Source organism: Triticum aestivum, chromosome 1B, assembly GCF_018294505.1.
Source record: "Triticum aestivum cultivar Chinese Spring chromosome 1B, IWGSC CS RefSeq v2.1, whole genome shotgun sequence".
Taxonomy (NCBI): domain Eukaryota; kingdom Viridiplantae; phylum Streptophyta; class Magnoliopsida; order Poales; family Poaceae; genus Triticum; species Triticum aestivum.
The window spans coordinates 243003705-243074804 of NC_057795.1; the positions used below are offsets into that span (position 1 = coordinate 243003705).

At 47.8% G+C, this 71100-nt stretch overlaps 4 protein-coding genes across 4 annotated transcripts; 2 read left to right on the forward strand and 2 right to left on the reverse strand.

The window, feature by feature from the left end:
• Nucleotides 1-1843: 1843 nt before the first annotated feature.
• Nucleotides 1844-3679, forward strand: LOC123117775 (uncharacterized). Its single transcript, XM_044538459.1, has 2 exons — nucleotides 1844-2273; nucleotides 2381-3679. The coding sequence occupies exons 1-2, from the start codon at nucleotides 1998-2000 to the stop codon at nucleotides 3506-3508; spliced, it is 1404 nt and encodes a 467-aa protein (XP_044394394.1). The 5' UTR covers nucleotides 1844-1997; the 3' UTR covers nucleotides 3509-3679.
• A 2662-nt stretch (nucleotides 3680-6341) lies between these two features.
• LOC123117764 (stromal 70 kDa heat shock-related protein, chloroplastic) lies at nucleotides 6342-11841 on the reverse strand. The gene is made up of 8 exons (XM_044538452.1): nucleotides 11206-11841; nucleotides 10452-10704; nucleotides 9082-9161; nucleotides 8546-8688; nucleotides 8363-8461; nucleotides 8007-8196; nucleotides 7195-7593; nucleotides 6342-7107 (listed from the first exon to the last, which is right to left on the reverse strand). The coding sequence occupies exons 1-8, from the start codon at nucleotides 11692-11694 to the stop codon at nucleotides 6700-6702; spliced, it is 2061 nt and encodes a 686-aa protein (XP_044394387.1). The 5' UTR covers nucleotides 11695-11841; the 3' UTR covers nucleotides 6342-6699.
• Nucleotides 11842-12401: 560 nt separating this feature from the next.
• On the forward strand, nucleotides 12402-16949 carry LOC123117787 (glutathione S-transferase T3). The gene is made up of 4 exons (XM_044538467.1): nucleotides 12402-12697; nucleotides 14979-15259; nucleotides 15424-16191; nucleotides 16639-16949. Exons 2-3 carry the CDS (start codon nucleotides 14984-14986, stop codon nucleotides 16186-16188), a joined length of 1041 nt encoding a protein of 346 aa, XP_044394402.1. The 5' UTR covers nucleotides 12402-12697; nucleotides 14979-14983; the 3' UTR covers nucleotides 16189-16191; nucleotides 16639-16949.
• A 486-nt stretch (nucleotides 16950-17435) lies between these two features.
• On the reverse strand, nucleotides 17436-59243 carry LOC123117797 (uncharacterized). The gene is made up of 6 exons (XM_044538475.1): nucleotides 59108-59243; nucleotides 47524-47686; nucleotides 41869-41962; nucleotides 40559-40758; nucleotides 17895-18013; nucleotides 17436-17819 (listed from the first exon to the last, which is right to left on the reverse strand). The coding sequence occupies exons 1-5, from the start codon at nucleotides 59168-59170 to the stop codon at nucleotides 17916-17918; spliced, it is 618 nt and encodes a 205-aa protein (XP_044394410.1). The 5' UTR covers nucleotides 59171-59243; the 3' UTR covers nucleotides 17436-17819; nucleotides 17895-17915.
• Between the last annotated feature and the right edge of the window lie 11857 nt (nucleotides 59244-71100).

Genomic DNA, 71100 nt, shown 5'->3' on the forward strand with positions numbered 1-71100 from the left:
TGCCACCAGTCATTCATGGCCCATTCATCAACTTGACGTCAAGAGTGCATTTCTTCATGGTGAGCTCAATGAAACAGTGTATTGCTCGCAACCGGCCGGTTTTGTGGACTCCTCCAAGCCGGATCATGTGTGCCTTCTCAACAAGTCACTATATGGTCTCAAACAAGCCCCTCGGACGTGGTTCTTGCGCTTTCAAGCATTTCTTTTATCTCTTGGGTTTCGGGCATCCAAGAGTGACACGTCCCTGTTCATCCTACATCATGGTAACTCCCTTGCCTATCTTCTCGTTTATGTGGATGATATCATTCTCACCGCAAGCTCACCCCACACACTCACCCACATCATCTCCTCTCTTAAGCGCGAGTTTGCCATGACTGACCTTGGTGCCTTACACCATTTCTTGGGCATCAATGTCACCTCCAACCAGTCCGGCCTCTTCCTATGCCAGCAGCAGTACACTCTCGAGCTTCTTGAGCGCGCATCTATGCTTACATGCAAACCCGTATCCACACCGGTCGACATCAGCTCCAAACTGTCTTCTAATGATGGTGCCTTGCTCTCTAACCCCACTCACTACCGTAGTATCACCGAAGCTCTACAATACCTCACCCTAACCCGCCCGGATATTACATATGCGGTCCAACAAGCCTGTCTATTCATGCATGCTCCACGCGATATCCATTGGCAGCTTGTGAAGCACATCCTCCGATACCTCCAGGGTACATCACACTACGGCCTCCAGCTTTTTCGGTCACCCTCCACTGACCTCATTGCTTACATCGATGCCGATTGGGCCGGGTGTCCGGACACACGTAGGTCGACCTCTGGTTTTTGTGTGTTCCTTGGAGCCAACCTCATCTCCTGGTCCTCCAAGCGCCAACCCACCATCTCACGATCCAGTGCCGAGGCTGAATATCGAGGTGTTGCAAACTGTGTGGCTGAAGCTTGTTGGTTGCGGCAACTTCTTCATGAGCTCAGGGTACCACCCAAACGTGCACCGTGGTGTATTGCGACAACATCAGTGCCTCCTACCTTGCAAGCAATCCGGTCCAGCATCAACGAACCAAGCATATTGAGATTGACTTGCATTTTGTTCGGGATCGTGTGGCACTTGGCGAAGTTCGAGTCTTACATGTGCCATCCAGTTCGCAGTATGCCGACATCTTCACCAAGGGACTGCCCTCGCCAGTCTTCACTGAGTTTCGATCCAGCCTGAACATCCTTCCCAATGGAGTTCCGGCGGAGGGGGGGGTGTTGAGTTGTATATTCTGTACATTATGTAATGTTGCATTGTCTCGGTGTACCGATCCTAGATTGTAGGATCTGAGCTTACTCCGGCATGGCCTGCGTGCCTAACTCTCGGGAGTCTCTCTCCCACTCTATGTAAACTCAGGTTGTAACAGAAACACTACAGTTTCCAACTCTCTGGAGATTGCGCGCGATCTCTTTATCATTTCTTTTTGGGGAAGCTAGCTACAGTAGCGAAGATCACAATCAGTACGTACGCATTAATTTTAGAAATGGTTGCCGCATAACTAATTTGGGGAATCTAATGATGTCGGTGTACACGTATGCCAATTCGCGGATCCATTCACGCCTTGGAGGGCATCCATCCAACCCATGGACCTGTCAAATCAGATGTCCCTCGAGTGCCCTACAATCTGCCCCAGGTAGGTACAGAGAGACGACGCAAATCAAAATCATTCACCGCGCCGTTCATCGCCAGAACAAGACATATATTCGATCCCGTATAATATAAATATAAACAATGGGATTCGCCGTATATTTGTTACGAGTATAATAGCATGAAGAACATGGTGGGGTGGGGTGAAGCGAAGGTAGCGCAGAACGTGCAGCCACATATCCACGATCCATCCATATATTGGACGGGACAGAAATTGAGCGCACTCACCTCACCACCACCTTCTTCTCGGCCGAAACATACGGTTTAACGTCGAGCGCTAGCTAGCTAGCTATCGAGGCGAGGAGCATTGACCATGAGGAAGGTGTGCCCCAACCTAGACCGGGAGGACGGCCTCGACACCGTGCTCGAGGTGCCGGTCCCCGAGCTCCACCAGGAGGTGCCGGCCCGCCGGCGCCGACGCCGCACGGTCAAGGCGTGGATGCGGTCGCACATGCACATCGATCACCACCATATGCATCATCGTGACGGCGTGCAGGTCATGCTCGGCGTGATGGGCGCGCCGCTGGTGCCTCAGCCCGTGCAGCCCAGGAGGCCCATGGGCGGACGTGACAGCAAGGAGGAACCCCTGGTAAGTCCCGTGCTTGGATTTCATTTTACCACCGACTGGATCAGCATTCAGCCAGTGGGGATATATTTGTGATTTTTACGGCTAATGAACGGTCCTTGTGTTTTCAGGAGCTATCCAAGGCGAGGTATATAGTGGAGCAGTACGTGGCGGCGGCCGGCGGCGAGGCGGCGCTGAGCGCGGCGACTAGCATGTTCGCCATGGGGAAGGTGCGGATGAGCAGCACTACATCCAAGAGCAGCAAGGCAACAAAGAAGGGAATGGGCGAGGTGCACGGAGGATTTGTGGTGTGGCAGAAGAAGCCGGAGCTCTGGTGCGTGGAGATGGTCATGGCCGGTGGCACCAAGATGAGCGCCGGCAGCGACGGCAAGGTTGCCTGGCGCCAGACGCCGTGGCAGCAGCAGGCCCACGCCTCCCGGGGGCCCCCGCGACTGATCCGCAGATGCGTTCAGGGTTTGGACCCCAAATCCACGGCGGATCTCTTCTCCAGCGCCGCGTCTGCCGGCGAGGAAGCAGTCGACGGCGAGGACTGCTTCGTGCTCCGCGTCGACGCGGAACCCTCCGCTCTGCACGCCCGCAGCAGCGCCGACGTGGAGGTGATCCGGCACGCGCTATGGGGATACTTCAGCCAGAGGACGGGGCTGCTCGTCCGTCTCGAGGACAGCCACCTGTTGCGCATCCCCAGGCCGGCCGACGCAGGTGGCGAGGGCAAGGCCGCTTCCGCGAGCATGTACTGGGAGACCGCCATGGCGTCCACCATCGGCGACTACCGCCCCCTCGACGGCATCAACATCGCGCACGCCGGCCGCACCATCGTCTCGGTGTCCCCGTTCACGAGGGCCGCCGGAGCAGTAGACGACGTCGACGCCGACGCGCGCAGGAAGAGACCGTGCACGTGCATGGAGGAGACGTGGAGCATCGAGGAGGTGGAGTTCAACATTGCGGGGCTGTCCACGGAGTGCTTCCTGCCTCCCAGGGACCTTCTGCTCAGCGATTCCAAAGAGCAGCCGCGGCACAACAAGGAGCAAGGCGATAAGGCGGCAAAGGGTGCTCGGGACAGCGTCAAGGCCGCCTATGACAGCGACGGTGGCTGCGGGATCCGCGCGGCTGTGCCGAAGAAGGCACTTGTTCCGGTTGTGACTGGACTGGGTTGGTTTGGTCCGGCCAAGGTTGCCGCGGTTGACAGCTTAGACGCTGCCGACGAGTCCAAAGACGCGACGTACGCATCGACAAGATGAGATGGAGCCGTAAGTAGGGCGGCATAATAGGCACTAGCTTGACGGAGGCGCGCTTTGCCGCGCCCGTCAGCAAATTTGAGATGTACTACTTCGTTTCTTTCTCTCCGATGGACATCCAAAAGCTTCGTGTATGCATCAATTACAAGTGAAACACAGGAAAACGTCTTCATCTGTGAGCAACTTTTTTTTTCTTGCGAATAAGCAATGTCATTGATAGACAGAAGAGGACAAACATAAAGAGAAGAAGCACCACACTAAGTGTGGGTTGGAGCAGAAGAAAGGGTGCTTATCCCTCCAACACACGGCAAACTAAACAAACATAAAGAGAAGGAGGCACCCCACTAAGTGTGGGTTGGAGTAGAAGAAAGGGTGCTTATCCCTCCAACACATGGCAAACTAAACACGCCTAGCCCAATCTCATAGAACGCAAAGCACAAAATGTCGTGTCACATCCAAAGTAGGATACTCCGAAAGCACGACCAAAACATGGGGCCAAATTAGATCAACGTCAAGGAACGGCTAGTGGACAGCAGGAACCGAAGGAGAGGAGAAACCGAGCAATGAAGGTGACGCCACAAAGACCAACCCGAGTGGATTGCACAAAGACCGAAGCGCTGAAATCACCAATGCCGACCGCGAAAGGGGATTGGGGTTCCACCGAGACGCTTCCAAGGAAGTGTGTGACACTCATTGATAGAGTCAAAGCCGGCAGATCCGAGTCAAAGCCGGCAAATCTCGGGTAGGGGGTCCCGGGCTAATAGTCTTGAAACAATGGTAGCAAAGGATTCAATTGTATCCAAGGAGTTTTTCTACGCTTGCCTCGCCACTATAAGTACATCGTCATTTTGCTGATCCGTAAAAAAATTCCCGCACGATTATCCTTAGCCACAAAGTGGTTATCAAACACAAAGTATTTCTGTGCTCGGTATGAGATAGCATGACCTAGCTTTGACAACACATCAATTCTCAAAAATGTCTAGAAGCATACGCGCGCCTTGCTGCGCTGCTTAAACTGCTACGGTGTAGATTATCACAAAGTTACCCAGTTAACATTTAATTAACATTTTTGAATAATCTCAATGCAGTTTAGTGTAGTTTCGGAGAAAATTCAATTCTGGATAAAAATTCACTTATATATGAAGTTTAGCCGTATTCTTTCATCTCCTGACCAACTTATGACCAAGAGCCTTGAACAAACTGAGTGCACATACTTGCATATTTTAACTGATTCCTGAAAAAGCAAGAGGACATTACTCAATCTAGGTGTATTATTACTGCAACATCATGCTTGGGCACATGAATGCATGCTTTGCTAAGTATTCTGATTTGTGTGGTATGGTGTTCAGGTTTTTGGGGCCAAATTGCTACATATAGCATGCATCGCTAAATCTTGTAGGTTAATAGTTGGGACAAATTTTTCCTGCTGCTAGCTTGTATGATTGACTATTTTGAACCCTGATAAATCCATAGGAACTCAAAAAGGGTTGTCTATAGGAAATAATAGACACGACCATCTAACAATTACAGTTTGGCTTGAAATAAAATGATTATCAGTACATAATCTGATTCCTAACCTTGTAATAACTTAAAACAATGCTGATTTGGAATGAAGAAGCTTGTGCATTTCCCATTGCAGATCAATGTACGAAATTTGCATGTGATTCTACAAAGGACAAACTTGATCTACATGACATTAACTTTAGAAGCACATAATCTAATTCCATTCCCACACACATTTTCCTGGAGTACTCATATTGGTGATACGGCAGGTATGAATTTTGTACTATTGCAAAATCAAATCTGAATGAGGTGGGCGCAATGTTACCTGCTCGAGCTTCCTTGTCGCCGGAGCAACTAACGGCAGGAACTTCTGTTGGGGGAGGAGAAAGGAGATAGGGGAGGAATGAGGTGAGGGCGTACCTTGCTGCCAGGAGGTGAGCTGTTTGGGAGCTTCAGCGACGAACGCGACGTCGAGTACATGCGGTGGCGGTGGTTGTGTCGTAGGAGCCTGACTGCAGAGCGTGTTCCCATCTAGCGGCCAGTAAATACAAGGGCCCAGCGGAACCGAAGGAAATCGCCACCGCCAACGCCGCCGAGCAAAACCGAACGAAGTCCTGACCCCAATGGCAGGTTGGCTGGCAACACAAGTGCTCCAGGCAACCGAGCCAAGAGCAGCAAAAGGCAAACAAAAAATTAAAGGAGAAACGAAGAAGACCGAACCCGGTGAGATGGATAGGAAGAAGACGACACCGGATTCGCTGCCTGTCCTGCCTCTATTCCAGTCGTCAGAATTGAGGTACCCATGGGGAGGAGGGGCCGAAAAGAGCCGGAGCAGCCAGTTGATGACCTATGGTGGTGAGGAGGAGGCAGCGACCAACATCCACGGCGGGTCACGGATCTAGACGCTGGACGCCATGTCGAGCCCGCCTCTCCTGCGTGTTCTGGCCATGGGTAGCCGCCTTGAGGCCGAGGACCACACCACGAGGCCGCACCGGCGTGGACCGCCGTCGCCAAGAAGCAGTCACACCGCACGGAGGTGAGGTGCCCGGCGCACCGGCTATTGGTCGCCGCCGCTGCTGCGCCGTGGTCTGCGAGGAGCGGCGCTTGGGAGTGTGTGCCAGTTTGGTGAGTGTTTGTGGGAGGTCACGATGGTGGCCTGAGGAAGCTTTAGTCGCGTCCACCGGCGGGATCCATCTCGTTTTGCCTGGAGGGATCCATCTCGCTTTGTAACACCGACCAACGTGGTCAACGCGCCGTCTAAAGGCCTCAATGCACCACAGTCCGGTAATTCGTGGGAGCTTAGTAACTCTATCGATGTGTGTGTAGTCCGTAGTGAAATCTCTAAATGGGCTTATATTTATAAACGAAGGGAGTAGAATGCTCCCCAAAATAACAATCCAGTTTTTGGCACATGCTCCAAACAGGAAATGACCCAGTTCTCTAGAGAGTTAGTAAATCCAATACATAACCGTACAAAGCCAAGGGGTCGAGTAACCAACAAGCAAAAGCCAATCTATCCATCCAAACTGATAACTGAACTCTCCAAACCTCCAACATCAAAAACTCGGCCAACACCCTGACAGGAAACAAGGTCTCAATCCAAAGAAAGCGGTCACCCCGTATACTACTAGGCAATCATGTGGAACAAATTCATACTCACTTGTTCATCATGTCCTAACCTACTGTTCTATTCAATTGCTGTCGGTAAAATCAGCGTCTATGACGTCACCACCATCGCCTGTCTTCTCAGATGGGCCTGGGCCTGGGCCTGTAGAGTCAGCAGCGCCGTCAGCTCCAGGGGTAGGGCCTGACCCCTGCTGCTGGTAGAGGGACTGACCAAGCTGCATCACTTCTTGGTTCAACGCAGCTAGTGCATCCTTTATCGTCTGTGTCGATCCACCAGCAACGGCGACCTGGAGTTCCTTGAGCTTCCCCTCCACCTTCTCCTTGACATCGCCTGGGACCTTGTCCCCGAGCTCCTTCAGTTGTTTCTCAGTCTGGTAGATCACAGATTCTGCCTGGTTCTTGGTGTCAATTGCGTCCCTCTTCTCCTTGTCCTCCGCCGCGAATTTTTCAGCTTCTTCCACCATCTTCTCTACCTGAATAGTTTTTCATTCATGTTACTCCAAAGGATCAGCAAAGTTTTACAGTATACAAATTGAAAAGTTTTTTGTTATATTGAGCACCTCATCCTTTGGCAGTGTGCTGGCTCCAGTGATCGTAATGTCCTGCTTCTTCCCAGTACCCTTATCCACCGCAGCAACAGACAGAATGCCATTGGCATCAATATCAAACTTGACTTCAATTTGGGGAACACCACGTGGAGCAGGAGGAATTCCATCAAGCCTGAAGCTACCAAGGGATTTATTGTCCCTAACAAACTCTCTTTCTCCTTGGAGAACATTAATCTCCACACTAGTCTGTCCATCAGCAGCCGTTGAAAAGACCTCTGACTTGGAGGTAGGGAGGGTTGTGTTCCTTGGGATAATCTTGGTCATCACCCCACCCAGTGTCTCCAAACCAAGAGACAGTGGCGTAACATCAAGAAGCACAATATCGCTCACATCGCCCGACAATACTCCTGCCTGTTGACATTTTGCATGTGAGATACACCAGACAGTTCAATCTAGCATGTTACTATTCTAGAAACATACGAGAGATAATCATCCAGTGCTGATGCTATAGCCAAAAGCCACAACATAGAAACAACACTATCTAGTAGGCCAAACAAACAGTTTACCATATTCTTTGGGTAATTTCACTTTGAGAGCTGTGCCTGGGGCCATATGTTCGGCCCAAATTTGCAAGACAGATTATTATCTGCTTACATTTTAATAAAGAGGTATAGGATAGGAACATCAGGATCTGCTTACATTTTAATAAAGAGGTATAGGATAGGAACATCAGGATCTGCTTACATTTTAATAAAGAGGTATAGGATAGGAACATCAGGTTCCTAACTTAGGTGACTATGAAGAAATGATTTTCATGAACTCACCTGCACCGCTGCTCCAAGAGCAACAACCTCATCGGGATTGACTGTCACATTGGGATCCTTTCCCGTCATTTTCTTCACAAGATCCTGAACAGCTGGAATTCTTGTGGAACCACCCACAAGAATCACCTCATCTATTTCTTTAAGTGACAACTTCGCATCTCTAAGAGAATTGTCGACAGGTGTCCTCAGCCTGAAAGACAGTTAAAAAATAAAAATACTAGCAACAATTGGCTAAACTAAATACAGCCATAACACTCGCCAGATATTCAAAAAAACAGTTGTTAAAAGCATGTGAAGACATTCATGCAGACATGTATGCTTTCATCCAAATATTAACATGAGGCATGATACTGTACCTGTCAAGAAGATCCGAGCATAGCTCCTCAAATTTACCCCTGGTAAGTGTTGTCTCAATATGCTTGGGCCCATCAGCAGTAGCTGTGATGAAAGGTAAACTGAAAAAACCAATAACAGGTTTAGAAACTGAGATGCAAAAAGCACAATGTTTGACACCAAAATGGGAGGCTGAGCCAACCAACCTGATATTTGTTTGGGTCAACGATGACAATTCCATCTTGGCCTTCTCAGCTGCTTCTGTAAGACGCTGGAGAGCTTGCTTGTCTTTTAGCAGGTCAATACCCTCATCATTCTTGAAGCTTCCAGCCAGCCAATCAACAATTCTCTGGCAACAGAATTATTTGTCAGAACATATAAATCATGCAGAACCATAAAAAAAGTGCTGAAGACTCTTTGGGAACAAGGGCAAAGGTTATCAGTAAGCGTGAGATAAGGATGTTATTTCATCTCTTTGGCTGTCAAAATGCACATACATACTGCCTAATGCAGATTCTAGTAACTGAAAGACACACGACCTCACTGGTAACGACCTCACTGCCTAATGCAGATACATAGAAGTGTACATCCCTTCTGCATTCCTATTATACAGGCAAGACTACAAACACAGATTACATATGCAAAATTGAGGTATGTTTTAACCAAACAAACAGCAAACAAGATGAAGCAGACTAAATAAGTTTGGAATCACACACAAGAGAGATGGGCGTATGAAGAATACCTTGTCAAAGTCATCACCACCAAGGTGAGTATCACCAGATGTAGACAGCACCTCAAAAACACCATCACCAACTTCGAGAACTGAAAGCATAGTAGTAGGTATAATAAGAAGCGGGCGGGGTTATGGACCATATGGTCATACAGATAACAAAAAGAGTAGAAATTGATTAAGAACAATCTTGCATTGCTTATCAAAGACTAGAGAGGACAGATGTCTTAAAAGAACGGATCAAAATAGAATAATTAGATAAAATAGGTTTCCATTGCTTAACACTCCATCCAATCCAGCATGCAGAAGTAACAGAACATGCTTCCACTAGTATAGTATAGCACTTGCTGGTGCCTGCTTAGTACTTTATGAGGGCCTATACATAGACTAGTTAGGTACACGTGCATTGCACGCATGAGATTTGGCAACCAAATTATGAATAAATACCACACTATAGCATGTAACCTTTGAGTCATATATGCATGATGTAGATGTTCGTTTAATTCTTATAGTTCATCTCATTCAAAATCAATTAGTTTTATAAAAAAATTAATCTATTTTAAGATTCATGGAATTGTGTGTTGTAAAGCATAAAGTAAAAACAAATAATGGCAATTCATTTAGAAAAAAAAAGTTTGGGCAATTATGATACAGAAGATTCTAGAACAAAGGAGAAGTGCTTGTGTTTTAAGGTTTGTGCATTATGCTTAAGTTCAACCATGGAGTCTTCTAGATTGTACATGTGGCAGAATCTGGTGGAATGTAGATGATATCCAACGGCCATTAGTGCTCGGATTTGCCATCTCTGCACCGTCGGATTGGCTTCATCCAACGACCATCTTTCAAAGTTATTCGCACACTATATAGGGGTATAGATATAGATATAGATATAGATATAGATATAGATTTTCTACTACATGAGCATATACATATATTTTCCATAAGACAGACGAATGTTTAAGAACTTATTGTCGAACAACATTTATTTTGCCATAAGATTACATTTTTCCAGTGCAATGTACTCCCTCTGTTCGGGATTACTCGTCCAAGAAATGAATGTATCTAGATGTATTTTAGTTGTAGATACATCCATTTTTATCCATTTTTGTGACAAGTAATTCCAAACGAAGGGAGTAACAAATTATGTAACCTGCGTATCTGGACACATTTCAGTGAACTGAAGTAACACAGAATACATCGAATAGTTGACCACCGAAAACTTATCTATAGTCATATTTTTCATGGTGCTGCATGATCAGTATAAGTAAATATGTAGCTACTTTGATTATTAACTACTGAAACTATGCAGATTGCAGCAGTTACTGGGCGTCAATTTTCCTTGCAATGGGCATACATAAGACCTCAAAATTCATGATACATACCTGAAACATCAAAGGTGCCTCCTCCCAGGTCAAAAACCAGAATTGTTTCATTGTTCTTTTTTTCAAAACCATATGCCAACGATGCCGCGGTAGGCTCGTTTATGATACGGAGAACATCCAGGCCTGCAATGCGGCCAGCATCTTTTGTAGCTGTCCTCTGGGAGTCATTGAAATAAGCAGGAACAGTGATCACTGCCTTGGTGACTTTGTCATTTAAAAACTTTGACGCATCATCAACCAGCTTTCTCAGGACCTGGATAATAAAGGATGTTCAGAAACACTCGCAAATCTGATAGAAAGGTAACACCTGGAAAGTGAACTGACGACTGATACACAGCTAAAAGAATTAGCATATGCACTGCTATTCATCTCTAATAGAACTTCTTGAACAATTTGCAAAATAATAAAGCATCTGCATCACTGGACGGTATCAATTCGGTTGTACTCACGTTTTCCATAGCAATTGTTTACAGTAATGTAGAATGCAACTAGATGCAAGTAGAGTAACAAATACTCCTTCGGTTACAAAATGTAAGGTCTAAATTTGAACTTTGATTGTAAGTTTATCATACAATATGTTGTTGATAGTCACAAAATCACAATCAAAAGAATCCTCTCCCAAACAAACCCAATGGTTTCAATTTTATTTAACATAACCCACGTATTATTGGATGAACTGCAGGTCAAAGAACGAATTCACATTGTCATACAATGTTCTAGCCAAGTCCATGAATATGAAGTATTATTTATTTACCTGTGCAGAGATCTCCTCCGCGGCGAACTGCTTGCCAATTGCTGGGCAATCGAGCTTGACGTTGCCGTTATCGTCCCGGACAAGGAGGTAGGAAACCTGCTTGGACTCCTCGGCGACCTCGTTCATCTTTCGGCCGATGAACCTCTTGACGGAGAAGAAGGTGTTCTCCGGGTTGACCACCGCCTGCCTCTTGGCGATCTGTCCCACCAGCCGGTCCCCGGCCTTGGTGTACGCCACGACCGACGGCGTGGTCCGCGCGCCCTCGGCGTTGGTGACGATGGTGGGCTTGCCGCCCTCCATCGCCGCGACCGCTGAGTTGGTGGTCCCGAGGTCGATCCCCACCACCTTCTCGCAGGCGACGCGCAGTGGCCGCCACCGCCGCCCACCACGGCCGTACACCACCGCGGTCGTTCGGAGGTTGACGGAGGGGCGCCGGGTGCCGTGGTGGACGAAGAAGGGGGTCGAGGTGGGGAAGGCCGTGGTCGCCATGGCTGAGAGCACGAGCAGTAACCCGGGGGGCAGGGGTTGGTGGGGGGCGAAACCCTAGAAGGGGCAGGAAGTCCAGTTGAAGGAAGGAGCTTGGTGGATTCGCGTGGGTTTTGCGGGATTGAGAGAAATGGCGAGAGGCCTGGGGAAGGATAAGGAACGGGAGGAAGGTTTTATAGGGTTTTCGTGTGGGGAAGACGCGCTGGGAGCCACAGGCTGGCTTTCTGCCCTGCTTTTGGTATTTTCGCGTTCTAGATGTTCCTATTTTGGCGTTCTAGATGTTTTTGACGCTTCCAGAATTTCAAGGAACCTTCCTAATCTTATTTTGATGTTTTTATTGCTTGGCGCTGTTATAAACCTTCTCGATAAAATCTGCTTATCACGTTGAGTGGAGACATCAGTTCGATAATATGTCCCATGTTATGCCTTCGACGTCCAGTGGTTCTAATCCTATTTGACGGAATGTTTGGAAGCTTGCATTGCCCGCGAAAGTAAAAGAAAAATATTTGAAAAGCATTGCATGGAGCTATCCCAATGAGTCTATTCTCGCGAACCAACACATCGTCAATGATGGCATGCCTCAACCCCTTAGAGCATGGCCAATGGACCACGCTGGACGGGCGCCCCAGGTGCCACATCCTCCTGCTGAGTGCCACCTACACCAAAACCGTGGCCTGCAGAGCGAAACTGGCTCCGGCAGAAGAACCGAGTTCTTCCCTGACGAAAGCAACGAGGCGGCCGCTCGGGCGACGCGGTGGGAGGTCTGTCGCTCCAATCGATTCGGGACCACGCGCGCCCAACAAAATCCCGCGAGCGAGAGAGGGGAAAGGCGCGAAAGGAGAAGGAAAGGGCGGGAAGGGGAGAAGGAAGGGCGCGAGCCAAGGAGCAGAGGCGCGGCGCGAACCAGGGAGCGGAAGCGCGGCCGGCGTGCGAACGAGCGGAGAAGACGGCGCATCCTCGCCCTCAACCTGCCGTCGACATCGTCGATTCCAACTCTCGCAGCAAGGTATGAGGCTGGTTCGTCCCTGTCATGGCCAGATTGATTTTTGTTCAGTAAACTAGGGTAGGGTTCGATGGATTATGGAGATTCATGGTGATTCATCAGTGAATAAATTCGTTCCAAGAACAAGATCGACTCCCCTGTGTATGATTTAGGTTCTACCTATTTGAGTCAGGCGACCATGCTTGTGGAAATCCCCAAATCCCCATCTTTTCTCTTCTTAGCCCTGAGAGGAACATGTCAGATCAGTCTTGTACTTTGCTCTTTGCAATTGTGAAGAGAAAATTATGCTGCTTGCAGATGTGGAGGAAATTATATAGATTACTTGGCACTTGTACTTTGCTCTTTGCATCAGTGAATATAGATTCCCCTGTACATTATGCTCCTTGCAGATTGCAGGTCTGTAAATTATATAGATTGTGAAGAGAAAATTATGCTGCTTGCAGAAAATTATGCTGCTTTGCAATTCTGAGATAGATCTGTACATGCTAGCTTCGTATTTGTTTGCTAATGGCTAGGTGCAGATGCTTCATTCTTTTACTAGATGTACTAGGAGTTGGTATATTATTAGACTAGCATAATCACAGGGATGCTGGTACTAGTAGTGGCTATATTAGATGCAGATGTTGAATCCTTTTGCTAGATGTACTAGCCTTATTCAGGAAACATGGCTGCCATCAAGGTGTTTTGGTACTGAGAAAATTTGAACAGAGTTCTGACTGTTATAACATCTATGTTCGTTGGTCAATTTGGTCTCTTGAGTTAGCTTCATATACTGATAAAGAAAGAGTGGTGTTAGTCTGCTGAAGGCAGCCATATCCGTGAATTTTTTAATCTCTTTTGAGAAATGTCTGGTAGGATAAAGAATTGAGAACACTTGAACACTTTGCTATCTTTTTATTGTTCTTTGGTAGTTCTGTGTATGCTATTTGCACATGAATATTATTCTTGCCATCCATATTATAGCTCCATGTGTAGTTCTGTGCATAATTCTTATTACTTGATTTTTAAATTGTAGCTCAACTTGCAGTATGTCACAATTGAGTTCCGATGAGTTCGAAGATGATACCGTTGACCCAACAGAAATTTTCTCTCTAGAAGATTACTTGGCCCAACAGAATACTCTCAACAACTTTGCTACACAAATAGCCACAAACATTCATCATACACTAGAAGCTCCAAGTACTAGGTGTCAGTCAGCCCCTAGGACATATATTGACAGGAAGAGAGAATTTTACAATGAACTTCTCATAGCAGATTACTTCTGTGATAATCCTACCTATCCTGATTACTACTTCCGTAGAAGGTTCCGCATGGGAAAACCCCTCTTTCTACGCATTGTCCAATCTCTTGGTGAGTGGTCTCCCTACTTCACTCAAAGGGTAGATGCCCTGGGCCGTCCAGGTCTATCACCTTTACAGAAGTGCACGACAGCCATGCATATGTTGGCGTATGGTGTTCCTGCCGACAAAACAGATGACCATGTAAGACTTGGTGCATCTACGGCACTCGAGTCTCTTGAGAAATTTGCTAAGGGGGTCATTGCCAAGTTTGGTGGAGAATATTTGCGAAGGCCAACTGTTGAAGACATTCAACGTCTACTGGAAATTGGCGAAGCACGTGGTTTTCCTGGTATGCTAGGAAGCATAGACTGCATGCATTGGGAGTGAAAAAACTGTCCGGTTGGATGGAAGGGGCAGTTTACACGTGGTGACTACGGTGTCCCTACCATCATCCTTGAGGCTGTAGCATCCCATGATCTATGGATATGGCATGCCTTCTTTGGTGTTCCAGGATCCAACAATGACATCAATGTGCTCAATCAGTCGCCATTGTTCACTGAAACGTTGCAAGGGAATGCTCCTATGGTAGGCTACTATGTCAATGAGAGACAATACAAGAAGGGATATTATCTTGCAGATGGAATATATCCAGAGTGGGCTGTTTTTGTGAAAACCATCCGGTTGCCTCAAACTGAAAAGGATAAGTTATTTGCCAAGAAACAAGAAGGTGCGAGAAAGGATGTTGAACGTGCATTTGGACTTCTACAACAACGCTTCAAAATTGTGGCAGAACCATCACGTCTTTGGGATCAAATAGAGTGTTTGTGTGTGTGTGAGAGAGAGAGAGAGCAGTGTGTTTTAAGACTATCTTTGAATTGTATGTGCTGTCAAGAATTTTAAGACCATCTTTAAGTGTACTCTAGATGCATACCACTTGTGTTCTGTACTTGCTTGTTCTGGGCATGTTAATTATCATGATAACAAACAATTTTTTTTTCTTTCAGGTCCAATGGAATATCGTCCTCCTAATGGTTTCATGAGCTTCCTTCAAGACCAAAGTCACCCCAACTTCACCTTGCCAGCCCCGCAGCAACTTGGTTTCCAATATCCAATGTTCTGCACGCAGCCACCGCCGCCACCAGCCAAGCACCACTCTCTTCCATCACCATCTGATCCCAGGACCACAACTCCATCGAACAAGCGAAAACGAGTTACAATTGATGTGGAAGCAGATGATGAAGATAGGCACAGGTTGTATTATACAAAAGATGAGGATATCAGATTGGTAAGTCCCCAAAATCCTCTTACTCTTGTTAGGTAGACATCAAAGATATCTCATGTCTTTCTATCTAAGAATTTATTTAGGCCGGGTTCTCCTATTTTTATACTCCTGGACATGCATCTTGTCTTTTGTTTAGTCAAATCTAACCTTATGCTTCCTTTGTGCAGGTGAGTGCTTGGTTGCGCAACTCTGTGAATCCTATCGATGGGAATGCAAAGAAGGGAGAATACTACTGGAAGGAGGTTGCTGATGCATACAACAGCACAACTGAGAGTGACCGAAAGAGGGATGTGAAGCACCTGAAGAACCATTGGTACAAAACAACAAAGAAGGTAACCTCTTTCAATGGCTGCTATAACCAGATCAGAGACACCTATGCGAGTGGCCGGTGTGATCAACAACTGATGCAACAAGCTCTAGACCTGTACCATAGCCGCAATGGACACCAGTTCATGTATGTGCATTGGTGGGAAGCTGTGAAGGAAAGCCAAAAGTGGAAGATTCATGTATACACAGAAGGAGATGGAACAAAAAGGTCACCACCAGTCCCAACTGAGAATGCTCAGCGTCCCCCGGGTGTCAAGAGGGCGAAGAAAGCTATAGGAAAAGACAAGGAAGCCCCTACTGAGATGAATAACATGCAAGAACAGATTGGGGCTTTTCTAAAAGCACAAGCTGACACTAAGGCACAAACTGATGAGACGATGGAATTGCAGAGTCGTCTATCTGCTCAGAAGGTAGAAGCTAACCGACTTGCATATGAGGCAGCAAAGGAGAGGATAGTGGCAAAGTTAGCTGAGGAAAGAACCAAGCTGTTTGACAAGTTCACAGAGATGCTGAATACCGACACTACAAGGATGGAGCCATGGGCAAAGGAGATGCATGTGAGGGCTGTCACAAGACTGGGGGATCAACTTTTCAAGGATGAATAGAAGGTATGTAAATTTGCACTATTGTTTTTGAAATGCTATTTTTCAGTATCCTTGTACTACTGCTAGTTGCTCATTTTAAAACTGGATACTTAGCAGTTAGCACCTGTAGTTAGCACCCGCAGTAGTACAAAAGGATCAAAGAAAACTGGATACTTAGCAGTTAGCACCCGTAGTTTTTAAAACTGTAGTTGCTCTACAGCAGGATCCTTGTACTACTGCTAGTTGCTCATTTATAAAATCTAACCAGTGCTAATATTTGAATTAAGACAAAAGCCGAATGCTTCGACATATTTAGGATGTAGCCATGTGCAAGTTTTGTTTCTTCAGGCTATATTGTTTATCAAGCAGTAAACAACTTTATTGTCTATGGTGATAATTCTGTTTCTTTATGTGATCATTTTTTCACTGTTGAATCCAGCCTGATTGTCTTAACATGTATTTCTCATGTAGGTTTTCTATATATATGTTTAGCAAAAACGGGTTTCATGTGCCAGGAAGTGTAGAAGATGGGAGACTTTTTTTGGAATGAGAAGAATCAAAGGATACAGCAACAAATTCAGTCTGAACTTCAAATAATTTGATATGTGTGTTTAACAAATCTTTCCTTTATGATTATTTGGAAATCTTAAGATTATTCTGTTACTATGGGATTTTGTAGTGTCATGGACAAGACACACTTGTTGACACTGTTTGCAAATCAAGATTTTTGATTTTTGTTTGGAAATCAAGTTGTTTGATTCAGTGTGTATGCTTGTTTTTCAGTGTGTATGCTTGTTGATATCATTGATTCAAATGGATGCTGGTATTGTTTAAATGTAGTGGAGGTTTCATGTGCTGGAAAAGAGGTGAGAGGGAAAAAGTAACATGATGATATCACATAGAGTGGCTTCCGTTGGGTGATAGTGGCATACACCAATAGCTTCATACAAATTTATCTATGTGGATGGCTGTTGGTGCTGCCTCCATTGTACATGCCCTTAGTATTTCAAGCGATATCCACTGTCCTAAATTATTTTCAGTTTGGAAGCCATGCTATTACACATTCCCGTCAGCTAATGTCTGAATATGTGTACATCAACTCATGCATTCTTATCCTTAAACTTTTTATGCAATCCTATATCTAAAACCGTTTCATTTCTCTCAGATATGGCATCTAGATATTCTTAAAATTTGAGAAGGCGGGCTGCACCTGTTCATGTTCTAGTGAGCTGTAAGATTATTATTCCTTTCTTCACTGGTACATTCCCTTAAGATGAACCAACTATTCCATTACTAACAATTTCTCGCAATATCTGACGTTCTCACATCTCCTCGATCAGATTTGAAAAACAACAATTGCCCACAAAAGACACTGCTGTTTTTCCAATCTGCATTCCTAGGCACTTTGCCTTTTCCTACTATCCCTCAGCTTGAAATCTAAAGTACAGAGGTTAACTGAACTGTATATACAATCCAGGACCAATACATGTTTGGTAGTGCAGTAAATTCGTGCTAGATCTGGTGTAACCTTCTCGACAGAAGAAACATGTACAAGGTACTTCCATTGAGCTTGCTGAAGATTCTTGACAGCCAAACCAAAATGGCATACTGAAGACACAAGAAACATGTGGCAACTTTGATGGGTCATGAGCCTAGACAGAAAACAAAAGTCAAAGGTGTGCCTGTGAGTAAGAAAAACATCAAGCCAAAATAAAATATGCAATTACCTGCAACAATGAAGACCCTTCTTAAGAATTGCTCGAACTAAATAGAATCTTCAGGTTGTTTATATCCTTGAGAATTTCCATGTATTCCGAAATCCTATACTGTACATCAGACTCCAGAACTGCAGCACTCAGAAGGAACGCAAATTTGGTTATGATGTAACAGAATCTAGGCGGCTTACATATAGCAAATGCACGAATAAATTAACCAACTGCCCAACATAAAAAGAGGCAGCATGCTGAAGGTCTAAAATACACATGCTTAAAGGTCTGATGGTAGGAGCTAGGACCCTACCGGGTCTGGGGCGTAGGTTGTAGGGGAAGGAGGGGGCTGGACGTGGCGAAGCTCGCGGTCGTCGGCGGCAAGGTGCCGTCGTGCGCGAGAGGGAGAAGCGGCGGCGGCGCAAGAGGCGGCTAGGGTTAGGTCTCCCGGCTCCCTAAGGGAAGCCGAGCAAATAACGATTGCTTCTTGCTTGATTAGATTGAAACGTCTCATCTCCTTATATAGAGGGGGTTTCTTGACTCCTAAGCAAACGACCCTAATAACGATAAGATAATTGGGCTGGCGACGACGTCCTCCTCAATGTAGTCTGCAGCCTCCGGGTAGAAGAGTCGCGGGCAGACGTGGCCGTGCGTGTAGGGCTCGTCGCAGTTGAAGCACAACCCTTGGCGGCGACGCTCGAGTAGCTCGGCCGAGGTGAGCCGATGGAACGGGCGCGCCGCGGTCGCGGCGAGGGGTGCCGCAGAAGCCTGAGCAGGCGAGCCTGCGCGGGAACCTTTGGCCAGGGTAGCGGCCCAGCGGCCCGGGACGGTGATGCCTGCTGGATGGCCACCGCGCGGCGCTCGAACGCGCGAGCTTACATGGCCGTCTGGAGATCCTGGGTGTAACACCCCGGATGTAACTTTCCATAATAGTAACTCCAACTCTTGTCATTTCCGGCTATGTGATATGTTATTTCCTCCGTGGTTGGGTTTTGTCTTTCGTTTTGCATTTTGTTCATGTCATGCATCTCATCTCATAGCATCATACGCATTGCATCGACATTGTTTTCTTAAAACTTGCATCCGCTCGTAGTCGCCGCTCCTCGCTTCTCTCCGTTGCATTCGTTGACCGTTCCGAGACTAACCGTGTTTTCATTTCCCTCTTGTCAAACCACCTAACCTCTCTGCACAACCACCGACCCCGTCTTGCGCGCGTCCGAAAACTACTCCGAACCCGAACCGGGCTGTCGTGACCGATGAGTCCGGATCATCCCCAAACATCTATAAAACATCTCTGTTTTCTTATTTGAACTTCCCAAGCCTGTTTTATTCTCGTCCGTCCGATTACGATCGAAGGGTCTGATTAGCCCCTAAACCTAACCCCTTCCTATAAATAGCCCCCTAACCCTAAATTTTAGGCCTCCTGTCCCATCCACCCATCGTCGCCGCCGCCACTCCACCAAATCGACCTCGGGATCCCCTTCTCGATTTCAGCCACCAGCCAACCATCGCTCTCCACTGCTCCTCCTCGATCCAGAGCTCGCGCCCCCGATCCAAATTCTTCTCGGCCTCCACCCGCTGCTGCCGCTCCACGACGGCCACCCCGACAGCCCCGCCGCCGGCCGACCAAACCAGCAGATGAGCGCCATGCCCTTCCCTTCTTCCCCGTTCCCTCTGGTTCCCTCTCTCACCTGCTCCCTGTCTTCTCCAGGAAGCCCGCAGGAGCAACCATGGTCGTCCACGTCGCCGCTGCTTTTCCCTCGCCTCCCCTGAGCTCCACCTGCCGGCGAGACTCGCGGCTCCGTCACCGGCGAGTCCCTGCCGCGTCGGCCATCTTCTCCCTCGACTCGTTCTGCTCGTATGCAGAGGTCGTGAGGCATCTCTGCTGCATCGAGCCGCTGCTCGTTTCCACCTCCAGCGCGCCTTCGTTGACCTGCCTGGCCGCGCCACCGGACCCCACAGGTCGCCGTGCCCTGCCATCTCCGTCTCTCTCTTCTTCCTTTCCCTAGTTTCCCCTCTGAATGTGTTGTCTTTTTCTTCAGACAACACCACGCCATGGCCTGCAGGTTCTTCTCCGAGCTCCTGCCGCCCTCGTTCCACACGCATCCGGCCAGATTGAACGCTCCAAGCCCGGATCCCGCCGTCCTGGACCCCCTTGCTTCGCCTTGGCCTGTCGCCGCTGTCCATCGCGCCGCCCTTCTGCAAGTCCCGCTGCCGCCGAGCCCCTGCATCGAGCTCTTCTTCCTCTGCAACGAGCAGAGCACAGCCGCTCGCCCCGTTGACCGCGCCTCGCTCAAGCACGCGCCTGGGCTACCTCCCCTCCAGCGCCCCAAGGCCCAGCCTGCTCCAGCTCCTCACCGGCCCAACTCCAGATCCGGCCTCTGGCCCGATGTGAGCAGCTCCCCCCCCCCCCCCGTTGCGCCCTGGGCCAGATCTTAGTTTCGGCCCGTAGATGTTTTTTACCTGGACGCTTTTGCTATTTATTTCCAGAGACTGCAGTTTTACAGAAAAAACCCTAGTGTTCATGCATCTAATAACTAATTAACCATGCATCATATGTAAAAACTTTATATATGTAAAATGCTTAGTTTTTCATCTAGTTTCATAATCTGCTACTTTCATCCATGTTAAAATGTTTAAATGTGCTGTTTGAATTAATTTGCTTAAATGCCATGCTAAAATGCTTTATTTCATAACTAATTAACCGTAGCTCCGAATTTTATAAACTTTATATGTAAATGGGGTGGAAAAATGCATAGATTAACATGGTGCACTTTATTTTCCTGTTTAACAACAATAAAATATATTTTAGGGCAAAACAGTACCAAATTCAAAATATGGATATGAGGATTTTTCGGAATTGTAGTTTATTGTTTCCGGCCTCATTTAAACTTGCCTATATAGTTAGTTTACTTATGTTTCACCTCTTGCCATGTTTAACAACATTTAATATTGTTGTGTACCTAAACAAGAGCTAACTAAATAACTCGAATGTGGTGTCTCGTCAATATGCAACCCGTTGCATATTGAGCTCCACTTAATTTGTAGTATTGTTTGTGCACTTTGCCATGCCATGCCTCATTAAACCGGACATGCATCATACTTGATTGTGCATCATGCCATGGTTATGTGATGGTTGTTTACCATGTTGTTTGCTTCTTTCCGGCTTGCTTCTCTCGAGCTTCGGTTTCGTTCCGGAGTTGTGAGGATTCGTTCGACTACATCCGTTTGTCTTCTTCTTGGACTCATTCTTCTTCCTTGCGGGATCTCAGGCAAGATGACCATTACCCTCGATATCACTTCTATCTTTGCTTGCTAGTTGCTTCGTTCTATCGCTATGCTGCGTTACCTTTCACTTGTTTACCATGCCTCCCATATTGCCATGTCAGTCTCTAACTTTTTCACCCTTCCTAGCAAACCGTTGTTTGGCTATGTTACCGCTTTTGCTTGTTAGAGTTGTGTCGAATATTGTGTACAAGGTAGGTTACAGTTGGACTTGTAGTGGTATATGTTTACATAGGATGTGGAGTCGTGTCCTAGTAAGACACCTGTATCCTAGGCCTCTCATATATAGCGGGGGTAGACACACGATGTAACCTATGCCAACATAATAGCACCGGAACGCAGGGGAAGCCGGCGGCATGTGCCGGTGTCCAGGGCGACCGGGTGCGGTATTGTGACGGTGTCACGGGGAGGAGCGCCCATAGTCAAGCCCCGGGGATGTAGCCATATCGGTGAACCTCGTTAACAAATCTCGGTGTCGTGCTCGTGTGATGATTGCTTGGTCCTCGGATGATCGACGGTGGCCTCGGATTTATTCTAACAAGTGGTATCATGAGCAAGGTTCGAAGAGGCTGTGAAAGTTGATTCAGAGGAAAGCGATGAAGGCCGGCGGCTACAGGAGCGATCGGAGCTCAGTTGGATTTACGCTACAGTCGATCAGTCGCGAGCGTCAAAACTCAGAAAGAGATCGAAGTCGACGGGAGGCATGAAAATCGATGGGAACTTCGAAGCGTGTCGGCGGTTTAGGCAAACGGCTGATGAGGTAGCTCTTGGCAAGATGCGTTCGGCGGCGGTAGTTGGTAGATCGGTTTAATCGTACCGAGTTGCGGTGCAATGGCTGCGTGCGTGGACGGAGCAAGCAGCAGGGCAGTATGGGCCTAGTCGCGGCTGAGGTGCAGCGTGCCGCTGGTGGGCAGCTCAGGCAGGCAGCGTACGCGGACTGCGGTAGCTTACGTGCTGAAGCCTAGGTTGTTGTAGCGGAGAGGCGTCAGGTGCAGCTGTTTGGAGTCCGTACATGTGATCAACTCGTGCAGCAGCAGGAAACGGATGCATTGGAAGCCAAGAGAAGCTATGGAGAGATTTGTTTAAAAAAAAGAAGGGTCAACGCCATGCAAGAAGAAGCTACTAGCAAAAGAAGATAGAAAAATTGTGCACAACGAATCCAGTGGGGTCAACTTTGCATGGAAGAATTTTTCAGGTCAAGTTTGCTGAGATAGCTTGGACCGTGTGTGTGGCGTGGACAGTGACGTGCGTACAAGGCTTGTGGAGTCTGGAGCATGTCGTACAGTCGAACGAGTTCGGCTGGGTCGGACTAGATAGTCTGACGGGTCGACGTGAGTCGGTTGGTACAGAAGACGGTGGTGGGATCGGCGACAGCGACATAGGAGCATGATGCTGATGGTGACCGACTTCTGGGCGTGGAAACACGTGGCGCATGCCCCGAGGGCTTGTGTGGCTTCGACAAGACTATGGCGCAGGGTTGATTCAAGGTGATGTACACACGAAGCTTGAAGTCGACGGCGCACGAGGGTGGACTGATCATCTACCATGGAGTCATGTTGAAGGTGGAGCTGGATTGAGGGGCTACGACGTAAGTCGACAAAGAGTCGAAGCCTATTCAGCAGGAAAAGCGAGCGACAAGCAATTCGGACTGGAGCTCAGTGGTCTGATGGAAGCGTGAAACTCGTCATCGGTCGGTGATGATCGATGGTACTCTGCAGTGGGGGTTGAGTGGTGTGGGTCCGCGGCCCTTGAGACTCGACCGGGACAGCGGAGGCTCGACGCGATAATAGCGGCGAGGCGTGCGGCACGCACGGGGCATGGAGACAGGCCAGGGCTCTAGCGGTCATACATGTGGTGAGACAACTGCGAATTTGACTCGAGATGACTACAAGCAATAGCGAAATTCCTTCAAGTTTCAGACAGGCGGTCAAGAAAGGAGCGGTGATGTTGAGTTCAGGTAACTTTTGTGTGTGACACCCAATATGTGAGTTGTTCACTTTCACGCAGGTCAGTGATCAGTGTGTGATGACGTTGGACGGATACTCTGGAAGTTGGGAGCACGAACTAGAGTAACAAGGAACTTAATTTTGCTCAAGTGTTGACCGTGGTCAAGAAAAGAAGGGACTATAAGTTGCAGGTGGAGTCACGTGGAGTCTTTGGAGTAGCAGCGGTACCCATGAAATAAGCTCAAGTCCAATGTACATGGAAGTTTGACGCATTGACGAATTCAAGGTGGTGGAGAATATTCGCCAAGGTGGAGTTTGTTAGAGTTGTGTCGAATATTGTGTACAAGGTAGGTTACAGTTGGACTTGTAGTTGTATTGTGTTTACATAGGATGTGGAGTCGTGTCCTAGTAAGACACTTGTATCCTAGGCCTCTCATATATAGCGGGGGTAGACACACGATGTAACCTATGCCAACATAATAGCACCGGAACGCAGAGGAAGCCGGCGGCATGTGCCGGTGTCCAAGGCGACCGGGTGCGGTATTGTGACGGTGTCACGGGGAGGAGCGCCCATAGTCAAGCCCCGGAGATGTAGCCATATCGATGAACCTCGTTAACAAATCTCGGTGTCGTGCTCGTGTGATGATTGCTTGGTCCTCGGATGATCGACGGTGGCCTTGGATTTATTCTAACATTGCTCAGCCCCTCTTATAGCGTTGCTAGTTGCAGGTGAAGTTGAAGATTGCTCCATGTTGGAACAGGATTATTTTGGGATATCACAATATCTCTTATTTAATTAATGCATCTATATACTTGGTAAAGGGTGGAAGGCTCAGCCTTATGCCTGGTGTTTTGTTCCACTCTTGCCGCCTTAGTTTCCGTCACACCGGTGTTATGTTCCTTGATTTTGCGTTCCTCACGCGGTCGGGTTTATGGGAACCCCTTGACAGTTCGCCTTGAATAAAACTCCTCCGGCAAGGCCCAACATTGGTTTTCCATTTGCCTAACAACCTATAACCCTCCCTTGGGGTCTGCAGCCCCGAGGGTCATCTTTATTTTAACACCCCCCCGCCCCCCCCCCCCCCGGGGCCAATGCTGGTCCGAACCGAGTAGACTGCGGGGCCACCTCGGGGAAACTTGAGGGTTGGTTTTACTCATAGGATGTCTCATCCGATGTGCCCTGTGATGGGGTCATGTACCTAGGGTAGGGTCACTGACCTGATCTAAGTACCCTGCCCAAAGACACCCTTAGAAGAGGTCACCTTCCAGTCGACCAACGAGGGACTCACTCGACTGACTTGAAGGACTCGATCACGAAGACTCACTCGACCACCAGAAGGTCAAGAGGCACTCTGCACTGCAACGGCCTGTAATTAAGTAGACTTTATGATAGTAAAGACACTTTATGTGGGGCGTTACCAGTAACGCCCCAGACTTAACTCACCTTAAACCCTCTCCTACGTGGGCTGACTGGGGTCCTGGCGCACTCTATATAAGCCACCCCCCTCCACAGGTAGAGGGGTTCGGCACCTTGTAACTCATATACACATAATCCACTCGACCGCCTCCGGGCTCCGAGACGTAGGGCTTTTACTTCTTCCGAGAAGGGCCTGAACTCGTACATCCCTTGTGTTTACAACCTCTCCATAGCTAGGACCTTGCCTCTCCATACCTACCCCCCACTCTACTGTCAGGCTTAGAACCACGACAGTTGGCGCCCACCGTGGGGCAGGTGTTTTAGCGATTTTGTGGGGAAGTTGCGATTCTTCCGAGTACTTTCATCATGGTGGCTGCTGGAGTTTTGGTCGAGGGTCGAGAGATCCGTCTCGGCGCTCTCACCTTCATCGCCGACGACTCCGCCTGGCTCCAGGAGGCTCCACTCGACGTTGATGCGCTCCCCGTCCGCGGTGCGACGCATTTTCGCGCATGTGTCCGCGGCGTTCTGCTGCGGCAACCGTCGACCCCGTATCGGTCGACATCCCCATCGACCACCCTCCCGGTCTCCCGCCAGCGCAAGCGCTCGGGCCGGTCGAGGCTTCAGCGGTGGGTGAGGCACGCGGTGGCTCGCCAGATGGCCACCACCCAAGTTGCGGCAATCGAGCCCGACGAATCTCTCTACGGCCTGTTCGATCTGTCGACTGGCTCCGTAGAGACCGCATCCGAGTGCGATAGCAGTGATCCAGCGGCGGAAATCCTGATGGTCGACGGGCCCCGCAGTCCCCTGGCTTCGCCCGTGATGGTGGAGCAGGCGACGGAGGCGACCCCGCACGAGATCACGAAGAGTACCAGCCCGAGCCACTCGACTCTCTGCAAAGAGAAGAACTTCGCCGCAGGAACGTGGATGCCTGCGTACTCCCATCGCAGGAGAAACCCCCGAGGCTCGCGCCTTGGAGGAGGCACGTTTGGCCAATTTGGCCGAACGCACTCGACTGGAGAATCTTCAGCGAGCACTCGACGAGCGCGCGCGGCAACGAGTTCCCGACACCAGTCGACGTCAACTCTTCCCGCCGACTCAGGTATATCGAACCCCAATCCAGAATTTAGCAGCTGCGACCCGTATAGCAGAGTCCATCCAGCCTTCTCAGTCGGAAGCTGGCAGAGGCTTGATGCAGATCAGGGATCTGCTCCGGGCAGCAGGAGATCAGAATTCAGCCGTGTCGCAGTCGCGCAACAGAATTCACAGTCGATCCGTCGCTGCGAATACGGTTCAGTCGGCTCACAGTCCCAGATCGCCTCCGCGGCGTGAAGGGCGCGAGAATCGGCGAGACCAATATGGTGACCGACTCGACCGAGATGATAGGCGTCGAGTGCCCAATTCCCCTCCGAGGGGTGGGTCTTACGCTCCTCGGCAGCAAGATGACAGGCGTCAGTTCAGTACGGGGCGAAGAGTTCCAGTCGACCCCAGAGAACCAGGCTTCGACGCGCGATCCATTATCGTGCAAGGTTTGGTCGACCGGAACAGAGCCCATCGAGGCGGACTCGACAGAGATGCGCCCACAAGCAGTCGAGTGCATGTTTCTGGTCCTGAATGTTTCAGCAGAGCTATCAGAGCCGCAGTTATCCCTCCCAATTTCAGGTTGGCAACAGGAGTCAGCAAGTTCACTGGTGAGTCTAAGCCTGAAACTTGGCTTGAGGACTACCGAGTGGCAGTTCAGATTGGTGGTGGGAACGACGAGGTGGCCATGAAGCATTTGCCCCTCATGCTGGAAGGTTCTGCCAGGGCATGGTTGACTCAATTACCTCCTAGCAGCATTTACACTTGGGAAGATCTGTCCCGAGTGTTCATCAGAACGTTTGAAGGAACTTGCAAGCGACCAGCTGGACTGACAGAGTTGCAAGTCTGCGTGCAGAAGACCAATGAGACTCTCAGAGAGTATATTCAGAGATGGATCACTTTGCACCATACTGTGGAGAATGTGTCTGATCATCAGGCAGTCTGCGCCTTTAAAGATGGCGTCAAGAACAGAGAATTGAGTTTGAAGTTTGGTCGAACCGGTGACATGACCTTGAGTCGGATGATGGAGATTGCTACCAAGTACGCCAACGGCGAAGAAGAAGACCGACTCCGAAGCGGCAAGCACAAGCCGAGTCAGTCGGAAAAGGGAAACACCAGTCGGAAACAGAAGCGGAAGGCTGAACCGGCAGCTCCTGGAGAGGCTCTGGCCGTGACTCAAGGAAAGTTTAAAGGGAAACCAAAAGGATCCTGGAACCCTAAGAAGGTGAAGGATAAAGAAGGGAACGACGTGATGGATATGCCGTGTCACATCCACACGAAGAAAGACGAAGAGGGGAATATCATCTACCCGAAGCATACCACTCGCCAATGTCGACTCCTGATCCAGCAGTTTCAGGGAAAACAGTCTAAGGACAAGGAGAAGGAGTCGGACAAGGCCGAAGACAAGGAGGACAGTGAGGAAGGATATCCGCATATCAACTCCACTCTGATGATCTTTGCAGATGTGGAAAGCAAGAGTCGATTGAAAGTCATTAACCGAGAAGTGAACATGGTTGCCCCAGCAAAAGCAAATTATCTGAAATGGTCCCAAATACCCATCACATTCGACCAATCTGATCACCCGACTCATATTGCCACCCCTGGGAGGCAAGCTTTGGTGGTCGATCCAGTTGTCGAAGGCACTCGACTGACAAAAGTGCTGATGGACGGTGGAAGCGGGCTGAATTTGTTGTATGCAGACACACTGAAAGGAATGGGCATTCCGATGTCCCGACTGAGCACCAGTAACATGAGCTTTCATGGAGTTATACCAGGGAAGAAAGCCGAGTCACTCGGCCAAATAGCTCTGGACGTGGTGTTTGGTGATTCGAAACATTTTCGCAAAGAAAAGTTGACGTTTGAGGTCGTGGATTTTCAGAGTGCATATCATGCCATTTTGGGGAGACCAGCTTACGCACGGTTCATGGCTCGACCATGTTACGTGTACCTCAAATTGAAGATGCCCGGCCCCAAAGGAGTGATCACTGTCACCGGTGATCGGAAAAAGGCAGAAGAGTGCTTTCAGAAGGGCTCAAAGATTGCCGATTCCCAGGTGACAGCGGTCGAATTCGAAGAATACAAGCAAAATGCAGATCCGAGTGATTTGCTGCGATCCAAGAAACCCGCCACAGAGTCTGCATTTCAGTCGTCCGGTGAGACGAAGCCTGTTCACATTCACCCGACCGACCCCGATGCAGCTCCGACCCACATCTCCACAACACTCGACCCGAAATAGGAAGAAGCGCTCATCCAGTTCCTCCGTGAGAACTGGGACATTTTTGCATGGAAGCCCGCTGACATGCCAGGTGTTCCCAGGGGACTGGCTGAGCATCGCCTAAGAGTCGACTCATCTGCAAAACCAGTCAAAGAGCATCTTCGGCGGTCCGCCGTCCAGAAGAGAAAAGCCATTGGTGAGGAAGTGGCTCGACTGTTGGCGGCAGGATTTATCCGAGAGATATACCACTCCGAGTGGCTCGCTAATGTCGTCATGGTTCCTAAGAAGGACAAATCGCTCCGAATGTGCATTGATTTCAAGCACATCAACCGGGCCTGCCCGAAAGATCATTTTCCTCTCCCTCGCATAGATCAAATTGTTGACTCGACCGCGGGATGCGAGAGACTGTCTTTTCTAGACGCCTACTCCGGGTACCACCAGATCCGTCTGTACGGACCCGACGAGATAAAAACAGCTTTCATCACTCCATTCGGGTGCTTCTGCTATATCACCATGCCATTCGGCCTCAAGAATGCCGGAGCCACATTTATGCGAATGATTCAGAAGTGTCTACTCACTCAAATCAGTCGGAATGTGGAAGCATATATGGATGATATCGTTGTCAAGTCACGAAAAGGTTCCGACCTGCTCGCTGATCTCGCCGAAACATTTGCCAACCTCAGAAGGTATGATATCAAGCTCAATCCATCAAAGTGCACATTTGGAGTTCCTGGTGGCAAGTTACTCGGTTTTCTCGTTTCCGAACGAGGAATCGACGCTAATCCAGAGAAGATCGGCACTATTCTCCGAATGAAACGCCCTGTGCGAGTGCACGATGTCCAGAAGCTTACTGGATGCTTGGCCGCATTAAGTCGATTCATCTCACGACTCGGTGAAAAGGCATTGCCTCTTTACCGACTGATGAAGAAGGCAGACAAGTTCGAGTGGACTCCAGAAGCTGATGCAGCGTTTGCCGAGCTAAAAGCTCTGCTCTCCACCCAGCCGGTGCTTGCTGCTCCAATCAGCAAAGAGCCTCTGTTGCTCTATATCGCAGCCACAGGACAAGTCGTCAGTACTGTGCTTACGGTCGAGCGGGAAGAAGAAGGAAAAGCTCTCAAAGTTCAGCGCCCAGTGTATTATTTGTCTGAAGTCTTGACTCCATCCAAGCAGAGATATCCTCATTATCAGAAGCTTGTGTATGGAATATACATGACCACAAAGAAGGTTGCTCATTATTTCTCTGATCATTCCATCACAGTCGTCAGCGACGCTCCACTATCAGAGATTTTGCACAACAGAGATGCAACTGGTCGAGTGGCCAAATGGGCGATTGAACTTCTTCCCCTTGATATCAAGTTTGAGGCAAAGAAAGCCATTAAGTCCCAGGCAATAGCAGATTTCCTCGCCGAGTGGATTGAACAGCAGCAGCCGACTGAAGTTCACTCGGAGCATTGGACCATGTTCTTTGATGGCTCTAAGATGTTGAATGGTTCCGGTGCTGGGGTTGTCCTGGTTTCCCCCAGAGGAGATAAGCTCAGATATGTGCTCCAGATTCACTTTGATTCCTCCAACAATGAGGCAGAATATGAGGCCCTCTTATATGGGTTGCGCATGGCCATTTCACTCGGCGTCCGTCGCCTGATGGTCTATGGCGACTCGGATTTAGTGGTCAACCAAGTGATGAAGGAGTGGGACGTGAGAAGCCCAGCCATGACTGGATACTGCAGTGCAGTGAGGAAGCTGGAAAAGAAGTTCGAGGGGTTGGAGCTCCATCATATACCCCGACTGAAAAATCAAGCAGCTGATGATCTAGCAAAGATAGGTTCCAAGAGAGAAGCCATTCCGAGTGGTGTGTTCTTGGAGCATATACACACTCCGTCAGTCAAAGAAGATCCTTTCACCGAAGAAGCTCCACAGCCCAAGAGTGCCACAGATCCGACTGAGGTTGAAGTCCCAGCAGTGGTCGACTTGGTCATGGAGGTCTTGGTGGTCATTCCCGACTGGACAGTTCCATATATCGCGTATATCCTGAGAAAAGAGCTTCCGGAGGATGAGGAAGAGGCTCGACAGATCGTCCGTCGATCTAAGGCCTTTACCGTAATCAAAGGACAATTATACAGAGAAAGCGCGACTGGAGTTGGTCAGAAGTGCATAACACCAGAAGAAGGTCGACTCATCCTCAATGATATCCACTCGGGGACCTGTGGTCATCATGCGTCCTCTCGGACCATCGTGGCCAAAGCATACCGAGCCGGATTTTACTGGCCAAAGGCGAATGAGATGGCAAAGGAGATAGTGGATAAGTGCGAGGGATGTCAGTTCTACTCGAATATGTCGCACAAGCCTGCATCGGCTCTGAAGACCATTCCACTCGGCTGGCCTTTCGCAGTATGGGGGTTGGACATGGTCGGTCCTTTGAGAACAGGGCGAAGTGGCTTCACGCATGTACTGGTGGCAGTCGACAAGTTCACCAAGTGGATTGAGGCTAAACCAATCAAGAACCTTGACGCCGGTACTGCTGTTAGCTTCATCAGGGAACTAATATTCAGATATGGAGTCCCGCACAGCATCATTACGGATAATGGGTCGAACTTTGACTCGGAGGAATTCAGAGATTTCTGTAACTCTCAAGGCACACGGGTCGACTACGCTTCAGTCGCCCATCCGCAGTCGAATGGACAAGCAGAGCGAGCCAATGGCCTGATTCTCAAGGGATTGAAACCCCGACTGATGCGTGATCTCAAGCATGCAGCTGGAGCTTGGGTCGACGAACTTCCCTCAGTGCTTTGGGGACTGCGGACCACACCTAATCGGTCGACCGGAAGAACTCCATTCTTCTTGGTCTACGGAGCTGAAGCAGTCTTGCCGAGTGATCTTCTCCACAATGCTCCTCGAGTTGAAATCTACAACGAAGCAGAAGCTGAACAAGCGCGGCAGGACGCAGTCGACCTTTTAGAGGAAGAAAGGGAGATGGCTCTGATCCGGTCGACCATCTACCAACAAGATTTGCGTCGTTTCCACGCCAGAAATGTGAGAGGTCGAGCCTTCCAGGAAGGAGATTTGGTTCTCCGAGTGGATCAGCACAAACCACACAAGCTTGCTCCTTCTTGGGAAGGTCCCTTCATCGTCACCAAGGTTCTCCACAACGGGGCGTACCGTCTTTACAACGTCGAGCATAATATCGACGAGCCCCGAGCTTGGAACGCGGAACTACTCCGCCCATTTTACACTTAAGGTTTATCACTCGGATGAGTTGCAATAAAGTACTTCTGTAGTTCATGGACCTCAAAATAATAGTGTCATAGTTCCTCCATAATTTTGTCACTTTTCATTTTGTCTAATAAAATTTCCCCTCAGTGGGTGACTTAGCCGCGAATCCGTTCCGCCTAAGTTTGTAAAAAATCCTACCGAGTGGTGAGCCAGACTCCCACTCGGAGGCTTAGCTGCGAATCCGTTTCGCCTAAGTTATAAAAATCCTACCGAGTGGTGAGCCAGACTCCCACTCGGAGGCTTAGCTGCGAATCCGTTTCGCCTAAGTTATAAAAATCCTACCGAGTGAAGAGCAAACCTCTCACTCGGGGGCTTAGCTGCAGTCCAAGTACTCGCCTAAGTTACAAAAATCCTACCGAGTGAAGAGCAAACCTCTCACTCGAAGGCTTAGCTGCAGTCCAAGTACTCGCCTAAGTAATCAAAAATCCTACCGAGTGGTAAGCCAGACTCCCACTCGGAGGCTTAGCTGCGAATCCGTTTCGCCTAAGTAATCAAAAATCCTACCGAGTGGTGAGCCAGACTCCCACTCGGAGGCTTAGCTGCGAATCCGTTTCACCTATCACTCGGGGGCTTAGCTGCAGTCCAAGTACTCGCCTAAGTTACAAAAATCCTACCGAGTGAAGAGCAAACCTCTCACTCGGAGGCTTAGCTGCAGTCCAAGTACTCGCCTAAGTTATCGAAAATCCTACCGAGTGAAGAGCAAACCTCTCACTCGGAGGCTTAGCTGCAGTCCAAAGTACTCGCCTAAGTTATCGAAAATCCTACCGAGTGAAGAGCAAACCTCTCACTCGTAGGCTTAGCTGCAGTCCAAGTACTCGCCTAAGTTATCGAAAATCCTACCGAGTGAAGAGCAAACCTCTCACTCGAGGCTTAGCTGCAGTCCAAGTACTCGCCTAAGTTATCAAAATCCTTCCGAGTGAAGAGCAAACCTCTCACTCGGGGGCTTAGCTGCAGTCCAAGTACTCGCCTAAGTAATCAAAAATCCTACCGAGTGAAGAGCAAACCTCTCACTCGGAGGCTTAGCTGCAGTCCAAGTACTCGCCTAAGTAATCAAAAATCCTACCGAGTGAAGAGCAAACCTCTCACTCGAGGGCTTAGCTGCAGTCCAAGTACTCGCCTAAGTTATAAAAATCCTACGGAGTGGTAAGCCAGACTTCCACCCGGAGGCTTAGCCGCAGCCCAGTGCTCGCTTAAGTGGACTAAGGAATAAGTCGATTGCAATAAAGGTGCCCTGCTTTGAACCTGCAAAAGACATTTCGAGCCAAAAGCAATCATATTCAAGCACCAAATTCAAGTTCGAATCGATATCTAAAGGAACCGAAAGTGCTCAGGCGCTAAGCCCGTTAAGGTTTATCGGTTACAATTCCACTCGGCATACCGAGGCAAATTTAAAGCGTCGAGCTTAGAAGAAGTTTTTTACCCCTCCTGCGGAGGGCTGGAAGGTGCAACAAACTCATCAAGATCAATTCCGTCTGCGATCCGAGTGGCAGCCGCAAGGAAAGTTTCCATAAAGGACCTGAAGTCGTGTTTCTTGGTGTTGGCCACCCGGAGGGCCGCCAGCTTCTCTTCTCGCGCATCTTTGCAGTGGACTCGGGCCAGACACAGAGCAACATCTGCACCGCACCGAGCCGAGGACTTCTTCCACTCCTGCACTCGACCAGGATCGTGTTCAAGCGAGCCATCAGCGACTCAAGGTCATTCTGAAGTGTCTCCCCGGGCCAGAGCGTCGAGTCGATGCGAGATGTGGCGACCTTCAGCCTTGCAAGATAGTCCACGGCAGCTGCAACACGGGACTCCAGTCGGAAAACATTCATCGCAACTTCGTCGTTCACCGGAGAATTGACGGGGTCGAGGTTTGGTTCCAGCCGGCTAGTTTCTTCTTCAAAGTTTTGACAAAATTCTGCAAGGACGATCACCGAGTCAAGGTGATGGTCGAATGGAAAAACCACGATTGGAAATAATTGCCTAGCATAGAGGTTTACCTTCAAGCATAAGAAACAGCTTCTTGGCAAGACCACTCAGGAAGGCCTCCAGATCATTTTTCTTCCCAGTCAACTTACTGACTTGGTCGGTCAGGGCAGCTTTATCAGTTTTCAGTTGACTGACCTCCTTGTTGGCGATCCCAAGAGCAGCTTTCAGATTGGTATTGTCTTGTTCAAGCTTGGTGACTGAAGCTAACTTCTCGTCAGCAAGCTTGATCTTCTCAGCTAGTTCAAGGTCTTTCTTCTGTTGGGCCTCCCGTACCTTACCTGCAAGTTACAGCAAGATCAGATTTTGAAACAAACAAAGGGAAAAGCAGTCGTCAAGGTCTCACCAAACATACATTCGGTCTCCTTCTTTGCCTTCGTCAGTTTCTCCTGAACCAGCTTCAAGTTCAGCTCGAGCTGAACGTGCTTGTTTTCCAGCTCAGAGTAGCGAGCCACAAGATCACAGGAGTTCTGCGAAGAACCGATCGACTAAATGTCAAATATAATTCACTTCCGAGTGAAAAAGGAAAAATCACACGTTTCTAAGACTACAGCCGAATACAAGCATTCGACCGTAGTCTCAGGGACTACACCCAGTGGGTGCACTCAGCGTGCCCCCACTAATCCTATCAAAGATAGAGCCGACCAGTCGACCTCAAAAAAAAAAGAGATGTATTCTTTAAGACTGTAATCGACTGCAAGCAGTCGACCACAGTCTCGGGGACTACACCCAGTGGGTGCACTCAGCGTGCCCCCACCGGTTTGCGAAATCCATTCGACCTAGTCGAATGACGCAAAGACTGAAATTATAAAACCTAAAGCCGACTGCCAGCAGTCGACCTTAGCCTTGGAGACTACACCCAGTGGGTGCACTCAGCGTGCCCTCACTAATCCTATTAAAGACAGAGTCGACCAGTCGACCAGTTTGCAAAATCCATTCGACATAGTCGAATGACGGAAAGCCTGAAATTATAAAGCCTAAGGCCGACTGCCAGCAGTCGACCTTAGCCTTGGGGACTACACCCAGCGGGTGCACTCAGCGTGCTCCCGCTAACACGGAGTCTGAATCGATACACCCAGTGGGTGACTACTATAATTCTGGAAAGAAAAGTTTTTGATAGCATATCCTAACAGAACAGGCGGTGGTCGACTGACCTGAACATTGCTTTGAAGGGCGGAACTGGTGTCGTAAGCTGCCTGGCTCGCATCCCGGATGGTCCTTAACTGCTCCATCATGATCCCTGCCTGGCGTATCGCCTCCTTCGCGGCGCCAGCTTGGTCCTCTGGGACGTGGTGCGTCGTGAAGAGGGAGGGCTGCTGAGCACTCGTCAGTGGATCTGCGAAGGACACAGTATGTCGAGTGGTGTTCTCTTCCTCCGCAATCAGAGTCTCAGGCGCCGTCACATCCTGGGGCACCCTGCTGGCGGACGCTTTCCTACTCCTTCTGCGCTTCAGCGATTCCTCATCCTCATCATCATCAGGGAGAGTGATAACAACATTGGGTGGAGCTACAGAGAAGAATCAGGATTAGAGATCATGAGTCAGTCGACTAAAAACGGCGTTAAGAATATAGTACCTGGTTTTGAGGTTGCTGCGTCCTCCATCTCATGGTCATCAGCCCGGGCTGAGGTCTCAGAAGTAGCAGCACTGCAACTCCAAAGAATCAGTCGACTAACTTCAGCGTCAACCAGAGACAAAGTTCACACAAAATAAGAAGACTTAAGCAGCATGATTACCCTGATATGGTGGGGATGGACACCTTCATCTTCGGCAGGAGCTTGGTCGGCTTTGACGGAGCCGCCCTGGGCTGCTTCGGCGCCTTTTCAGTCGGCACCGGAGAGGTGGTCCGAGGGCGCTTGGTCGACTGTGCAACGGTCGCAACTCCCTTGCCACGTTCAGTCGAAGGGTCGTGGACAAGCTTCGACCGCCTTTCTGAGCGCGGTGGTACGACCTCCTCCTCCTCTTCTTCCTCGTCTTCAGCGTCATCTTCATCACCGTCATCGTCGTCATCGTCATCATCATCCTCAGCAACGTCCGAGTCCCACTCCTCCTCCTCCTGGCTCTCGCCCCCACTCGCCTCACCCTCCTCAGTCAGAGCCTGTGCTCCATTGGGCATCGAGTACAGCTCGGTGAGGGCCTGGTAGACATCAAGACAAGGATCAATCGACCAATTGGCAGAATAAACAGAAATGAATATGACAAGAACACAGTGGAGAGCAGAGCATGCATACCTTGTTTGGATCACTGTTGTGGTCGAGTGGAGGAATCCTTCTGGCTCCGCGTGGGCTATCCTTGTTTCCGGTAACGGCGGCCATCCATCTCTCCAGAGTGACATCGTCGACTGCTTCTGGATGGACTCGAGTCTCGTCTTCAGTCCCACAGTACAACCACATGCAGTGGCTTCGGAACTGAAGGGGCTGGATACGACGCCTAAGGAAAACCTCCAGGAGATCCATGCCCGTCACTCCCTCCCGAACCAACTGTACCACGCGTTCCATCAACATCTTCACGTCAGCTTTCTCCTCCGGAATCAACTTCAGAGAGGAGGGCTTGTTCACTCGGTCCATGGTAAACTGAGGGAGTCCACTCGACTGCCCCGGCGTCGACTGATCCTGGCAGTAGAACCAGGTCGACTGCCAGCCTCTGACTGACTCGGGAAAAGTCATGGCTGGGAAGGTGCTCTTATTCCTCACCTGGATCCCCAGGCCCCCACACATTTGGACAACTCGGGTTCTTTCGTCGCCTGGGCTCGCCTTCTTCACGGTCTGAGAGCAACACGTGAATATATGCTTGAACAAGCCCCAGTGCGGTCGACAGCCCAGAAAACCCTCACACATGGACACGAACGCGGCAAGATAGGCGATAGAATTTGGGGTAAAGTGGTGGAGCTGCGCTCCAAAGAAGTTCAAGAAACCACGGAAGAAAATACTCGGCGGCAAAGAAAATCCACGGTCGACATGGGTAGCCAGGAGCACGCACTCACCCTCTTCTGGCTGGGGCTGCCACTCCTTCCCCGGAAGCCTCGCAGCTCCATGAGGGATCAGACCCTCGTTGGCCATGTCGAGGAGATCTTTCTCCGTGATGGTCGACTGGATCCAATCTCCTTGGACCCAGCCCTTCGGCAGGCGGGATCTAGACGAAGACCCGCCACGGCTGGTGGATCTCCCCTTCGCCTTCTCCGTCGCCGACGCCTTCTTCGCGCGTTCCAGCGCCGCCGTCTTCTCCTTGGCCATGGTTGCCGGCGAGACGCGCGAGGAGAAGTTGTGCGGAGGCGAGAGCGAGCGCGCTGGACGGAGACGAAGGGAGCAGAGAAAGAGAATGCTGAGGCACTGTACAAAAAACCCTCGCCGGGCGTATTTATAAGGTCCCTCCCGAGTGGATGACAGGTGGGCCCGGTCGATCTAATCATATCCAGGAACAGTTATGCAGGCGGGATACGTGGCGAAGAAAGCGGCGCGGGGATCGAGGCGTCTATGTCCCGTCCCATCCGAACGCCGCGGTCCGCTCCGCTTCGCGCGCTTCCCCAAATTTCGCATCCAGCGGAATCCGCGAACGGCAGATCGGTCTGTCAGACGCGGGATTTCCTGCGATCCGTCGCTCGGAAATCGTCGAAGCCCGAAAGATCACTCGACGAAAGAAGAGAATGGATCGAGTCGACTGAAGACAAGTTGCTCACTACCAACAAAGAGATTCGTTGGTCCAGAACAACGCACGACCAGTGTGCAAAAGTTAATCGGAAACAACATCAACTCCTTCCTCACTCGAAGCCTCAATCCATTCGGGGGCTAATGATGGGGTCATGTACCTAGGGTAGGGTCACTGACCTGATCTAAGTACCCTGCCCAAAGACACCCTTAGAAGAGGTCACCTTCCAGTCGACCAACGAGGGACTCACTCGACTGACTTGAAGGACTCGACCACGAAGACTCACTCGACCACCAGAAGGTCAAGAGGCACTCTGCACTGCAACGGCCTGTAATTAAGTAGACTTTATGATAGTAAAGACACTTTATGTGGGGCGTTAGCAGTAACGCCCCAGACTTAACTCACCTTAAACCCTCTCCTACGTGGGCTGACTGGGGTCCTGGCGCACTCTATATAAGCCACCCCCCTCCACAGGTAGAGGGGTTCGGCACCCTGTAACTCATATACATATAATCCACTCGACCGCCTCTGGGCTCCGAGACGTAGGGCTTTTACTTCCTCCGAGAAGGGCCTGAACTCGTACATCCCCTGTGTTTACAACCTCTCCATAGCTAGGACCTTGCCTCTTCATACCTACCCCCCACTCTACTGTCAGGCTTAGAACCACGACACCCTGAGAACGAGATATGTGCAGCTCCTATCGGGATTTGTCGGCACAGTCGGGCGGTCTTGCTAGTCTTGTTTTACCATTGTCGAAAAGTCTTGTAACCGGGATTCCGAGACTGATCGGGTCTTCCCGGGAGAAAGAATATCCTTCGCGGATCGTGAGAACTTGTGATGGGCTAAGTTGGGACACCCCTGCAGGGTATAAACTTTAGAGAGCTGTGCCCGCGGTTATGTGGTAGATGGGAATTTGTTAATATCCGATTGTAGAGAACTTGACACTTGACCTAATTAAAATGCATCAACCGCGTGTGTAGCCGTGATGGTCTCTTTTCGGCGGAGTCCGGGAAGTGAACACGGTCTTTGTGTTATGATTGTGCGTAAGTAGTTTCAGGATCACTTCTTGATCACTTCTAGCTTCTCGACCGTTCCGTTGCTTCTCTTCTCGCTCTTATTTGCGTATGTTAGCCACCATATTTGCTTAGTGCTTGCTGCCACTCCACCTCATTACCACTTCCTACTCATAAGCTTAAATAGTCTTGATCTCGCGGGTTTTGAGATTGTTGAGTCCTCGTGACTCACCAGATACTTTCACAACAGTTGCAGGTGCCGATGATACCAGTGTAGGTGATGCAACCGAGCTCAGATGGGAGCTCAACGAAGATCTTGGTCGTTGCTATGTTTCTTTCATGTTGACCAGTAGTGGAGCCCAGTTGGGACGATTGGGGTTCTAGCAGTTGGGTTATCTTCTTTTCTTTTGGCTTCGTACGTAGTCGGACTATGTGTGTACTCTGAATGATGTATGAATTATATGTTCATTGTGTGAAGTGGCGATTGGAAGCCAACTCTTTATCCCAATCTTGTTCATTACATGGGATTGTGTGAAGATGACCCTTCTTGCGACGAAACCACCATGCGGTTATGCCTCTAAGTCGTGCTTCGACATGTGGGAGATATAGCCGCATCGTGGGCGTTACACTGGGGTCCCCGAAGCTCCACGTCCATGCGGATGTGATCCGGAAGTCCACCGACGAAGAGGTCGGCCCGCTGCTGCACCGTCACGCCCGACGCGTGGCATGCCAAGGCCTGAAAACGGTCGGCGAAGTCCTGAACCGTGGAGGTGAAGGGAAGGCGGCCTAGCTCTGCCAGGCGGCTCCCGCGGATCGGTGGCCCAAAACGAAGGAGACAGAGCTCGCAGAAGCGCTCCCAAGGAGGCATGCTGCCCTCGTCCTGCTCGAGGGTGTAGTACCAGGTCGGTGCCGCACTGCGGAGGTGGTAAGAGGCGAGCCAGGTACGCTCCGAGGCGAGGGTGCGCTGCCCGCGAAAGAACTGCTCGCACTGGTTGAGCCGGTTGAGGGGGTCCTCCGTGTCGTCATAAGTGGCGAAGTTCAGTTTTGCAAACCGTGGCGGTGTCTGAGTCGGAGCGCCGTGGCCAACTGCTCGGAGGTGCGAAGCAACGAGGATTGGGGCACCCGGTCAGCATGGCCGCGGCCCGAGAAGTGCCCCCTCGAGCCGGAGGGATCGCCGAACTGCAGAGTGGGCGCTGGCGGTTCTCCAACCGACGTGTAGACGGGTGGCGGCGATGATCCGGTCAGCCAGGCCGGTATTGGGGACAGCGACGGCGGGAAGCGCACGTGCTGGATCGGGACGCCTCCCTGCGTGGGTGACCCGGGCCCCGTGCTGGGCGGTGGCGGGGCCGGCAGCTGCTGCGGCGGCGGCACGGACCCGGGTGGCGTGGACGGCACAGCGAGGGCCGGGGCCGGCCACTGTGGCCATTGAGGCGCGGCAGCGGGCGTCGGTGGGGTCGACAGCTGGGCTGCGGCTGCCCGGACCCGGGGGGCGCGGCGATCGCCAGGGCCGGCCACTGCGGCCAATGGGGGGCGATGGCGAGTGGCGGCTGACCGGGCCAGTGGTGGTGTAGAGGCCCGGTCGGCGCCGTGGTGGCCGCGTACCAGGGCAGAGTGGCTGGCCCGGTCGCGACGGCCGGCGGCAAGGGCGGCGACTGCCCGTAAGGCCCGGCCAGGTAGAGGTGGATGCCCTGGATGGCGGTGACGAGGCCATTAAGGACTCCGATGATCTCCGCCAGGGAGTAGACGGCGGCATGCGGCGCGGGGAGGGGCGGCGACTGGCCGATGGAGGCGATCGGCGCGGTGGAAAGCGCTAGCGGCGCGGTGGAGAGCGGCGTTGTGGAGAGAGCGGCGGTGGTGGACAGCAGCGCGGTGGGCAGCGGTGGGGTGGATGGTGGAGCAGACATGATCGGACCCAAGCTACCTGATACCAAATTGGTAGGAGCTAGGACCCTACCGGGTCTGGGGCGTAGGTTGTAGGGGAAGGAGGGGGCTGGACGTGGCGAAGCTCGCGGTCGCCGACGGCAAGGTGCCGTCGTGCGCGAGAGGGAGAGGCGGCGGCGGCGCAAGAGGCGGCTAGGGTTAGGTCTCCCAGCTCCCTAAGGGAAGCCGAGCAAATAATGATTGCTTCTTGCTTGATTAGATTGATACATCTCCTCTCCTTATATAGAGGGGTTTTCTTGACTCTTAATCAAACGACCCTAATAACGATAAGATAACTTGGGTCACAACCCACTGGGCTAAGCCCCTAATATGCCGGTCATAACATCTGACTCCAGTCTATTACCATGGAATAAATTTCTTTCACCCCCCAAAAAAAAGGGGTATGACCCCAGAGACAAGACTGCACGCAAGGAAATGCAAGGAAAACAAAACTAAAACAGATAATAAATATTTTTATTTTCTTCTCTTCGCACACTATGAGTTGAGGACTAATTTTGCAACTACTGACACTAGAAATGCTCATCTAGGCATAGAGATAAAATGCTGATACAAAAATAATAATGTGCGCATTGTTAATAGTCCTAGTGGCAAAAAGCAACTGTCAAGAGAGTAATTGTTGCTTTCCATATCAAGTGTAGAATTGAACTTCCAACATTAAACCGCTTTTTTAATGTATAATAAATCAAGTCGCAGATACTGTGAAATAACTTCCGACACTTAAAAGTGGCAGATGAACAAAAAGTTTTATCAATTGATAAGCAACTGAAGACCACAATTGAACGAAATGAAAAGAAGCAACCAAAATTTGTGTAGAATGTAGAGAACTTCAACATCACCAAATAACTTAAAATGATAACTGATAGAACCTAATCTTCAGCTGAAATAACATAGAATGTACTTATCACTTACCTGAATTTTCCACATTTACCTCCTCAAGAATCTCAGCAATGTATTCCTTTGATGAACTTTGTATGGCGTTGATCTTCATCCTCAAGTTCTCACTCTCATTCTCTAGTGAATCTCTTTCCTTTAGTAGGAGAGGTAAATCCTCAATTGAACCTCCAAGCATGTTAACTTGGAAGTCTTTAGATTCAGCGATGAACCTTTCCCTACAAAGAATATTAATAGTCAGAGACGACACTTATCCCTGATTTATTGTTCCACATGCTTCTTCGCTTGAAGCAAAAGAGTGCAAGAAACATATCTGAGTCAGGAGCAGCATTTTAGCTCCCATGAAAGGAGATAGTACGAAAAGTTCAGATTGTCATAGAATACGTAAAAAATTATACCTGCAAATGTTACGAGTCCTTTGTATACTTACAACTTTCAATAAATTTGGTGATCCAGAAGCCATTTTTTTACAACAAACTTTTTTTTTTGCACAGGGCGCAAAAATGTTCTTTCCATGATAATTTACAAGTGTAGAAAGGACATTTCTCAGAATTTTTTGACACACACGGATTGTTTTATTTTTCACCCTGGAGGACATGGAACTTTCAGCTTCTGCATTTGAGTTTCTGCAATAACTATGTTTAGTGAGATTTCTAAGCTGCGAGCCATGAAAGGTAAAGACAGGGGACGGGGACGGAGACAGCGAAGCAGGCGCTGCTTTCTATGGCAAATAGCAAAGAGGAGAAAGTTTTCACTGGTTCAACACTACCTATTTTGCTGAAACGCAGGGCAAAATAAGAATAAGGACGTTGAGCAAAGTAAAGAAAGTCTCATCCACCAGCACAAACAGATGGTCAGGTGCCTCCCATCAAGATCGGATGGCCAATAAACATCGGCGGGGAGAGCAAGGCGGGTAGATAGCCCCGCATGATATCTTAACTTATGTCACTACATTAGGGGCATAACTAAATACTTGAACTCTAGCAGACATGCGGAAGATTTACAGAAAGTTCCCAACATAAAGGTAAAATGAGTCCAAATAGTCATATCACCGACTATAATAATTATTATCATTGAGGAAACACTGCAGGAGGGGGCGAGGGGTGTTCTGCCACTGACTATAATATATTCGGATCATATTTTTTCATATAAGTGTGTTGGGGTTAATAGCCGTGTAATATCCCCATTGTATAAGGGATTTTGCATATTTACCACAACTATACGTGTGTATATATCAGCCTATGTCCTCATGGAAATACAAGTTCATATTTCCTCATAAAGTGCACTTAGGAATTTTATATGATTTATGGATCAAATGTAAACCATACATTTTATCGTAGAATAGTTTCGTAATTGCATTCAGAGTAGCTTTCCGGAATTCCAAATTGCCCTCCATCGCTTTAAGTGAATCTGTTCCAGCAGCTGCTTAAAAAGTTAAAGCAGATTAGGTAGTCCACACACAACATTAGAATCATATGGCCTTGATATGCAACAGAAAACATATACATATGCTACATATCTTGAACAGATAATAAATTTTAAAATAGTGCTGTTATCTGTTGTTAAGAACTATGCATAACATGACACAATTGTTAGTAGAAGGGACTGATTTGCACCCCAACAGTCAGCTCTCGGCTGCTATAAAATCTCTGCAGTTTCGTATATGAAAGCATAGAAAGACTCCTCTAAAAACTACTTCATTTGCTTAACCTTATCACTTTCATATGTGATTTGTGCAAGATAACAAAGAGACAGATTAACTAATATGATATATCGTACCTGGTGGAAAAATATGAAATAACTATCCATTATTTGATAGATCCAAAAAATAATTGTCCTTCATTTGTTCCAGTCATTTTCAAGACCATACATGAATTCCATTCTAGTTACTATTGCTATCAGAATCAGTTAACAGAAAACAAAAATGTAGAAGGTTATTTCATAATTACATGCAACAACTGGCAAAAAAGAATGAATGAAACAAATAGCTCCAATACTGTTGGTTAAGAAAAGATTATCCAGAACCAGAAAAAAGGCCCCATGAACTAAGGTCAAGCTAGGGTAACACCTTCTCGGAAAGGCACACAGGTACGATGATTGCGGAAGAGCACAGCAAATGCTGCCACGGACGAGTCCAGACGATATTGACGCCCGACCTATGCAAACTGTAGGAAAGAGTTGGGTGGGCATCGTGGGTGGCGGTGGTATGAACCGGATCCCTACCAGGGCGTGGTCTCAGGTTGTAGGGGTGGAAGGAGGGATGGCGTGGAGGAAGGCGCCGGCGCTGGGGTGCCGTCGTTGCTTGCGCGCGCAAGAGAGAGAGAGCAGGGCGGCGGCTAGGGTTAGGTCTCCCGGCTCCCTAAGGAAGCCGAGCAAATATGATTGCTTCTTGCTTGATTAGATTGATGCATCTCCTCTCCTTATATAGAGAGGTTTACTTGACTCCCAAGCAAGCGACCCTTATCTCTAATTAACCCTAAGACTAACGGGCTATACCGCCAGCCCAGGCCCATTAGGCCATTACTTACTCTAACACTACACCCCACCTGGACATGCAGCTTGTCCTTGAGCTGCAACCTAACCAACTGATAACCATGACTCGACGCAACACAAACCTAACACCTAAAAACAAGCCTTTTACATCTCGGCTTGTTTTATTACTCTCAACCTGAAATGGACTGGGACGCTTTATTTTGGACCCCTGAACATAAAGTGGACACCATCCGCACGTCGGACGTGCACATGTACAGCCACCTGGATCCCATGGACACCATCTGGACAAAAGGAGTGCATGTGTATGGTCACCTGGAAGTGGTCGCAAGAGCGACCAGCAGAGGCGCCCTCGTGGCGGCCGGCGGCGGAATGCAGTGGTGCTACGCGGTGCGCTCTTGTCGGTGACACCAGGCCTTCTCCCCGCTGGACGGCTGTTGGTCTGCACCGCACAGAGAAGAGTGGAGGGCTTTCGATGAAGAATGACAAGGAGGGGTGCGCCTCCCCAACCGCCGATGTCGCAGACGTTGAGGTCGCTGCCTGCGGGGAAAACAGCATGCCCGCCGCCCGTGGGGGAAACCGCATGCCCAAGATCCCCGACGCGGCAGACGAGATCGAGGTCCTTTGCGCAGCGAAGCGCAACTTGGAAGAGCTGCAGCTGCAGACCACGCATCTCCCGCCCACGCCGACGCGCTAGGAGGCCGCGCGCAGCAGCCTGCAGCCTCACCGCCGCCGACACGCGACAGGTAGCGATCCAAGTCGGAAGCGGTGACAGCGACGGCGGGAACTTGATCTACTGGATGGGGACGCCCTGGGACGGCGGCGGCGCTGATGGGAACGAGGTCATCGCAGTCCCGTCGTAGGGCATCCCATACTGGTACGAGATGACCGGCGCCGTGGTCGCGGCCAAGGGCGGCGACGGCGGGGGTAGCCGCTGTTGGTGTGGCGGCGGAGGAGGTGGCTGTTAGGGATGCGGCTGGAGCGCATAAGGCCCGACGAGGAAGGCCTTGATGCTCGCCACGGCCTGCCGTAATTCCAGGATTGCGGCTGTCATCTGCTCCGGGGTGAGGACGAGGGCGGACGGCGCCGGGGCAGAGGGTGCAATCGCCCCTGAGGACGCCAGCACACCCACTGTTGGCGCGCCTGCTGTGTGGGACAGCAGCGCCGACGAAGACGCTGGTGGCGGCGGGTAGGTGTGCGGCGGCGGCGGGGGGGGGGGGAATCCGTTGAGGGCTGGACATGATCGAACCCAGGAAAGCTGATACCAAATTGGTATGAACCGGATCCCTACCAGGGCGTGGTCTCTGGTTGTAAGGGTGGAAGGAGGGATGGCGTGGAGGAAGGCGCCGGCGCTGGGGCGCTGTCGTTGCTTGCGCGCGCAAGAGAGAGAGAGCAGGGCGGTGGCTAGGGTTAGGTCTCCCGGCTCCCTAAAGAAGCCGAGCAAATATGATTGCTTCTTGCTTGATTAGATTGATACATCTCCTCTCCTTATATAGAGAGGTTTACTTGACTCCCAAGCAAGCGACCCTTATCTCTAATTAACCCTAAGACTAACGGGCTATACCGCCAGCCCAGGCCCATTAGGCCATTACGTACTCTAACAGGCAGCGTTAGAGAAAAGCGCAAGGACACTATAGAAGAAGAGCCCCAGGCAATGCGTGGGGCAGCATCCTCATGGGAATGCGCGACCATAGATGAGCCCCAGGCAGTGTTCAGGTCGAGACTAGGGAACTGCATTGAGGTTTAGTGCAGGAGATATCGCTGAGGCCAAGTTTCGAGTCCGCACACACCAAGACTTGACACTAAGTCAGCGTGCAAGTCAGTGCTAGAAGGTAAGTCCACCTGTAGACTCCTTGGGTCCTTCTCTCCGATTTCTTAGGTGAAATGACTTCTCGCCCAAGTACTCAAAGACTTTGCCCAACCGTTGTAGATATGAATCTAGACAGTAAACCTGTGGCAGGCCATAAAGAAATTATGGTGGATTCTTTTAGATTTGGAAAAAAAGGGATCGGCTCCCCCTCTCGGGGCGCTCCCGCGAGCACCGTCGGGAGACAACCCCAGTGCCGCCACCCCCGGCCCTCCGCCCCGGCTCCCCCTCCCTCGCCGCCGCCGGGGGCACCGCTGGCCAAAGGCCACGTGGCAGAGGCAGAGGCGGGGCGGTTTTCCTCCTGCGCGCGGGTGGCTGGCGTCACGGGGCGCCTTCTCCTGCCCGCGGCGTCGGGTCCCGGCCGGCCCCTGCTCCGGCGCTCCTCCCCGCGTCCTCATGGCCCGCCAGCGCTGCCTCCTCCTCCCCTCCCCCCCCCCCCCGCGGCGCTCATGGGGTCTGGTGGTCTCGGACGTGCTGGCGCGGATCTGGGCATCCCTGCCCAGGTCTGGCGGATGTGATGGTCAGCGATTGCAGGGGTTGCCGGCGACCCTGTGGAGGTGGTGGTGTTGCGGCCGGTGTCCATGCTGCTCCGGTGCGGGGTGGCGAGGCTTCGGGTGGATCTGACCAGGGCGTGGAGGCGCAAGTGATGTGGTGGTGGCAAGTTGATTGCGGCGGCGGCCAGATTGTTTTGGCGTTGGCTCGTCTGTAGGCTGCATGTGTCGGCCTTCGACCCCTCTCCTCGGCGTCCGTTCGCTTCTCTCGCCGGAGGGCTGGCCTTCTCCCGGCTATGGTCCATCGACCGTCTCGCGGCTGGTGCCGTAGGACCGAGCTCGTCTCGCACCCGGCTGCAGGACCGGCCCATCTCGCGCCCAGCAGCAGGACTGCGCTCGTCTCGCGCACGGTGCAGCAAGACTGCTCGATGGAGGCTAGTTGTGGCCGGCCTATTGGGTCTTGGTGCTGGGTCCGACCAGGGGTGCGAAAGGCGGGTCCTTTCCGCTCGTCCCTTCAGTTGGGGTAGCGGAGGGTCTCGGGTGACTTGGTGTCAAGGTCTTGGATTCCGGGGCGGCGGCCTTGGTGGTGGTGGCGCGATGCTCATGGGCAGAGCTCGTGCCTCGGTGTCGCTCGGTTGCCACGGCCGTGTGGGCGGCATGGTAGCCGGGGAGTGGCTTTCGGTGGCGGTGAGTGTTGGCCGGGGTGAAAACCTGCTCTATCTTCGAACGGACTGGCGGCGGCGAAGAGCACTCCCTTGAAGGCGTCATCGCGGCTCTCATTGCCCGTCGTGTTGCTCCAAGGGAAACTCTGATCCTTGGATCGGGCAGTGGCTGCGCTCCGGTGTCGTATCCTTCCTGAAGGCGCCGCCTTGGAGCCCACAGTTCGTCATATGCGGCTTCACTTCTTCGCGGTGGCGTGTTCACGGTTGAAGCCCCCGGCAGCTCTTGTAGTGCTAGGGATTGTGTTGTTGCGCTCAGCGCCTATGCATCCTACCTTGGGTGTGTGTGTGCGTGTGTTGTGGATGAGTGCGGTTGTACCGGGCGCTGTTAATCATGGCTTTATATATAAAACAGGGCGAAAGCCTTTTTCGGTAAGAAATTATGGTAATGTTCTCCACCTTCAAAGAATCTTAAGAACCGAGGAAGCATATCGAGGTTCATGACATGATGGCACGCGAATCTTGACAGCACGCCGGCAGGATGAGTGGATGGCATGTGAAGCTTGACAGGATGCACAGGTCGATGACATGAGGAGCTCAGTGGCATGACCGAACGAGGAGCTTGATGGCAATGCCATGGGGCGATCTTGATGGCGTGTGGAGGCTGATAGCATGACAGACCTTGGAAGGAAAGTGTGGTTGACGGCATTTTTTTTTTTGAGAAAACGCAAAAGACTTGCGTTTCTTTGTATTGAAAAGATAGAGTTTGTTACAGCCTCCAAGCAAGTGGTTGACGGCATTTTAGCTCACAGCACAACATAGCGAGATACCTTGTCAGCACGAAAATTGTGACCGGTATGGACTTAGAAGTGGAGGAGAGCGTGGAATCAGGGTAGCCTAAGGAACCCACCTCCAAGAAAATAACAATTTGAAAGAAAAGATAAAGTAACTACTCCCTGCAGTTCCCTAACTGGTCATTTTGGACATTGACGCAGTTTCTACAAAGAAACTTTGACCACCAAATTTTATAGCAATATATTCATAACATTCGACAAAATCATGTATGTGTTTTATGAGGAGAACTTACGCACATGATTTTCAAGTATCTAATCTAAATATTTTCAAAGGCATTAGTACTCAAAGTTCTCAAAGGTTGAAGCAGTCTATGTACAAAGGACCACTTAAATGGGGGTGGAAATTACTAAGGAGCGCAACTCCTGAATCTAAGTAATAGACGAAAGGGTTATTTCTTTAGCTGATAAAATCAAGCATTGCTGGTGCCAAAATACAGAGGTTCTTGTGCTACAGTGCCGCACGTGAATAACGGCATCCTTCTATCCTGCCTTGCTATAGAATCTTTGGCAATAACACATGGATATTTTGTTCTTGGTACATATAAATACCACTACAGCTAAGTGACTTCTACCAGCAAAGTCAATCATCATATAGTAATTGCATGATTAAGGCAATAGTTACCTTCCACTTGCATAAGCCCATCAAGTTCAAACTCAGCAACCGATACTCCTTTCATTAGCTCAGATTCCTTCACGAGATAGTCCTTTTCAGTTTCAGAATGCTTCACTATTTCTGACTCTCTTTCCCTGGTCCTTTGTATATTCTGTTCAATTTCTTCATTGACCTAATTAAGGGAATGATCGAGAAAAAAGAGCATAGTTAGCCTCATAAGATGTAACGTTGAAATTCCACATGCTAATAACATCTAATGAGTATATAGAAAATTCATTATTCGCATCCAGATTCAAATAACCACATTGCCAGAGATACACATCTATACTCCTATATAGTGTATCAATGTGAACAATCATAGGTACACCCTATACTGTCCCAAACACATTCTGCATGACTTGCATGCCATTGATTCAATATATCGGACGGTGATAAATGCTCTGGACACTTCAACAATGTGACCATACAGCTGCAAATCCCTGCATTCTGGGCCGTTGATTGGTCGAATCGGACAGCTACTGCTCTCCTTATGTGGTGGACCAAGTTCCAGAAATTTCAAGCACAGGCTGGCAGCCTCCTGACACAGTTCACACGGTGGTGACTCCCAGTGTGTGTGTGTGTGTGTGTGTGTGTGTGTGTGAGAGAGAGAGAGAGAGAGAGGAGGGGAGGCGCGATTAGATTTAACGTGGACACACAAGGGTGCAGAGCAAGCAACAGGATAAGTTTGATAGAATAGAGGTACTAACATTAGTATGAATGTCAGAAAGAGAGTACAGTATGTGCCCATGCCCATACACAACAAACTGAATGTTGTTGTATGTGTAATAATATAATAAAGTAATAATGTCGCAATTGCTGAAAATCCGTTTTACACATAAAAAATGGTCGGTCATATAGGTTTAAAAAAAATGCGCACAATATAGGTTTAAACTTGATTGTACTATTTGAAATATGTGCAGATACATTGTATAATTCTTCAAAATAAATATTTATCATTTTAACTGTATTCGTTTTTCTCTTTTCTTTTCTGGGTTTGTAAGGCTATAAAGCCAGAGATTGGAGACGCGAGAACCATCTTCCGTTTTTCTAGGGTTTCCCCCTTTGCGCCGCCAGTGTTCCTGGCTGGCTAGGTTCCTCTGTAAGAAGCTAAACTATTCCAATCTTTCCTCTGAAGTGAATGAAATAGCTAAGTTCAGACTAGTTCTTCTGAATCCTGTTCTTCAGGTCCTTCTTGGGTCTGACAAGTGGTAATCAGAGGAAGGTTTTCTCCTTGGCGGCGCGAGATCCGGTGCCGAGGTGGAGTTGGAGGAGCCGTAAAATCCTCCACTTCTCACCGGTGACCTTGGGCGGCGGTGGATTTCAGGCGGCGATAGGCGGCGGTGAGATCGTTCAGTACAGGTTTGGGTACGGGAAGAGGTTACAGACACACACCGTCTCTGTGGTAAAATCCCTCCCTCCCTCCCAGATCCGGTGTACTCTCGGTGGCGTGGCGTTGGCGACGGTGCAGGCGGCGGCAGGATCAAAGGCCAAGACCGGGTTGCAGCTCAAGCTGTCGTAAAATTCCCTCCTTCGCTGGTTGATCACTCACAGAGAGGTTCTTGGCTCCTTGCTAAGTATAAAAACCCTTCCTGTGTCCCTTCCCGCCAACATGACGGGCCCGACGAGTTCTTCTTCCACGGAAAATCTGGAGCTGCAATCTTTACAGTTGGATGTCAAACAACTGCAGCAGAACAGAGAGACGGACAGACGCGACTTTGAAGATTTCAGAGAGCACGTTTCCACTAACTTTCAGTCCTTGCAGAAAACATTGGGAGAGTTACAGGGCTCACTATCCAGTTTCATTGCTGGGTTCCCAAAACCCAGAGAAAGCCCTCCAAGCCCCCAAGATGTTGCACAAGGCAGTGGCCAACAACAAACACCTCAAGGCCCTAACCATGCACCTCCTGTGGCCATACAAACCCCTCCAACTATGGGATCTGCAACTTTAGTTGACAAGCACACAGGAAAAGAGCTCAACTTGGATGGCAGCAACAAAATCCCTTACAGGCATCCACATTTTGCTGCTCCCAAAAATCCTGCTCCTGATGCAAGAGCACCTAATGCAGTAAACCAGGGCCCCAATGCACAGCAGCCAATTCAATTGGACTTGGAGCTAGCTGAGCAACTTCCTCAACAGGAAGCCAGGGGAGGAAATGTGCCAAGAGAACAGTTACAAGATAACAGAAGAACTATGGCACTTGTCAAGCCTGCCAAATACAACATTCCTGAATTTGATGGAAGTGGCACTGACTCTTGGATTCAGACTATTGAGCTTTATTTTGAGGCTGCTAGAACACCCCTGGAGCAGAAAACAGAAATTGCAGTCACATACCTGAAAGGACCTGCAATTGAGTGGTGGAGAGGTACTGCAATAGTTGCTAACTCCTTGCCCTGGTATAGGTTTTGTAGACTTCTGGGTGACAGATTTGCTAAAACTTCTGTCTGTGATAATGTGAGATCATTCCATGCACTCACTCAAACAGGGTCAGTGAATGATTACATACTCATGTTTGAACAAGCCATGAATCTAATGAGAAGGGATAATCCTGCTCTCCCACAAGATTACTACAAGACCAGTTTTATTTCTGGCTTACATGACAACATTCAGCATTATGTCCAATGTCATGAACCTCAAGATCTGCAGAAAGCTATCTGGTTAGCTCGAAGAATGGAACAAGCACAACCACCTAAGAAGCAGTGGCCCCAAACAGTGCAGCCCCCTATTAGAAGACAGGTCCAGTTTGACCCTGGCAAGCCAGCTGCTAACAATAATGCTAATATAATCCAACAAGCAAGGTTAAAGGGCATCTGCTACAAGTGCAAGGAACCTTGGTTCCCAGGGCACAAGAAAGTCTGCAAGTTGTCCAACCAAGTTCAAATTCAAGCTCTACAAGAGCAATGCCCGGATGATGCAGAACTGGTTTACTACACTGCAAGTTCTGAAGAAATGGAGGAAACTGACACTGAAGAAACAGAAAACAGTGCGGATCAGACACTGAAAATTTCAATGCATGCTCTGATGGGCCTGAGTGCCACCAAATACTCATTTACTGTTACTCTCATGTTTGGTGATACTCCAGCAACAGCTCTTATTGACAGTGGAAGTACAGCTACTTTTGTTTCACCCAGTATTGCAAACAAAATTCAATGCAAGCTTTCCCCTACAAGAAAAAGAAAGGTTGTGGTAGCAAATGGTGGAGTGCTCTGGACTGAATTCATGGCAAAACAGTGCAATTACTCTATCCAAGGGACACAGTTCACTTCTGATTTCAGAGTCTTACAGCTCCAAAGCTATGATGTAATACTAGGAGCTGACTGGATGAAAGCTCACAATCCTGTAGAACTAGACTTTGAGGAAATGCAGGTGAAAATAACCTTGCAAGGAGGCAAAAAAGTCATCTTCCAGGATGAGAGTTTGCCCAACATGGTTGTGCATGAGATGGACAGTGAGGAAGAACTGGAACAGGACCCAGTTTGTGGAGTTGTCCTCCTGAACTTTGTTACTGTGGCTCCTCCTCCTCCTACTCCTCCTCCTCCTCAACAACCAGTGCATCCTCAAGTGAAACTGCTCTTAAGCAAGTATAACAACATCTTCTCAAAACCCACTGGTCTTCCTCCTGTCAGAGCAATCGACCATACAATCCCTCTTGTGCCTGAAGCCAAAATAGTGAACCAGAGGCCATACAGGTTGCCTCACCACCAAAAAGATGCAATGGAACAGATCATACAGCAGATGATAAAGGACAAAGTAATTAAGGACAGTGTTAGTCCTTATTCTTCTCCAGCTCTCCTAGCGAAAAAGAAGGATCAAACATGGAGACTGGTCAATGATTTCAGGAAACTCAATGAACAAACGGTCAAGAACAAATATCCAGTGCCAGTAATTGAAGATCTACTGGACGAATTGCATGGAGCCACTGTTTTCACTAAACTGGACTTAAGAAGTGGTTACCATCAGATCAGGATGATGCAACATGATATAGAAAAGACAGCTTTCAGCACTCATTGTGGGCATTATGAATATTTAGTTATGCCTTTTGGGCTTACAAATGCACCTGCTACATTCCAGAAGTTGATGAATACAATTTTCAAGAAATATCTGAGAAAATTTGTCTTGATTTTCTTTGATGACATATTGGTTTTTAGTAAAAATCTGCAGGAACACATAGAGCATTTAAAAGAAGTTTTTGAGACACTCCAGCAGCAGCAGCTGTATGCAAAACTCAGCAAATGCACTTTTGCTCAGCCATAGGTGGAATATCTTGGTCACATAATCAGAGGAGATGGAGTTGCTACAGATCCTGTCAAAATTGAGGCAGTACTTAGGTGGCCAACACCTGAGAACGTTACCCAGCTGAGAAGCTTCCTAGGATTAACTGGTTATTATAGAAGGTTCATCCAAAATTATGGATTGATCTGCAAACCTCTGTTCAACTCACTCAAAAAGGACAGTTTCTCTTGGGGCACTGAACAACAACAGGCTTTCAACACCTTGAAGCACAGAATGACAGAGGCCCCTGTCTTGGCACTACCTGACTTTTCCAAACCATTTGTTCTGGAAACTGATGCCTGCAACTATGGCATTGGAGCAGTCCTCATGCAGGGAGGCAGGCCAATTTCTTTCTTCAGCATAACTATTGGTCCTAGAGCGGCTGCTAGCTCCACTTATGATAAGGAGGCCTTGGCTATTATTGAAGCTCTTAAATATTGGAAGCACTACTTTGCAGCATCTTCTCTCATTATCAGAACGGATCAGCAGAGCCTCAAATATATTCAGGAACAAAAGTTAACTGAAGGAATTCAACATAAGTTACTAGTGAAGTTACTGGGCTACAATTATACAGTGGAGTACAAACAAGGGCACAAAAACAGAGTAGCTGATGCCCTATCTAGAGTGCAGTACAAACTGTACAGCCTCTTTGCAAGCTCAGCTGTACCTGCTTGGATCTCTGAAGTTGTTGCTAGTTACAACAATGACACTAAATGCAAGACTATCATGGCCCAATTGGCCACAAACCCCTCTGCCTCAGATAACTACACCCTAAAGCAGGGCATCCTCAGATATAAGAATAGAATTGTAGTGGGCAGTGAAACCCAACTGAGGACCAAACTTGTGTCTGCACTACATAATTCTGAGCTAGGAGGTCACTCTGGCCACAGAGCCACATATCAAAGAGTCAAGCTCTTGTTCCACTGGCCTGGTATGAAACAGTTCATTGTTGACTTCATCAAGCAGTGTCCAACGTGCCAGATCAACAAACCAGAACACTGCAAATACCCTGGTCTCCTGCAACCTCTACCTGTTCCTGACTTTGCTTGGTGCCACATAAGTATGGACTTTGTGGAGGGAATGCCAGTTTCTCAAAACAAGGATATGATCCTGGTGGTAGTTGACAGATTCACCAAGTACAGTCACTTCATTGCCATGAAACATCCCATCACAGTGCAGACTGTAGCCAACGCTTTTGTGGAAAACATATTTAAACTACATGGTCTACCTTCTGTTATTGTCACTGACAGGGACAAAATCTGCACAAGTCAGCTGTGGCAAAGTTTGTTCAAACGAATGGGCATTAAGTTGCACTTGAGCACATCTTACCATCCTCAAACGGATGGGCAGACTGAAAGGGTGAATCAGTGCATGGAGAATTACCTCAGATGTATGGCCTTTCTGCAACCAAAGAAATGGTTTCACTGGCTGCCCTTAGCTGAGTGGTGGTACAATACCTCTTACCACACCTCACTCAAGATCACCCCCTTCCAGGCACTATACAACAGAAAACCAAATATGATAGCTGAAGCAGCTCTGTACCCACCTGAGGACACTACCAACCTTCCCTCAGTCCTCACTGCTGAGCAAACTGCTGCTCACATCAAAGAAAACCTTCTCAGAGCTCAGGACAGAATGAAGCACTTTGCAGATAAAAAGAGGTCCGAGAGAACATTGCAAGTGGGTGATATGGTCTAGTTGAAGCTACAGCCCTACAGACATACTACACTGAGCATTCACAAATGTTTCAAGCTGCACTCCAAGTACTATGGGCCGTTCAAAGTTCTGCAGAAAGTGGGTAATGTTTCCTATAAACTTCTCCTGCCTGACAACTGCAAACTGCACGATACATTCCACATCAGCCAACTGAAGAAGCACATTGGCCTAGCAGCAATACCTAACGCAAAACTCCCCTTGCTTAACCCTGATGGAACAATCTTGCTCGAACCAGAACAACTGCCGGAGCGCAAACTGATCCCTCGTAAACAAGGGGATATCGATATCCCTGTGGTCCGGTGGAAAATCAAATGGAGCAACCTTCCAGTCGAAGAAGCGACGTTGGAGGATGCAACGTTTATCCAGCGAGTTTTTCCTCACTTCCAACCCTGAGGACAGGCTTGGTCTCATTGGGGAGGAGTTGTCAGGACCCGTCTGCAACGTAGCAACACCTGAAGACAAAGTTCAGTTAAATTGAATTGCTTCCACGAGCGCGCGAAGACAGCTGAGCCGTCCATCACGGATCCCACGTCTTCCCTTCGCCCGTACCGTTTCGCGAGTTATGATGAAGCCGACACCGTAGATCACGCATCGGACGGCTCCCCGACTCGGACGCGTCGCTGTTCACTTTCCGGCAAAAGGCTTGCAGCCTCAACCACTCTGTATTCGTTTTTCTCTTTTCTTTTCTGGGTTTGTAAGGCTATAAAGCCAGAGATTGGAGGTGCGAGAACCATCTTCCGTTTTTCTAGAGTTTCCCCCTTTGCGCCGCCAGTGTTCCTGGCTGGCTAGGTTCCTCTGTAAGAAGCTAAACTATTCCAATCTTTCCTCTGAAGTGAATGAAATAGCTAAGTTCAGACTAGTTCTTCTGAATCCTGTTCTTCAGATCCTTCTTGGGTCTAACAGTACGAACCCAATGATACCAGTTTTTTACCAATTTAATTCAATTAAAAAAAAGATTTTTATCACACAAAGTTGAATGGAAAAGGAATGCAACATTCTGCATGCAAAAAAAAATCATGGTGTACACTGCCATCTGAGTTCAAGTCCTGAATTTGGATTCAAATTCCAGTAAAAATCTGATGTTACAGGTCTCCGCAAAATCATAAGACCATGTATGGGGGTTGATGCCTGCCCAGTGCCGGAAGGTCAAGGAAGTAGGTGAACTGATGACAGGGAAGCGTAAGACTATAACGGTCCCAAGGTAGTGAAATTCCCTGTCGGGTAAGTTCTGACCCACACGAAAGGTGTAACGATCCGGGTACCGTCTCGGAGAGAGGCTCGGTGAAATAGACATGTCTGTGGAGATGCGACTACCTGCACCTGGATAGAAAGACCCTATGAAGCTTTACTGTTCCCCCGGGATTGGCTTTGGGCCTTTCCTGCATTGCTTAGGTGGAAGGCAAAGAAGGCCCCCTTCTTGGGGGGGGGGGGGGGTATCATTTCCAGGTTCTGAAAAAAAAATTGGATTTGTTATTTTCTCGCAGACTCACAAATGAGTTGTGACTTCCACAAAACTGGGAAACTATAAACAAACTTGATTCATTTATATGTGAGATTTATTTTTGGATTTTTTGGATGAGTGAAGTTTAATTTTTCGAGAACAGAGCAAATGCGCTCGAGCATTTGGTTAAGGACGAGGCAGCCCAGGCTTTCAAGGAAGCAAATGCACTCGAGCATTTGGTGATACCTAGAGAGAGTGTTGTCCCTCGACATAAGCTTGTGGTGGCTGACTTCCGCTTTCGGATTCGTGTCCACTGGGATAAGCGCGCCAAAGTCGCTAGAACGGAGTGGTGGAAGCTCAAGGGGGAGGCAACTCAGGCTTTCAAGGAGAGGGTCGTTAAGCTAGGCCCTTGGGAGGAAGGAGGTGATGCAAACAATATGTGGATGAAGATGGCGACTTGCATTTGTAAGGTGGCTTCAAAGGATTTTGAAGTGACCAGGGGAAATAGAAGTGAAGGTAAAGATACCTGGTAGTGGAACGATGATGTCCAGAAGGCTATTAAGAAGAAGACTGTTTCAGACGCCTACACCTGGATAGGAGTGCAAACAACATAAAGGAGTACAAGGTGGCAAAGGCTGCAAAGCGAGCTGTGAGTGAAGAAAGGGGTAGGGCGTATGAGGACCTCTACCAACGGTTAGACACAAAGGAAGGCGAAAGGGACATCTATAAGATGGCCAAGATCCGAGAGAGGAAGGCGAGGGATGTCAACTAAGTCTGCATAGCAGATCAACTCCTGGTGAAGGACGAGAAGATTAAGCATAGATGGCGGGAGTACTTCGACAAGTTCTTCAATGGAGAGAATGAGAGCTCTACCATTGAGTTGGACGACTCCTTTGATGATACCAGCAGCGTTTTGTGCGACGAATCCAAGAGTCCGAGGTCGGGGAGGCTTTAAAAAGGATGGAAGGAGAGGCAAGGCGATGGGCCTTGATTGTATCCCCATTGAGGTGTGGAAAGGCCTCGGAGACATAGCAATAGTATGGCTAACTAAGTTTTTCAACCTCATTTTTCAGGCCAACAAGATGCTTGAAGAAGGGAGGCGGAGTATATTAGTACCAATCTTCAAGAGCAAGGGGGGTGTTCAAAGTTGTACTAATTACCATGGAATTAAGCAGATGAGGCATACAATGAAGCTATCAGAGAGAGCCATTGATCACCGCTTAAGAAGAATGACAAGCATGACCAAAAATCAGTTTGGTTTCATGCATGGGAGGTCGACCATGTAAGCCATTTTCTTGGTACAACAACTTATGAAGAGGTACAGGGAGCAAAAAGACCTCATATGTTGTTCATCGTTGACTTGGAGAAGGCCTACGATAAGATACCTCGCAATGTCATGTGATGGGCTTTGGAGAAACACAAAGTACATTACCCTCATCAAGGACATGTACGATAATGTTGTGAAAAATGTTCGAACAAGTGATGGCAACACTAATGACTTCCCGATTAAAATAGGACTGCACCAAGGGTCAGCTTTGAGCCCTTATCTTTTTGCTTTGGTTATCGATGAGGTCACAAGGGATATACAAGGAGATAGTCCATGGTGTATGCTCTTTGCGGATGATGTGGTGTTAGTCGATGATAGTTGGACGGGGGTCAATTGAAAGTACAGCTATGGAGACAAACTTTGGAATCGAAAGGTTTTAGGCTTAGTACAACTAAAATTGAGTAGATGTGGTGCGGTTTCAGTACTACTAGGCACGAGGAGGAGGAGGAGGTTGGCCTTGATGGGCAGGTGGTAGCTCAAATGATATTTGGGGTCAATGCTGCAGAAGGATGGTGATGTCGATGAAGATGTGAGCCATCGAATCAAAAGCCAGATGGATGAAGTGGCGCCAAGCTTTTGGTATTCTCTGTGACAAGAGAGTGGCACAAAAGCTAAAAGCCGGGTTCTATAGGACGACGATTCGATCCGCAATGTTGTATGACGTTAAGTGTTAGCCAACTAAAAGGCGACATGTTCAACAGTTAGGTGTAGCAGAGATGTGCATGTTGAGATGGATTTGTGGTCAAACAAGAATTGATCGGGTCCGAAATGATGATATACATGAGAGAGTTGGGGTAGCGCCAAGTGAAGAGAAGCTTGTCCAACATCGTCTAAGATGATTTGGGCAGATACGGACCTCTAGAATCTCCTGTGCATAGCGGACAATTAAACTGTGCTGATAATGTCAAAAGTGGTCGAGGACTCGAGGTACACCAAACTTGACATGGGAGGAGTCTGTAAAGAGAGATCTGAAGGAGTGGGAGGAGTTTGTAAACAGAGATCTGAAGGACTGGGATATCACCAAAGAACTAGTCATGGATAGGGGTGCGTGGAAGTTAGCTATCCACGTGCCAGAACCATGAGTTGGTTTCGAGATCTTATGGTTTTAGCTCTAGCCTACCCCAACTTGTTTGGGACAAAAGGCTTAGTTGTTGTTGTTGTTGGAGAAAATGCACTCAAGCGCACATAGATTTTCTGGTCTAGGGACCGTTGCATTTTTCCAAAAAAAAATGGAGGCATATCAATCTGAAGTTCTCAACATGCAAGGCAGGTACCACGTACTACTATGTTTAAGAGAAACAATACCAGAGGTACCACATCAATCGCAATTGCAGCACATAAGTCCCGCTTTCTCGTTTCGTATATCAAACTTAAAATAATTTATTATAAATCCATATACGTCCAATAATTTTACATTGTGTTCACTTAACAGCCAGGACCAGGCATTCCTTCTACAAGATAATACTTACTAAATTATTTGTTGTAATGAGATGTGCTACCAATAAGAAGGGGAGCCTTGGCGCAGTGGTAAAGCTGCTGCCTTGTGACCATGAGGTCACGGGTTCAAGTCCTGGAAACAGCCTCTTGCAGAAATGTAGGGAAAGGCTGCGTACAATAGACCCAAAGTGGTCAGACCCTTCCCCAGACCCTGCGCAAGCGGGAGCTACATGCACTGGGGCTGCCCCTTTAGATGTGCTACCAATAACTAGAAAGTTAGCGGCAACTGTTAAGATATTCCTATCAACCAACTATCCCAAAAGACCAATCTGATAGGAAGAGTAGATATAATATACCTACCCCCCCCCCCCCTCCCCTCTTTCCCCTTCACATCCGATGTGGATATGGAATGATCAACACCTCCTCTCCATGCCGGACGTGGTGTGGATAAATGATTGGGGAAAGGCAGGACCGAGACTAGAACCCAAAACCTCAAGTTTGATAGCATGTCAAGATATTCCTATCAACCAACTATCCCAAAAGATCAATCTGATAGGAAGAAGAGATATAATATACTCCCTCTGTAAAGAAATAGAAGAGATGTAAACGCTCTTATATTTCTTTACAGAGGGAGTACTTAACAGCAACAAGTCATATGTTCTGTTTGGGCAACTATTTCATGAATACATGTAGCCAACATATTAGTCTACCCCATAAATTCATATTCCTAGGATGTTTTCTTGTAAGCACAAAACATACCAATAGAGGGGGGGATAAGGACCTTGACAATACCATAATGATAATTATGATACTGCAAACCTTATAATAAGTTATAGAAAACAATTGATATCAAGCAAAAGTACATTAGGTCAGCCAAAACGCAAACTTCACAAAGACAATAAAATGACACAATAGCAGGTAGAACGACTGAATTTTCATCCGCCCTCAAATGCTAGAATAACACAAACTACTTGTCATGTTTTCTTCAACGAGCTAACGTAAGACAGAGTAGAATCAAATTCTCACAAAAAGTCGAGTAACAGAGAATGACCAGAGAATAGATAGAGAGGGAAGAAAACAAACTGGGATGAGTTGGCCATGGCGGCCGCCAGAGCTTCGAGCCGGCGGCGGCCGCTGGGCTCTTCTCTCCCGCTTTCTCTCTCCCAGCCGCCTAGCCTCGCAATGGCGACACCCAGAGATTCTAGACGGGCGCCTAATCGGCCCGCGCCGCCAACTCTAGTGTCCCGTCAATCCATTCGTCATCTCATACTTGCCGGCGACAAATCAATAAACTGGGCGTAGAAGTATCTAGACAGCTGCAGAATAAAATGAAAGCAGCAAGGGAACTCGGTGGATTGTGGACCTTGTCAAGCATGTCCTTGAGGGAGGAGATGTGGCGGAGGATGGCGCCTGAGTCCTCCGCCATCGGGGAACCGGCGGCGCGAGCAGAATCGTCCTTTTTTTTCCTAGAGGGAAAGGGGTGACTTGGAAGGACTTTTATTTCGCCCCGCTTTTTATAGTACTTCTCTCCATCCGTTCCTTTATAAAGTGTATCTGTTTTTTATTATGAAATTCTTATGGTGTATTTCTTCTAATTTCTCATAATTCTCTTATTAGCCTTTGAGAAAAAAGAAACTATCTTTATCCTGATTGTGTGTATCTCTTGTAGCAAAAGAAGGAAAGTATCTCTGTGTCGATTGCACGTATCTCTTACTTTTCTGGACTAACTGATTTACTTGTCACTAACCAACAAATTTATCAAGGGTAATTTCATTCTAACGTGTAATTATGTGGCTTGGTCACCGTGCCGAAAATAATACACCTTACATAAAGGGATAGAGGGAGTATAAAGCAACAACTGCCAACAAATGAAACTGATACAAACAACAACACACTACACGAGACCCACACTCACTCAGGGCAACATACATAGGTGCCGAAGAGCTACAACAACAACATACTGAAAGACTGGACGTAGACTACAAGATAAGATAGAAAGCATCACTATGGAGCCGTCGACGATCTTCCGATGAGAAACCGAGAAGAGGTAAAGTTAAGAATCGACGAGCCCGTGCGCTTCAAGACGGTGCCTTCAGGAAGGGCACGACATTGCTGAGTTGTCACCGCCCGATCCAAGGATCAGATTTTCATCCGAAGCACGGCGAAGGGAGGGAGCAACCATAAAAGAGACTTCAGAAAGATGACTACGCCCACAGGTGTCACCTCCGTCGGTCTGGCCTAGACCAGACAGGGTTTTTCACCCTGCTAAGCATGCTCCTCCTTCGACATCGGTGCAATCAGACACATGGGCCCTAGCCGAACACCGCTACTAACCGTCAAAATGACAACCACCATGCCGCCCAGGCGCCCATGATTGCTAGCCGCCCGCGCCCGAGCCACGGACTCAGCCCACGAGCACCGCGACTCCCACCACCTGAGTCGCTGCCCAGGAAACAAGATGCCCCAAAGGTCCTCCATGGATGTGTGATGAACCGACCGGCAAGCTCCGACCATCGATAGAGCTGCCAGCGACCGGAACGACCAAATCGATCGAGGAACAACCAGGTTAGGGAAGAGGCAAGGCGGGAGCGGACTACGTCGACACCTCTCACCCCTACTGGTGACAGGTGGCCCGACTGCATCGACGCCACCCATTCCTCCCACCACCTCTCTAAACATCACGCCTGACGCCCAACGAGGGCTCCCTACCTGGATCTGCACATGGGTCAAACCGGCCACCCGCTCGACGGCGCGAGGAGCCGGACCGGCCACCACCAGCAACCATGGGAGAGATCCAGGAGCATCGACGAGAACCGCACGCAAACGAGCCGACGTCGAAGGCCGCCCAGCCGCCGCTGCGCCACGACCCGCACAACACCTTGAGCCGCCACCATGCCGACATACCACACCATCGTGAATCGACCCAGACCACCACCATGGACTCCTCACCATGCCCTGGCAACCCAAAACCACCGAGGGACCACCTCACCACCGGCAAACGCTGTACCGGCAGCAGCTGGCCGCGTGCCACCGCGGTCCCCTCCCAACGCCACATGTCGGGTCGTGGCCAGCCCCCACGTCGCCTGCCATGGGTGAGCCGCTAATGACCCACTAGTATAGGGGATATATTGTAGTCCTTTCGATAAGTAAAAGTGTCGAACCCAACGAGGAGCATAAGGAAATGGCAAGCGGTTTTCACTAAGGTATTCTCTTCAAGCACTGAAATTGTATGTAATAGATAGTTTTGTGATAAGATAATTTGTAACGGGTAACAAGCAATGAAAGTAAATAAAGTGCAGCAAGGTGGCCCAATCCTTTTTGTAGCAAAGGACAAGCCTGGACAATTTCTTATAATGAGAAAAGCGCTCCCGAGGACACATGGGAATTATCGTCAAGCTAGTTTTCATCACGCTCATATGATTCGCGTTCGGTACTTTGATAATTTGATATGTGGGTGGACCGGTGCTTGGGTACTGCCCTTACTTGGACAAGCATCCCACTTATGATTAACCCCTATTGCAAGCATCCGCAACTACAAAAGAAGTATTAAGGTAAACCTAACCATAGCATGAAACTATGGATCCAAATCAGCCCCTTACGAAGCAACGCATAAACTAGGGTTTAAGCTTCTGTCACTCTAGCAACCCATCATCTACTTATTACTTCCCAATGCCTTCCTCTAGGCCCAAATAATGGTGAAGTGTCATGTAGTCGACGTTCACATAACACCACTAGAGGAGAGACAACATACATCTCATCAAAATATCGAACGAATACCAAATTCACATGACTACTAATAGCAAGACTTCACCCATGTCCTCGGGAACAAACATAACTACTCACAAATCATATTCATGTTCATGATCAGAGGAGTATTAATATGCATTAAGGATCTGAACATATGATCTTTCACCAAGTAAACCAATTAGCATCAACTACAAGGAGTAATCAACACTACTAGCAACCCACAGGTACCAATTTATGGTTTTGATACAAGATTGGATACAAGAGATGAACAAGGGTTTTGAGAGGAGATGGTGCTGGTGAAGATGTTGATGGAGATTGACCCCCTCCCGATGAGAGGATTGTTGGTGATGACGATGGTGATGATTTCCCCCTCCCGGAGGGAAGTTTCCCCGGCAGAACAGCTCTGTCGGAGCCCTAGATTAGTTCCGCCAAGGTTCCGCCTCGTGGCGGCGGAGTTTCGTCCCGTAAGCTTGCTTATGATTTTTTCCAGGGTAAACGCCTTCATATAGCAGAAGATGGGCACCGGAGGGCCACCAGGGGGCCCAGGAGACAGGGGACGCGCCCCCCACCCTCCTGGCCAGGGTGTGGGCCCATCTGGTGTTTTCTTCGCTCAATAATTCTTATTAATTCCAAAAATGACTTCTATGGAGTTTCATGATTTTTGGAGCTGTGCAGAATAGGTTTCCAATATTTGCTCCTTTTCCAGCTAGAATTCCAGTTGCCGGCATAATGTGTAAACCTTGTAAAATAAGAGAGAATAGCCATAAGTATTGAGACATAATGTGTAATAACATCCCAAAATGCAATAAATATTGATATAAAAGTATGATGCAAAATGGACGTATCAACTCCCCCAAGCTTAGACCTCGCTTGCCTCAAGTGGAAGCCAAAATCGAAAAATATGTCCATGTGTTTAGAGATAGAGGTGTCGATAAAAATAAAATACGGACATGAGGGCATCATGATCATTCTTATAACAGCAACATATGTATAGATTTTGCCATATGATTTCTTATGCTCAAGTAACAATCGATTCACAATGTCAAGTATGGTTCAGAAACTTCATTGGGAACTAACAAACTATAATCTCAGTCATTCAAGAAATTGCAATTTATCATAACATCAGAAAGAGTCAAGAATAGAGCTTTTCAGCAAGTCCACATACTCAACTATCATATAGTCTTCTACAATTGCTAACACTCACGCAATACTTGTGGTTATGGAGTATTAATCGGACACTGAGAAAGATAGGGGCTTATTGTGTTGCCCCCCAACGTATTCACCTTTGGGTGATGTCAACAATAATAATTCATGCTAACTTACATCCAATTGGATATATATATATATATATATATATATATATATATATATATCAGGATCTTTCCAACACGAGGTGCTTGCCAAAGGATAAAATGAAAAAGGGAAAGGTGAAGATCACCTTGACTCTTGCATAAAGTAAAGACATAAAGTAAAAGATAGGCCCTTCACAGAGGGAAGCAGAGGTTGTCATGTGCTTTTAGGGTTGGATGCACAAAATCTTAATGCAAAAGAACATCACTTTATATTGCCACTTGTGATATGAACCTTTATTATGCAGTCCGTCGCTTTTATTACTTCCATATCACACGATCGTATAAAGCTTATTTTCTCCGCACTAATAAGTCATACATATTTAGAGAGCAATTTTTATTGCTTGCAACATGACAACTTACTTGAAGGATCTTACTCAATCCATAGGTAGGTATGGTGGACTCTCATGGCAAAACTGGGTTTAAGGATATTTGGAAGCACAAGTAGTATCTCTACTTGGTGCAAGGAATTTTTGGCTAGCATGAGGGGGAAAGGCAAGCTCAACATGTTGGGAAGATCAATGACAATATACTTTAACTGAGATGTGAGAAAACATAAACCATTACGTTGTCTTCCTTGTCCAACATCAACTCTTTTAGCATGTCATACTTAATGAGTGCTCACAATCATAAAAGATGTCCAATATAGTATATTTATATGTGAAAACCTCTCTTTCCTTATTACTTCCTATTAATTGCAACGATGACCAAAACTATGTTTGTCAACTCTCAACAACTTTTATGCCTCATACTTTTTATATGTGAAGTCATTACTATCCATAGGATCAATATGAACTCTTTTATTCTTTTTATTCTTTCTACTTTCTCAAGATCATAGCGAGATAGCAAAGCCCTTGACTCAACACTAATCTTTATTATAGATAGCTCACAGACTCGATTACATAGAAGGGATCACAAAGCAAAACTCAAAACTAATTCATACCAAAACTTCAATCTACTAGATCAAGATATTACTAAAAGGATCTAACTAAGTAAAATGGTAAAGATAGGAGTGTGATGGTGATACGATACCGGGGCACCTCCCCCAAGCTTGGCAGTTGCCAAGGGGAGTGCCCATACCCATGTGATTATGTCCTCGGAAGTGGTGAAGAAGGAGTTGTTGATGATGTAGGCTTGTCGTCCATCTTCCAAGGCATAGGCTCACCATCATAGAAGGATGATTGAGTCTCCGGGATCCTCAAATCTGCAGCCAAACTCATCCTCTTGAATCTATATTCATACTCACAGTTTTGGTTTTGCAGGTCATAGATCTGGGCTTGGAGGTGCTCGATTTTCTCTTGAAGCTTGAAGATGGTCTCCCCAATGATCTTGGCATCCAGGTTGTGGTTGTTGGTGAACTCCGTGATCATCATCTGGTTGGCGTTGAGTCCACGCTCCACCATCCCTTGGCACTTGAAAACTTGTTGCTCCATAGCTTCGAGCTTTGTCTCCACGCTTCCGGTACGCCTTGGTCCCTCCACATCGCGGATGTGCAGCACCCCCTCACACATCTCAATGGTTTGAGGGTGTTGCAGCACCTCCGCAAGATAGGGGTTGATAACCCTCTCGAAAAACTTGTCCTTGGGAGCGCTTGGAGACGTCATGGTACTCTAGATCTGTCAGAAAAATAGCTCAAAATGAAAACAGAGGATATTTGCGTGATACGGTGGTCAAGACCTTTGGGATATTATATAATGAATTTTTACCGACCAAAATACGTAACGTGCAAGAAAACGAAGTCTGGGAGCCACACGAGGTGCCCATGAGACAGGGGGCGCGCCCAGTAAGGGTGGGCGCGCCCTCCACCCTCGTGGAGGCCTCGTGTCCTTTTCGGATTACTTCTTGCTTTCCAAAATTCTTAAATATTCCAAAACGGAGGAAAATTGCCATTAGAATTGTTTTGGAGTCAGTTTACCTACCGTACCACATACCTATTCCTTTTCACAGTCTAAAACGTTCTGGAAAGTGTCCCTTATGTATTCCTCCGGGGTTATGGTCTCAATAATATTAGTTTCAACATTGATAGGATTACCTGAGATATAATGTTTGATTCTTTGACCTTTCACCATCCTCGGACTTGTGCCTTCGAAGTTATTGATTTTTATGGCACCGGAACGATAGACCTCCTCGATAACGTAAGGACCTTCACATTTAGAGAGAAGTTTTCCTGCAAAAAATCTTAAACGAGAGTTGAATAGCAACACATAATCACCTACGTTAAACTCACGCTTTTGTATCCTTTTGTCATGCCATCTATTTACTTTTTCTTTGAACAACTTGGCATTCTCATAGGCTTGAGTTCTCCATTCATCAAGTGAGCTAATATCAAATAACCTCTTCTCACCGGCAAGTTTGAAGTCATAATTGAGCTCTTTAATAGCCCAATATGCTTTATGTTCAAGTTCAAGAGGTAAGTGACATACTTTTCCATAAGCCATCTTATACAGAGACATACCCATAGGATTTTTATATGCAGTTCTATAGGCCCATAATGCATCATCAAGTTTCTTGGACCAATTCTTTCTAGATCTATTCACAGTCTTTCGCAAAATTAACTTGAGCTCTCTATTGCTCAACTCTACTTGACCACTAGACTGCGGGTGATAAGGAGATGCAATTCTATGATTAACATCAAACTTAGCAAGCATCTTACGGAAAGCACCATGAATAAATTATGAACCACCATCAGTCATAAGATATCTAGGGACTCCAAATCTCAGAAAAATAAGTTCTTTAAGCATCTTAATAGAGGTGTTATGATCAGCACTACTAGTTGGAATAGCTTCTACCCACTTAGTAACGTAATCAACAACAACTAAAATATGTGTGTAACCATTAGAGGCAGGAAAAGGTCCCATATAATCAAAACCCCAAACATCAAATGGTTCAATGACAAGAGAATAGTTCATAGGCATTTCTTGACGTCTACTAATATTACTTATTCTTTGACATTCATCACAAGACAAGACAAACATATGAGCATCTTTGAAGAGAGTAGGCCAATAAAAACCGGATTGCAATACCTTATGTGCAGTTCTATCTCCAGCGTGGTGTCATCCATATGGTTCAGAGTAACACTTGCGTAGGATCTATTCCTGTTCATGCTCAGGTACACAATGTCTAATAACACCATCTACTCCTTCTTTATAAAGGTGTGGGTCATCCCAGAAGTAATGTCTTAAATCATAAAAGAACTTTTTCTTTTGCTGGTATGTGAAACTAGGTGGTAAGAATTTAGCAACAATGTAATTAGCATAATCAACATACCATGGAGCAATACGAGAAGCATTAATGACCGCTAATTGTTCATCAGGAAAGCTATCATCAATAGGTAGTGGGTCATCAAGAACATTCTCTAACCTAGACAGGTTGTCTGCAACGGGGTTCTCAACTCCCTTTCTATCAATGATATGCAAATCAAATTCTTGGAGCAAGATAACCCATCTAATGAGTTTAGGCTTAGCATATTTCTTTTCCATAAGATATTTAATAGCAGCATGATCAGTGTGAATAGTAACTTTAGAATCAACAATGTAAGGTCTGAACTTATCTCAAGCAAATACGACTGCTAAAAACTCTTTTTCAGTAGTAGCATAATTTCTCTGGGCAGTATCAAGAGTTTTACTAGCATACTGGATAACATTCAATTTCTTATCAACTCTCTGCCCTAGAACAGCACCTACAGCATAATCACTAGCATCACACATAATTTCAAAGGGTAAATTCCAATCAGGTGGCTGAACAATAGGTGCAATGATCAAAGCTTTCTTAAGTATTTCAAATGCTTCTACACAATCATCATCAAAGATAAAAGAAATATCTTTTTGCAATAAATTAGTCAGAGGCCTAGAGATTTTAGAAAAGTCCTTAATGAACCTCCTATAAAAACCGGCATGACCAAGGAAACTTCTTATACCTCTCTCGGAAATCTTATGCCCCAAGACAATGCCTTCATTAACCATAAAGTGGCACTTTTCCCAATTCAAGTCGAGACTAGTGTCTTCACATCTCTGCAAAACTTGATCAAGGTTGCTCAAGCAATCATCAAAAGAGGATCCATAAACGGAGAAATCATCCTTGAATACCTCACAAATCTTTTCACAAAAGTCAGAGAATATAGCCATCATGCATCTTTGAAAGGTAGAAGGTGCATTACATAAACCAAAAGGCATACGTCTATAAGCAAAAGTACCGAAAGGGCAAGCAAAAGTAGTTTTTGATTGATCCTCCGCTGACACAGGTATTGGAGAGAAACCAGAATAACCATCTAGAAAGCAGAAATGTGTATGTTTGGATAGTCTTTCTAGGATTTGATCAATAAAAGGTAAAGGGTAATGATCTTTCTTAGTAGCTTTATTTAATTTACAGAAATCAATTACCATCCTATAACCTGTAATAATTCTTTATGGGATCAATTCATCTTTATCATTAGGAACGACAGTAATACCTCCCTTTTTAGGAACACAATGGACAGGACTTACCCATCACTATTAGCAACGGGATAAATTATACTTGCCTCAAGGAGCTTTAGTATCTCCTTTCTTATTACTTCTTTCATCTTAGGATTTAACCGTCGTTGAGGATCTCTAACTAGTTTGGCATCTTTCTCCACTTTGATTTTGTGTTGGCATAAAGTGGGACTAATGCCCTTAAGATCATCCAGAGTATATCCAATAGCAGCACGGTGCTTCTTCAGAGTTTTCAACAATCTTTCTTCTTCTTGCTCTGAAAGGTTAGCACTAATAATAACAGGATATATTTTCTTTTCATCAAGACAAGCATACTTAAGATTATCAGGTGATGGTTTGAGCTCAAACACGGGATCACCCTTGGGTGGAGGGGGATCCCCTAGATTTCAACAGGCAAGTTGTGTTTCAGAATAGGACCCTGTTGAAGGAACACTTCATCTATTTTCCTTCTTTCATTCATAAACATATCATTTTCATGGTCTAGCAAATATTGTTCTAACAGATCAGTAGGAGGCACAACAATAGAAGCAAGACCAATAATCTCATCCTTACTAGGTGATTCTTTATCACGGGGTTGTCTACGAAAACTTAGCAAAATTAAACTCATGAGACATATCCCCTAAGCCAATTGTAACAACATCCTTTTTACAATCAATCCTAGCATTAACAGTATTCAAGAAGGGTCTACCAAAAATAATGGGACAAAAGTCATCTTGTGGGGAACCAAGAACAAGAAAATCAGCATGATATTTAACCTTCCCACACAAGACCTCAACATCTCTAACAATCCCAACCGGCTTAATGGTGTACCTATTGGCAAGCTTAACAGTAACATCAATATCTTCTATTTCAGCAGGTGCAATATCATGCATAATTTCTATATATAAGTCAAAGGGTATTGCACTAGCACTAGCACCCATATCACATAAGCCATGATAACAATGATATCCTATTTTAACAGAAATAACAGGCATGCCTACAACAGGTCTATGTATTTTAGCATCTGGTCTAGCAATATTAGCAGCCTGTTCACACAAGTAAATAACATGCCCATCTAATTATCATCCAAGAGATCTTTAACCATAGAAATACTAGGTTCAACTTTGATTTGCTCAGGAGGTGTATAAGTTCTAGCATTACTCTTACGAGCAACAATTGAAGTTTTAGCATGATCCTTCACCCTAACAGGAAAAGGTGGTTTCTCAACATAACTAGTAGGGACAATAGGATCATTATAAGTGACAGTCTTTTCTTCAACTGTTTGGGGGCATGAATATAACATTGACTTAAGCCTCCCCCAAGCTTGAGCGATGCTTTCTCCTTCGTGAGGCCAGAAATTATATATGTTATTACGATCATGATGAACAAGATCCATAGGATAGAACTTCTGGTGAAATTCCAACTTCAATCGTTTATAGTTCCAAGATCCCGTATCATCACATAGCCTATACCATGTCAATGCATCTCCCTTCAAAGATAAAGGGAAGATCTTCCTTTTGACAACATCATTGGGAATACCTGCAAGCTTAAATAATCCACAAACTTCATCCACAAAGATAAGGTGTAAATCGGGATGCAATGTTCCATCTCCTCTAAAGGGATTAGCCAACAGTTTCTCTATCATACCCGAAGGAATCTCAAAGTAAATATGTTCAATAGGTTCAGTAGGTTGAGGAGCAACTCTTTGCTCTACTGGTCGGGGTGAAGATACCCCAAACAAGCCCCTCAAAGGATTAGTTTCCATAGTAACAAGTGACAGAAAATTTCAGCACACTATATAAATGTTTACTTACCAAGTTCCACTCACCAAAGGCGCTTCACTCCCTGGCAACTGCGCCAGAAAAGAGTCTTGATGACCCACAAGTATAGGGGATCTATTGTAGTCCTTTCGATAAGTAAGAGTGTTGAACCCAATGAGGAGCATAAGGAAATGACAAGCGGTTTTCAGTAAGGTATTCTCTGCAAGCACTGAAATTGTAGGTAACAGATAGTTTTGTGATAAGATAATTTGTAACGGGTAACTAGCAATGAAAGTAAATAAAGTGCAGCAAGGTGGAGCAATCCTTTTTGTAGCAAAGGACAAGCCTGGACAATTTCTTATAATGAGAAAAGCGCTCCCGAGGACACATGGGAATTATCGTCAAGCTAGTTTTCATCACGCTCATATGATTCACGTTCGGTACTTTGATAATCTGATATGTGGGTGTACCGGTGCTTTGGTACTGCCCTCACTTGGACAAGCATCCCACTTATGATTAACCCCTATTGCAAGCATCCGCAACTACAAAAGAAGTATTAAGGTAAACCTAACCATAGCATGAAACTAATGGATCCAAATCAGCCCCACGAAGCAACGCATAAACTAGGGTTTAAGCTTCTGTCACTCTAGCAACCCATCATCTACTTATTACTTCCCAATGCCTTCCTCTAGGCCCAAATAATGGTGAAGTGTCATGTAGTTGACGTTCACATAACACCACTAGAGGAGAGACAACATACATCTCATCAAAATATCGAGCGAATACCAAATTCACATGACTACTAATAGCAAGACTTCACCCATGTCCTCAGGAACAAACGTAACTACTCACAAAGCATATTCATGTTCATGATCAAAGCAGTATTAATATGCATTAAGGATCTAAACATATGATCTTTCACCAAGTAAACCAATTAGCATCAACTACAAGGAGTAATCAACACTACCAACAACCCACAGGTACCAATTTGTGGTTTTGATACAAGATTGGATACAAGAGATGAACTAGGGTTTTGAGAGGAGATGGTGCTGGTGAAGATGTTGATGGAGATTGACCCCCTCCTAATGAGAGGATCGTTGGTGATGACGATGGTGATGATTTCCCCCTCCCGGAGGGAAGTTTCCCGGGCAGAACAGCTCCGCCGGAGCCCTAGATTAGTTCCACCAAGGTTCCGCCTCGTGGCGGTGGAGTTTTGTCCCGTAAGCTTGCTTATGATTTTTTTCCAGTATAAAAGCCTTCATATAGCAGAAGATGGGCATCGGAGGGCCACCAGGGGGCCGGGAGACAGGGGCCGCGCCCAGTAGGGGTGGGCGCGCCCCCCACCATCCTGGCTAGGGTGTGGGCCCCTCTGGTGTTTTCTTCGCTCAATAATTCTTATTAATTCAAAAAATGACTTCCGTGGAGTTTCAGGATTTTTGGAGCTGTGCAGAATAGGTTTCCAATATTTGCTCCTTTTCCAGCGAGAATTCCAGCTGGCGGCATTTCCGCTCTTCATGGTAAACCTTGTAAAATAAGAGAGAATAGCCATAAGTATTGAGACATAATGTGTAATAACAGCCCAAAATGCAATAAATATTGATATAAAAGCATGATGCAAAATGGACGTATCAGCCGCTAGATTCAGATTGAGATGGGCCGTTACCACCGTCGGGCCCGCAACACCACTGCCACCAAGGCTGCACCCAGTGATACTTCTTGACTTTGTGTTGATTTTTTCCTTGAAGAGGAAAGGGTGATGCAGCAAAGTAGAGATAAGTATTTTCCTCAGTTAAGAACCAAGGTATCAATCCAGTAGGAGGCACAAGCAAGTCTCCAATCTATGCACCTGCACAAACTAACAAACACTTGCACACAACGCGAAAAAGGGGTTGCCAATCCCTTCACGGTCACGAACAAGAGTGAGATCTAATAGAGAAAGGTATAAAAGATGAATAAAAGAGCAAACTAAAGTAAATATAAATAAATTGCAGTAAGGTATTTTTGAGTTTTTGGTTTATAGATCTGAAAATAATATATGATGGAAAATAGACC

Coding starts and splice junctions, on each gene's coding strand:
- LOC123117775 (XM_044538459.1), top strand. CDS start 1,998: ATGAGGAAGGTGTGCCCCAACCTAGACCGGGAGGACGGCCTCGACACC. Junction 2,274..2,380: donor ACAGCAAGGAGGAACCCCTG/GTAAGTCCCGTG, acceptor TTGTGTTTTCAG/GAGCTATCCAAGGCGAGGTA.
- LOC123117764 (XM_044538452.1), bottom strand. CDS start 11,694: ATGGCGACCACGGCCTTCCCCACCTCGACCCCCTTCTTCGTCCACCAC. Junction 10,705..11,205: donor CGGAGGAGATCTCTGCACAG/GTAAATAAATAA, acceptor TTTATTATCCAG/GTCCTGAGAAAGCTGGTTGA. Junction 8,462..8,545: donor TTGACCCAAACAAATATCAG/GTTGGTTGGCTC, acceptor TGGTTTTTTCAG/TTTACCTTTCATCACAGCTA.
- LOC123117787 (XM_044538467.1), top strand. CDS start 14,984: ATGGAATATCGTCCTCCTAATGGTTTCATGAGCTTCCTTCAAGACCAA. Junction 15,260..15,423: donor AAGATGAGGATATCAGATTG/GTAAGTCCCCAA, acceptor TCCTTTGTGCAG/GTGAGTGCTTGGTTGCGCAA.
- LOC123117797 (XM_044538475.1), bottom strand. CDS start 59,170: ATGGCGGAGGACTCAGGCGCCATCCTCCGCCACATCTCCTCCCTCAAG. Junction 41,963..47,523: donor TGGGCTTATGCAAGTGGAAG/GTAACTATTGCC, acceptor CTTTTTAAGCAG/CTGCTGGAACAGATTCACTT. Junction 18,014..40,558: donor GGTAAATGTGGAAAATTCAG/GTAAGTGATAAG, acceptor TGAGTGCTGCAG/TTCTGGAGTCTGATGTACAG.